Source organism: Lagenorhynchus albirostris, chromosome 11 (genome assembly GCF_949774975.1).
Source record: "Lagenorhynchus albirostris chromosome 11, mLagAlb1.1, whole genome shotgun sequence".
Lineage (NCBI taxonomy): Eukaryota > Metazoa > Chordata > Mammalia > Artiodactyla > Delphinidae > Lagenorhynchus > Lagenorhynchus albirostris.
In genome coordinates this window covers 11,045,138-11,115,366 of record NC_083105.1, presented here as the reverse complement: position 1 = coordinate 11,115,366, position 70,229 = coordinate 11,045,138, and the positions used below count along the sequence as shown (strand labels likewise).

The window sequence follows — 70,229 nt, the reverse complement described above, 5'->3', positions numbered from 1 at the left end:
TGACCCTCAGGGGCTGGGCTGGGCCCCTGCCGGGCATCCCTGCTCCGGGACACCAGCAGGAGACCTGGGGACCCTCTGGGCTGGAGACTCACTTCCACGGGCAGGGCCAGAGCTGTTCTCCAAGAACCTGAGGCTCCTAAGAACGTAGTTCACCTCGGTTCTGGTCAATAAGCATTTAATGAGCACCTACTGTGTGCCAGGCACAGGATCGGGTACTGGTGAGTCTAGGATGTGAGCCGGAAGATACGGCTTCATCACAGGTGTCCATAAAACAAGGCAGGAAGTGATGGGGCCACGGAGGATTGACAGGGAGGGGACCTCAGAGTTACACAGAGGGTGAGCCAGGGCCTTCGAGGTGGTACTTGAAAGCTAGTGTCAGAGACAGGGCTCTCCAGAGGGGAAGACATGGGTGCTCCCCAAGCGGGGGCCATTGTGGGACCCCCTGAGTGCGAAACGATGGGAGAGATATGGGGGGGGATATGATGGGGCAGGAAGGGAGGTGGGGATCAGCTGACAGAGAAGGGGAAACGTCAAGGGAAGTGATGGGCAGTGCCCCACGCCAGCCAGGCCCGGTGCTGGAGGCAGGGACCGGGCGCACTGGCTCAGGAGCCGTGGCCCGTTTGAACGATGCTGAGACAGAAGGTCTTAGAAGCCAGTTGGTTCACTAGGATCGCCCAGCCTGAACTCAAACCCAGGGCCAGGTGACTCCAAACTCTTCTGTCACCCCGGCTGCTGTCTGGGGGACAAAGCCTGAGATCTGCCGTGGGTGGGGAGGGCGAGTGCGCCCCCTCAGCCTCGAGGGGCCTCGGGATTGGAGCAGCAGTGGATCTCCGCAGCGGGCTTCACGTTCACTCTTCTCTGCCACCGCTCCCCATGCCCAGCACCCCTCCGGCTGCAGGGACGAGGGGCAGGAGGGGATGGGCAAAGCCACTTGTCACCCACCCCTGGTGGGTCACTCAGGTCAAACCAGGAAACCAGTCAGAGAATTTGGAGCGCCCGGTGCTGGGCAGCCAGCGCCACTCCCACTCTATCCCCCCCCCACTTCCCCCCCACCCCACCCCCGTCACTCCAGCACCTGGATCTGAACCTTCCCAGACCTTCCACACAAGTTACAGGGTTCCCAAAGACAGCTTCTGCCGAAAGGGAAATGCTACCTCCCCAAGAACCGGCTCCAAAAACTTGGCCAGCCAGTGAGTAAAACCTGTCAACCGACTTCGACGTCTTCGCTCTGTGCTTTGCATGGGCTGAGCTGAGACAGTGGAAAGCACTTCACGGCGCCCAGCCGGGGTCAGGAAGGCCAAGCGTCCCCCCATGACCCAGCCTGGGCACCTCACAGGCCACCTAAGGACTTTGTCCTGACTACTCCCCCAAATCCACATTCTTTTCCCAACCGCTGCGATCCCGATCCCATAGGAAAACCTCTGTGTTAATCTAACAAGAACAACGTACTAAGTGCAATGTGGGATCCTGGATTAGATCCTGGAACAAGAAAAATAAATTAATGGAAAAAGTAGGAAAACCTCTGTGTTAATCTAACAAAAACAACGTACTAAGTGCAATGTGGGATCCTGGATTGGATCCTGGAACAAGAAAAAAAAAAATTAATGGAAAAAGTAGTAAAATACAAGACAAATCTGAAATTAGATAATACTACTGTACCAAGGTTAATTTCTTAGTTTGGACAAATGCACTGTGGTTATGTAAATGCTGTGAACGTAAGGGGAAACTGGGTGAAGGATATGGTGAATTCTCCTACTGTCCTTGCAATTTTTCTGTACGTCTAAAATAAAATGTTTATTTAAAAAAGAAGAAAAGAGGGCTTCCCTGGTGCCGCAGTGGTTGAGAGTCCGCCTGCCAATGCAGGGGACGCAGGTTCGTGCCCCGGTCCGGGAAGATCCCACGTGCCGCGGAGCGGCTGGGCCCGTGAGCCATGGCCGCTGAGCCTGTGCGTCCGGAGCCTGTGCTCCGCAACGGGAGAGGCCACAACAGGGAGAGGCCCGCGTACTGCCAAAAAAAAAAAAAAAAAAAAAACAAAGAAGAAGAAAAGAAAAGAAAAAAGAATAATGCACCTCTTTGGGAAGACACAGCAAATGAGTATGGTCACGTGACTCGGAAAGAGCTATATGTACTGGGTTTTATCCCCCATTTGTCCCCCGGGGTGGAGCTTCCTTGTGCAGTAAACAACCTACTCAACCATACATGGCCATGACAGCACTACAATTGCACCTGCCCTCCATCCTGAGAAAGCCGCTTCTCCAGAACAACCCAAGCGAAATTCTTCCGAAATTAGGTCCAGTCGACTCCCTCCTTCATTCCACGTGCACCCATTATACACCACTTGAATACCTGGCTCCGGGCTTGGTACTGCTGTGGATACAAAACAAGGAAGACAAGAAGTTGCCCCTGAAGAACTTGTGACCTGTAATGAGAGCGACTCAGGGACCTTGAGATGGCCCCAATCTGCCGGTAGCTCTGGGGCTGTGAGGATAGGCCAGGGTTGGCAGGGGAACAAGATAGGGAGTGAGGCAGCCTGGACCACAGCCACCAGGTGTCTGCGAGGCTAGAAGGGCAGTGGCGGTCTCTGCGTGCTTCCAGCGCAGCGACCACTGCTCTAAGCCCAGGCTGGTGGTGGCTCTATTGTTCCCCCACTTTACAGATGAGAAAACCGAGGCCCAGAGAAGTTCATGAATCTGCCCCAGATGACGCGGCACACTTGTAACCACTACACGGGAAGTGAACGTAGGTCTCCTTGTCCAATACTCTCATTTTACAGATGGGGAAACTGAGGCTCTTGTACATGAGACCAAGGCCAAGATGCAGCAGCCCCAGCCTCCTGTCCAGGCCTCTTCACCTTTTCTTTTTCTTTTTTGTTTTTAAGTATCTATATTGAGACATAGTTTGCGTATAATAAATGAATCCATTTAAAGTGTACAATTCCATTCATTTTCAGAGATACATACACCCATGAAATCTCCACCAGTCAACATGCCAAACATCAGAGAACATTCTCATTTCCGTGGAAGGTTTCCTCGCATCCCTGCGCAGTCCATCTCCCCACCCCCTGCACCCTCACATGGAAGCTCTGAGCTGCTTTCTGTCATTACAGATTCCTTTGCATTGTCTAGCATTTCACATAAATGGAATCACGGTATTCGGCCTCTTGCACAAGGTTTCTTTCACACCGTATGTTTCTGAGATCCATCCGCGTGCTGTTGCATGAGCCGTGGTCCATCCCCTCTCATTAGTGAGCAGCGTTCCATCCAGGGATGTGTCACACTTTGGTTATTCATTCAGTCAGTCCTCTTTTAACCACACTTTGCAAACTCACTGAATCACAGAAGCACGGGGCCCCTGGGCGTGCGTAGAGGGGTCATAAAGACCATCTTCATCCAACCCCGCCTCTGCACTTCTGGTATCCATTGCTTGGTTCACTGCCCACGAAGCAGCCCTGTTCACATACCTCCAGTGATGGGGAAGTCATTCCCTTAGGAGAGAGTCTTTTTCACCCTTGGGCAGCCGGGCCTGTTAGAAAACCCTTCCTCATTTTCAGCCCAATCCACCCCCTCGATTGTGCCCACAGAGGTCCTAGGACTTACCCAGGGGCTGCTCAGATCAGTCACCTCCCTCCTCCCCACCACAGGCCTTAGGGTTCCCGAAGTACAACCTCCACCTAGCGGTGTGCTGGTAAATGTTTAACCTATAGCCCCAGTTCAGTTATCTCTGCTTGTGTGTAACACTACCTGATATGATTATATCAAAACGCACTTATCTGATCTCCTGTTAATGCATATGCATGAGGCTTGCAATGTTTGCTTTACAACCAGTTCTGCTGTGGGTATTTGTGGACTCCTGGAGCTGGCGGGTGAGGTTTCTCCAGAAGTGGGAGAGCAGAGCTGTAGGGCACCTACACCTTTCACCCTAATACACAGTGAGAAGACATTTTTCAGGGGTCCTCATGGTACACACCTTCGGCCACATTTGGCCTTGTAAGACTTTACACTTTTTGCCAACCTATGGGTGTGAATTGGCATCTCACTGCAGTTTTAATTTAAATTGTTTCTGGTGATGTTGTGCATCTTTGCATGTATTTATTGGACGCTGGTGTTTCCTGTTCCATAAATTATCTTTTCGTATCTCTTGTCCGTTTCTCTACTTTCTGATACTTATTTGGAGAAGTTCTTTGTATATTCTGATTTTCTTTTTTTTTCTTTAATGTATTATCCCATTGCTTCTCTTTATTTATTTTTGGCTGCATTGGGTCTTCGCTGCTGCGCGCAGGCTTTCTCTAGTTGCAGCGAGCAGGGGCTACTCTTTGTTGCGGTGTGCGGGCTTCTCATTGCAGTGGCTTCTCTTGTTGCAGAGCACGGGCTCTAGGCACGCGGGCTCCAGTAGTTGTGGCATGCGGGCTCAGTAATTGTGGCTCGCAGGCTCTAGAGTGCAGGCTCAGTAGTTGTGGTGCACGGACTTTGTAGTTCTGCAGCCTGTGGGATCTTCCCGGACCAGGGATCGAACCCATGTCCCCTGCATTGGCAGGCAGATTCTTAACCACTGTGCCACCAGGGAAGTCCCTGTGTATTCTGATTTTCAAACCTAAATTTGCTATATGCATTACAAATCTTTTTTTTTCCAGTCTTTGGGATGTCTTTTAATCAACTGTGACTTTTAATGCACAGATTTTCACTTGGATGTGGTCTAATTGAAATTTCTTCCCTAGAGACTTGTGCTTGTGGAGTGAGTCTCGCTTACAAAGTCCTTCCCTACTCCCAATTTCATAAAGACGTTCTACCGCATTTTCTTCTAAAACTTCTAAACTTTTGTTTCCCATATTCAGGTCCTTACACACTTGGGATGGATTTTAGTGTGTGGTAAGATAGGATTTCTTCAATTTTCGTGAGATTAAGGATTTCATTTCGTCATCTCCATGACCAGTTCCAGCACCAAATATTGAGGAGAGCTGCCTGCCTTGTCCCCAGTGAGCTGCAGCTAAGCTGTCTCATGGCAAGTATGTCTGTATGTGTGTGAGTCTGTTCTCGGTCTATTTGTCCACCCTGGAGTCAGCATCACGCTGCTTTAATTACGGAAATTCTATGTCAGGTCTTTATATCCAGCAGGGCAAATTCTCGTCTCTTGAACTTTTTCAAGATTGTTATAATTGTCACTGACCATTTGCTCTTTCATAGAAATTTTAGAATCAGCTTGTCAAGTTCCAAGATAAACTATGTCAGGATTTTGATTAGAATTTTATTCAATTTATAGAGGAATTTGGGGGAGAATTGACATCTTTGTAACATTCAATCTTCCTACCCATTAACATGTCATATTTCTTCTTTACAGCTTTCAATAAAGTTTTATAATTTCCCCCAGAAAGGTCATGCACTTTTTTCATTAGATTTATTCATTGATACCTTATTACTTTCAGTGTCATTGTAACTAAAACTTATTAAAATTGCATTTTCTGTTTGTTGCTTATATCTAGGAGAATGTCAAACGTTTCAGATTGAATTTATGTATACGGCAACTTGGATGGAAATTCTTATAATTTATCTAGAGTTTACCTAATAGAGAGCTACTAACAAGTCTAAGACCGTCTTTGTAGACAGTCTTATCTGTGGAAAATGACGGTTTTATTTCTTCCTTCCCAATTTTTGTAACATAATTCCTTAGGTTGAATAGAATCATTGATGGCAGGCGTCTTTGCTTATTTCTGATTTTTGAAAGAACGCTTCGGGCTTCCCTGGTGGTGCAGTGGTTGAGAGTCCGCCTGCCGATGCAGGGGACACGGGTTCGTGCCCCGGTCCGGGAAGATCCCACATGCCGCGGAGCGGCTGCGCCCGTGAGCCATGGCCGCTGAGCCTGCGCGCCCGGAGCGGAGCCTGTGCTCCGCAACGGGCGAGGCCACAACAGTGACAGGCCCGCGTACCGCAAAAAATATATATATATATTTTTTTGTTTTTTTGCTTTATAAATCTTTAGGCTATATCATCAAATGCTTACAACTTTAAAATTATTAAACCTTCATAAAAATGTTAACCTTTTATTAAAATAGCAGCCAACATTTTCTAAGTCTTTACTGTATTCTGGCGCAGATCTGGCGCTCAGTAAATTGTTATAGAAATAAGAATTTTTTAATTAAATTTTAAATTAAAAAAGAAAGAGAACCCATGGGGTGGGGGTGGCCTGGGTGTCTCTGGCAGGCCCCCTGGAGGCAGCACTGGGAACTGGTCTGGGTGGAGGCTCACTCAGCCTTGGTCAGCCCCAGGCTCAGCATCGCAACAGGGAGGTGTCAGAAGAGGGGTGGCCGGGGACTTCCCTGGCGGTCCAGTGGCTAGGACTCTGCGCTTCCACCGCAGGGGGCACAAGTTCAATCACTGGTTGGGGAACTAAGATCCCGCATGTCGCGGGGCGTGGCCAAAAGCTAAATTTAAAAAATAAAAAGAAGAAGAGGAGTGGCCGGCTCCGGACAGTCCCCAGTGACTGGAGTCTGGTCCCCAGCCGGGCACGGTCCTCCCAGAATTTCAGGGGTCAAATTCCTCAGGGGCTGGTTCAAACAGATGCTTTCCCCACCCCTGGGCCCCTAAGCAGCTCCCTCTGCCAACCGCCTCACGCTACTCTTCAGTTTAGTCACCTCCCTCCTTCCTGCTGGAGGAGTCAAGTTCAGGCCCAGATGGCTCCATGAGGGCAAGTCCAGGGCACAGGGAGGGGATTTTCTCCCAGGAGATTCTCCATGAAGCCCTAGATCAGGAGTGCGGACCCCTTTCTTCATCAGGGGCTCTCCTTCTGCCCCTGGATCAGGTTCTGTGTCCCAGACACACCCAGAGACCAAGCACAGCCAGGCTGCTATTGCTTCCCAGCCCTCAGAGCCCGGGAGCCCTCCCTGCATTCCCCCCAGGCCACCCTCCGATTGATGGATTAGGGAGAGCCGCTTCTCCTGGTGCCCATGCTAGTGCACCCTCCTCTTCCTCACACCCCTGCTCATCAGGACACTGTCTTGGCCTTTCGCTTACACCCCTGGGGCCCCACGCCATGGGTTCCATCGCCGTCCCCAAAGTATGGCTCCTGGGTCTCGCTCCACTGCCTGCCGGAAGTACCCCACCCCCACCCCAGATGCCCCACTGGTCCCTCCAACTCAACGGTCTTCCCCATCTCCCATCCCAGTGCAACACAACCATCCCAGTCCCCTAAACGGGGGCCTAGACAGCATTGTTTTTAAGTTTTTAAAGGTTTTCATTATTTTCATATTACCTTTGAATGAGTAATACAGTCACATGTTCCAAAAGGCACAGAAGAACCGACCATGACAAATCATGAGTAAGCCTATCTTCCAGCCCAGCCACCCAGTCCCCTCCCAGGAGGCCACCTCTGTTGCCATTTTCTTATGTGTCCTTCCAGAGACATCCCAGCAGAAAAAAAGCATTTTTTTTTTTAAATTTGACCTTGGTGTGAAATACATTTTTTTCTTTTTTTTAAATTAAGGGTTTAAAATTAATTAAATTAATTTTAAATTAATTAATTTATTTATTTATTTTTGGCTGTGTTGGGTCTTCGTTTCCGTGCGAGGGCTTTCTCTAGTTGTGGCAAGCGGGGACCACTCTTCATCGCGGTGCACGGGCCTCTCACTATCGCGGCCTCTCTGGTTGCGGAGCACAGGCTCCAGACGCGCAGGCTCAGTAGCTGTGGCTCACGGGCCTAGTCGCTCCGCGGCATGTGGGATCTTCCCAGACCAGGTCTCGAACCCATGTCCCCTGCATTAGTAGGCAGATTCTCACCCACTGCGCCACCAGGGAAGCCCAAAAAAGTGTTCTTTATTTCCTTTATCTCACCCCAGAAGGAAGCACACGATGCCTGGTTTCCCGTACATTGCTGGTTTCCATTTGCTATTTACCTTCAAGTTTGTGCCGTGTTTGCTTATAAAGGGCTTCCTCATTCATGTTTGCAGCTGAACAGGATTCCATTGTTTCGGCATGCTGGAAGTGATCTGATTAGTTCCTACTGAAGGATGGCTGGGGTTTCCCCCAACCTGCTCCTCCTCGGACTGTGCTGCCGTGTATGACAATGTGCGCACACCGTTTTGCCAGGTGCGAGTGTCTGGAGGCTGCTGGGTTATAGAGTGTGTCATTTGTGTCAAATCCCCTCCTCGGGGGGCTGTGCCCATCCATCCTCCCACCGGCAACGAATGAAAGCTTGTTTCCCCACATTCTCATCAACAGTCTTTTAGGTGACTTTCTTATGTTTGATATTCCAAGGAGCCAAAAAGGATATAGCAATGGCGTCTTAATTTGCATTTCTTTTAATCCGAGTGAGCATTTTTTCAGAGCATTGAAAGCCATTTGCATTTCCCTTTTCTGTGAACTGTGTTTTCATACCCTTTGCCCATTTTCTTATTCCGGGTTGGTCTTTTTCATTGATTTCCATTTTAGGGAAATTAGCTCTTTGTCACATGAGTTACAACCATGTTTCCCCAGATTGTCACTATGTTACTAATAGTGGCCTGAGCCACGCAGACTTCTTCATATTCTTGTCATTCAGTCCATCCAGTCTTTTCTTGTCTGGCTTCTAGGTTCTTTGTAATTCTTAGAAAGGCCTTTGCTACCCTAAAATTGCATTCCTAGAACCTTCTTCTATGATTTCTTCTTGCTGCCTTTGTCTAGCTTTTTTTTTTTTTTTGGCTGCATTGGGTCTTCGTTGCTGTATGTAGGTTTTCTGTAGTTGTGGTGAGCAGGGGTTACTCTTCATTGCAGTGCACAGGCTTCTCATTGCAGTGGCTTCTCTTGTTGCGGAGCACAGGCTCTAGGCGTGCAGGCTTCAGTAGTTGTGGCACGCAGGCTCAGTAGTTGTGGCACACGGGCTTAGTTGCTCTGCGGCATGTGGGATCTTCCCGGACCAGGACTTGAACCCGCGTCCCCTGCACTGGCAGGCAGATTCTTAACAACTGCGCCACCAGGGAAGCCCTTATCTAGGTTTTTAAGCTTGATTATCCTGCTGTACCATGTGAGGTACGGATCCTACCTTACGTTTTTTCAGATGGCTACCCCTTGACCAACGTCATCCACCCCAAGAGTGTATTTTCTCCCCACTGACTGAAAGCGGCCTTCATCTCGTGCTATGTTCGCCCGTGTGTTTAGTTAGCCTTGGACCGGGCAGCAGCCCTGGGCTTTCCCTCCTCTCAGCCCCAGCATCCAGGGCCTGGGGTCCTCCCTCCTGAACAGTTCCTGAATCCACCTCCCTCTCTCACCGTCCACCTCGCAGCTTGGCTCAGAACTCAGCATTTCTCCCCAGGAGTGTTCAGATATGTCAGTGTCAGTGCTGGGGGGAGTCTTTCAACATCTCGATGGGACCCTGTCTTCCCTGGCAAAGGCCCACTCCCATCTGTTTAGGGCAGGAGAGCCTCCATGCCGGTCCCCACGCACCTTCCTCCTCTATCACTGCCAGGCCAGATCCGCTGAGGTCTTCCACTACCCATTCAGTGTGGTCTTTCACCGGCCATTCTTTCTGCCCAAAACCTGTGCTCCTCTTCCTGCCTGGCCAGATTCTATTTCTCCCCAAGACTCCACAGTGAGTGTCCCCCCTGGACCCCAAGCTCCCACCACTCACCTCCCCCCCGTCAGCACAGCCCCCTACACTTACCATGGACAGATAGGAGCAGAGACACCCAGCCACCCTGCCTGTCGGCCTTCAGGCACCCACACGAGCTGCACAGCACAAGCCAAAGCACAGACAGGCCTTTGCTCCCGAGGACAGAGGCCAGGAGTCTCGCGGCAGCTTCTCCACTCCATCCAATGCGTGCTCCCGTCTCCTTTTGACTCTCAAAATCCCTTCCCTCCCACATGGACCCCCAGGCCATTTAAGCCCTCTGCTCTTGCCTATCTCCTGTCCTCCAGCTCTGCCCGTTCCCATGGGTGTCCTGGGTGGGCCAGAGGTTCTGACACTAAACAGGAAAGGGGAGGGGAAGACACCTTCAACAGGGCCTGGCCTGGGGGGTGGGGAGGATGCTCCCTGCCCGCAGGTGTCCAGTGCCACCAGGCTGACATGCGCTACTCAACACATATTTAATAACCCATCCTGGGTGCTGGGCCCTGGGACATGCAGTGGACAAAACAAGTCCCTGCCCGGGAGAGCTCACAGGCGGCGTGGACACAGACTGTAAACAAGATAATAAATATAAAGATAATACCAGTGATGAAAGTGCTGTGAAAAAATAATAAAAGGGGCCGGGGAGAAGAGAATGACACAGACGGGAAGAGGCAGACTTGATTAGAAACCTGGCTGAGCTCTCAAAGATCGGGGAAGAGTACTGCAGGAGGGAGCTGCCAAGGGCAAAGGTGAGGAGGAGCTCGGAGTGTCCTCAGGGGCAGCAAGAAGGCCTATGGGGCTTGAGTGAAGCGCACCAGGCAGAGTGGCCCGCAGGCCTGGAGGCGCCAGGAACTGCTGTGCATTCAATCTGTGAGCAGCGAAACCGCGGGATATGCATCTAGATGGCGCCCTCTGGTGGCCATGTGAGGAATAGACCGTAGTGGGACAAGGGCAGAAGTTGGAGAGCCGGTCGTCACTGAGGTGTCCAAGCAAGAGGGGATGGAGGCTTGGCCCACCGAGGTGGTGGTGGAGAATGTGCAGACTGGCTGGACCCAGGATATACTCTGTGGAGTCTACAGGATTTGCTGATGGAGTCAAGGAGGGCGCCAGTTTCATTCTTAGCCACTCGGCAGGTGGAAGTACCATTTAACCAAGAGGGGGTGACTGTGGGAGGAGGGGGTTTGCACGATCAGGAATTGAGGCTTCCATTCTGAAAATTTTGGTTGAGAAGCCTGTTGGACATTGGGATGTCATGTGTGGGGCTGGTTGATGTGTCTGGAGCAAGGAAAGAATCCAGACTAGAGACATAAGCGTGGAGTTGTCCGGATGCAGATGGTATTTAAAAGCAGGCGGTCCTCCAGGGAAGGGGCACTGCTCCAACAGGCAGGACCGAGCCGGAGCCCTGCAGCCTCCACGGGCTGCCTCCTTCTCTGCCTTGAGCTGCATGACCCGAGGAACTGGGAGGGGGGCAGGAGGCAAGGAAACTCTTTCCTACCACACACCTGGCACTGAGTATGAAATATCTAGGGGGCATATCTGTCCCCCTTCTGGGCTTTCCTGGCCCTGCCCTCACCCAGCTTCGGGGCACTCACGTTAGCCTCCTGCCCAGGCCCGCCTTCCCCTCCCTCCCTCCGCATCCCAGCCAGCAGCCCATTCTCAGATCACTCTTCCTGCCCAAGTTACCCAAAGCACCCTTAATTTCTTCCTTCTTTGTCTTTCCAACCACACACTGGCTGGACCCCATCCAGGGACCTAGACCTCCAGACCCACCCAGGTGCACAGGCTGCACCCAGTGGATGGAGACAGTCCCTCGGGGCAGACTCCACCTTCAGCCTCAGCAAGGCCCTGAGCTCTCAGCCATACCCTTGCCGAGCCCTAGGAGGCGCTCTTTCACACACGGCCCTGGCCCTCTGACCACCACTTCTTCAGGAACCACAAACACTCTCCTTCAGGAGGTGACCTCAGCTTCCATCCCACTCAAAGCCGGCCAGAGATGAGTCCTCCTCCAGCTTCCCCCCTCACCCTCTCACAGGCCTGGAACCAGCTGTGTGATCACACCCACCTCCTCCACTTGCTGGAGAGCCGTGAGCACCAGGCCAGTGCTGTGCAAGCCACAAACACTCGTCAGTATCGGGGAGGCTGTGGCCATGGGGCCCACTTCCCCTTTTCATAGTCTATCCCTCTCGTCTCCTCTAGGACGCTGCTCTGCTCTTTCTCCAGCTTCTCCAACTGCTTTCCCACATTCACTCATTCCCACATCCTACATCTTACAAGGAAATAGTCCTGAGGCTTTGTTTCCATGTCCCCCCTCAGCTGCCACCCACCCATCCAAGCCATCTCCTCACCTTACCTCTTAGGAAACCCCTCACCCACTGCAATCTGGTTTCCTCTGTGGCACAGCTGGAGCAAAACCAGACCCAGACGTTAATACACAATGATGAGGGGTCCAGGGACTGGGCCAAGAAGGGCTGGGGGACCAGAGACCCCAGTGAGCCAAGGACACATTTGGGAGCTAAATCGACATACTCGGGTTCTTCCACAGTACTGTCCTTCTGGAGACAGGCCCACTTCTGTGGATTAGGCCATGCTCTCCAAAGGCACCCACAGGGCTCCACAACTGATCGCCCCTCGCCACCCCTCCGCTGAAACCACGCTCTCAAAGGTCACCTGGGCCTTCCAGGTTCCTAAACCCAAAGGCCACTTCTGGATCCTGGATCAGTCATGTTTTGGTGCAGGAACTAAAAAACACTCTAGGTATCTTCAGCAGAAAGGGATTTAAGGTGGGGAATTGGGTGCTTAAAAATCACAGGCGGTACTCTCTGTGTGGGTGGGTCTCCAGGAACGACTCCCAGAACACTGCAGAACTGACCAAGGGGAACTGCTCCAAGGCTACGAGCAGGAAACTTTCCAGGCTGCGTGTCACAGGGAAGCACGATGCAGGGAGGGTGAAACAGAATGCAGGCCAGCCCTCCAGTGGCTCCATCAGAGGCCCATTCTCCCAGCCTCTCTGCATCATGGGGCTGTGGCCCACTCCCTCCCCTTTTAAGAACTTTTTTTTTTTTTTTGGCCACGTGGCGCAGCTTGTGGGATCTTAGTTCCCCGACCAGGGATCAAACCCGGGCCCTGGGCAGTGAAAGCACAGAGTCCTAACCAATGGACCGCCAGGGAATTCCCTTAAGTACTTTTTAAACACTTGCCTTGCATTGGCTCGCCCTCCTTTGCCCCCGGCTCCGTGTGTCAACAGACTCCACTCCAGCACAGGTAACAGAAACCCCGCAGCAGGGGTTAGAACAGGCAGGGCCTTATTGCGTCATTCAGCAAAATGTCAGGAGGAGGCAGCCCAGGCCTGGAGCAGCAGCCCCGCAATGCTGTCAGGAGCCTGGGCTCATCCTGTGTTTTGGTCCCATCATCCTTAGCACTTGTCCTACACCTTGTGCTTGTTGCTGTGTAGCTGCAAGAGGGTGGCCGCACCTCCCAGCCTCACAATCACATTCCGAGTGGCAAGGAAAGGAAAGGGTGAGGGGGCCCAAACTCATTCTCCTAATGAGAATTTCCTCTTATTAAGGAAGGGGCACCCTCCCCAGGGACTTCCTCATTGGTCAGAAAGGGTCACATGGCCACCCTTGGCAGTAAGGGAAGCTGGAAAATAATGATTTAGCTTTTCAGACTCTGTAGTAGAGGAAGGAAAAGAGGAGATGGATTGGGAATTTTTAATGATTTTAATGAATTTTTAATGGTTGTCAATTTTTAATGTTTGCCATAACCATAAAGGGAATTTGTTGTCCGGGCTTCAAGCTTTGACGGATCCAGAAGCTGATATGATGTCATCCAGCCTCACTCTCTCTTGCTCTCCATCTCTCCACTCACTGTCTTCTGCTTTGGCTTAATTCTCAGGCTCCTTCTGGTGGCACCGGCAGCTCCAGATTTGCATCATCTTCACAGCTAGAAAACACACCTGAAAGTTTTGTTTTCCTCATTGTTCCAGCAAAATTCCCAGGATTGAATCTCATTGGCCCTGCTTTGGTCACGGGACCACTGTTGAACCAATCACCACAGTCAGGGGATAGAATATTATTAGCTGGACCTAGGTCATGCCTTCTCCACCCCCTTCCTAGAGCTAGGGATGAGGTCAGCCTTATAAATCCCCTGGACTGAAAGTGGAAGCGTGCTAGTCCCAAAAGAAAGCAAAGACCCTCTCTGGATAAGGTAGAGCAGATGCCTGGTAAACACAAACTGCAGATGTCTCTAGATCCTGACCTCACCTTCCCTGACCTCCCTCCTCCAGTTCTTCTACCTGTCTAACCTCATCCTCATCTCTGGGCCCTTCTTCCAGCTTGGACCTCGTAACACTGTGCTCCACAGGGATCTGAGCTCAATCCTTTTCTCAGTCCAAAGCCACCATGAGCTCACGCAGTCCCGTAACCTTGTCGACATCTACATGGTGATGACACTCAGATGTGTGTCTCCAAAGCAGATCTTGCTATGGAGCTCCAAATGTATCAATCGACTACACTATGTCATGTATAAACACATATAACATACACATACATTTGTAATATGTAAGTACATACCACAAATACACATAACATAAAATTCACTCTTGGCCATTTTGAAGCGTACAGTTCCGTGGTATTAAATACATTCATGACGTGCAGCCAGCGCCACCACTCATAGCTCTTTTCATCTTGTAAAACTGAAACTCTGTCCCCATTAAACAATGACTCCCCATCCCCCTCCCCCCAACCCCTAGCAACCACAGTTCTACTTTTTGTCTCTGATTTTGACTACTCGAAGTACCTCATATAAGTGGAATCATATAGAATTTTTTTTGGGGGGGTGTACTTTTTTCACTTAGCATCACGTCCTCAAGATTCATCCATGTTGTAGCATATTGCAGAATTTCCTTCTTTTTTTTAAGGCTGAATCATATTCCACTGCACATTCCACATAGACCACATTTTGTTTATCCATTCAGCCATTAATGGGTACTTGGGTTGCTTCCATATTTTAGCTATTGTGAATAATGCTGCTGTAACGTGGGTACACAAATGTCTCTTTGAGACTCTATTTTCAATTCTTTGGGGTCTATACCCAGAAGTGGAATCTCTGTGTCATACAGTAATTCTGTTTTTAATTTTTTGAGGAACCGCCATATGGTTTTCCACAGCAGTTGTACCATTTTACTTTCCCACCAACGGCACACAAGGGTTCCAATTTCTTCACATCCTTGCCAACACTTGTAATTTTCTGTTTGTATGCTTTTTAAAATAATAGTCATCCTAATGGATGTGAAATGGTATCTCATTGTAGTTTTGCATTTCTCTAATGATCAGTGGTGTTGAGCATCTTTTCATGTGCTTATTGGCCATTTGTTTATCTTCTTTGGAAAAATGTTTATTCAAGTCATTTGCCCATTTTTGAGTCGGGTTGTATGTTTTTCTGTTGTCAAGTTTTAGGAGTTATCTGTATATTCCAGATATTAATCCCTTAACAGATATACGATTTGCAAATATTTTCTCCCATTCTGTGGGTTGCCTTTTTACTCCGTTGATAGTGTTTTTTCTTTAATGCCCAAAACTTGCTAATTTTCCTGAACTCCAATTTGTGTATTTTTTTCTTTTGTTACCTGTGCCTTTGGTGGCTTATCCAAGAAATCATTGTTAAATCCAGTGCCATGAAGATTTTGTCCTATGTTTTCTTCAAAGAATTTTCTTGTTTTAGGCCTTACATTTAGGTCCTTGATCCATTCTGAGTTAATTTTTGTATGTGGTGTTAAGTAAGGGACCAACTTCATTCTTTCTTTTTTTTAATTTTTATTTATTTTTTAATAGTGTTTATTTTTACTTGTTGACAGTTTGCTCTATTTATTTATTTATTTATGGCTGTGTTGGGTCTTCGTTTCTGTGCGAGGGCTTTCTCTAGTTGTGGCAAGCGGGGGCCACTCTTCATCGCGGTGCGCGGGCCTCTCACTATCGCGGCCTCTCTTGTTGCGGAGCACAGGCTCCAGACGCGCAGGCTCAGTAATTGTGGCTCACGGGCCCAGTTGCTCCGCGGCATGTGGGATCCTCCCAGACCAGGGCTCGAACCCGTGTCCCCTCCATTGGCAGGCAGATTCGCAACCACTGCGCCACCGGGGAAGCCCCCAACTTCATTCTTTTGCATGTGGCTCTACAGTTTTCCCAGCCCCTTTTGTTGAAAATATTCTTTTCCCCACTGAATGGTCTTAGCCCCTTTGTCTGCTTTTAATCTGTCTTAGCGAGTCCTTTTTTCACATAATCATCAGAGCAACCTTTCCAAACTGCAAATCAGTAGTAGGATTGGCTCCCAGCGCCCCACATCTGGCTGTGTGACCCGGGGGGTGGGGTTACAGAAACTCTCTTAGGCTCAGCCTCACTCATCTACAAAACAGGATCACAATGGCCATCTCAAAGGGATGTGGTGAGGAGCGCTCGAGACAAAAGACTTGAACACCCTCTGCGGTGTCTGACACAAGAGACAAAAGACTTGAACACCCTCTGCGGTGTCTGACACAAGAGAGATTTCCTACCAAGTGTGGCTCCTTTCTTAACTTCCTTATTACCAGTCAGGTAAGATAAGAAATGTACACCGTGTTCTGGCATGCAAAGCCTCTCAGAGCCTGGCCCCCATTTTTCTTTTGAGGCTCATCTCCCCGCTCCCCACTAAAGCCACACGCACAGATTCACTCGCTTAACAGCATGAGCTCTGGCCCATGGACGCACCTAGAGGTCACCTGCTCAGCCTCACATCCTCAGTCCGCACATGCTGTTCCCACCACTTGATGCCCTTCCTTCTTCTGCCTTCTCTTCTCCAAGCCAGTTCACATAACCTCCTCCTCTGTGGTCCCCACCAGGAATCCATCATTGCCTACATACCTGTTCTGAGAACTCATCACGTGCCTGTAGAATGATCAGAGGAGGATCTGCCCCCCTGGACTGGCTCCCCAGGGCTTGGCTGGATCTCACTTTGTACTGAGGAGAGGCAGTGATGTGAAAAGATGAACGTGGCCTTGTGACTCAGACTCGTGGGATCTCACATCCCTACCATTCACAGACCCTGGGACCCTGGACAAGACAGTTCACCCTCTGGGCCTCAGTTTTTCATCTGTAAAATGGGGATAATCATATCTATTTCACTGAATGTTTGTGAAGATCAGAGGCCGACAGATTTTTTAACAATGTATTCAAGTATTATATGAATAATTTTAAATGTAAAACTGTATCAAATGGGAAGTGTGGGTGTTGAATGGACATTATAGCTCACCCAGGATGGGCAGCCAGGATGCAAACTCAGGTCATCTAAATGCAGAATGCAAGTTCTTAACCACTATGGAAGATGGATAGATGGACAGACGGTAGCGGGATGGAGGGAAGAACAGATAGTGGATGATGGAAGGAGGCTGCGGGGGGCGGGGTGGACCAGTCACTGGATAGAATCAGGAGGCTTCCACGTGAGGTTTTCCCAGCTGAAGCCCAGCCACTTCCCACCTAGCCCTCAAAGAGAGCTGGGATAGAATGAGGCACGTGAGGCACTCACTTCGAGTGCAGCATCTAAAGGGAAGCTAAAGTCACTAATCAAGATAAATAATCCTTTAGGTGATATCTTCAGAAATCAAAATCAATGCAAAAAAACCATAATGAAAAAAATATCAAAAATAATGTTAATATTTTTAAATTTAAATAAAGATCAAATCTGCCCCAGCGTTTATACGACCTCCCCCTGATCCAGGCCTTACCTACCACCCCAGCACCTCCCCTCCCACCCCCGACCCATCACCCCCAGCCCATCACTTCACCACCACCCCCATCGCCACACTGAGGCCGGCACTGGAGAGTCGGGGAAGGAAGTGATGGAGAATGAAAGAGAAGGCAGAGAGATGGGGCTGCCACGCTCTTCCCAGCGCCCAGCCCTGCCCGCCCCCCACTACAGTCACCGCCCATAGACCCAAACACAGGCCTTGACGGCTCCTCTGAGTGGCGTTCCCCCTGCCACCACAGGGTGGCGCCCGTGGGCTGATTTTGGTCTCCGAGGAACCACCGGAAGGGGACAAGGGAAGGGGGTCAGAGCCTCCTGGATCTCCCAAGGCCGCGCTGGGTGCTGGCTGCTTGAAGTGGATTCTTTCATGAAATCCCTCACACCTTCCCTCGTGGGAGGTGCTGTCATTATCCCCGTTTTTACAGAGAAGGAAAAAGAGGCCCAGAAAGGGAAAGTGGGCGGCACCTGGTGGGGACCCGGCCATGTCTGCAGGGCTCCTCGACCTGCGCCAGCCACTCACCGGGAGCCCAGAGGCCCCATGCCTCACAGAGGGCACTCTGGGCGGTCTTGGGAATAAATGGGCAAACAGGCCCATTTGGCAGAGTTGGAGACGAGGCTCACATGACTGAGTCCCTTAGCTCCCGTCACACAGCCGGAAGAGACGGAGGAAGCAGGGGAAGCCTGGGACTGCCCAGCACCATCCCATGCCCTGACCCCACCAGCATGATCCCCGCTTGTGAGGCCCTGTGTCCTGGTCTGCAGACTCAGCCGGGCCCAGAGAGAAAGTTCTAGCAGGTGGGAGTCAGGAGCCTTTGTCCCTCCCTGCTCCGTGCTGACTTTGGCCAGGTCATGTGCTCCATCGGTCCCAGGGTCATCTCAGGACCCTGTGGGCCTGGGGTCACAGAAACCAGGTGGGGCCTCCTCCCAGCACATCAACAGCCTGGTGTGGGCAGAAGGGCAGAGGATGAAGGGCAGCCAAGGGGATAGGAGGAAAAGAATAAAAACCGGGACTTAGGGCGCTTGGAAGCACCTCCCTACCTCCATGGTTCTCTCTTCCATAACCACAAGGAGAGAGATCTCAGACACACTAAGGGGCCTTCCAGCAGAACATTCTGGAATTCCAGGACTGCAAGCTCATTGCCATCACAAGCTGGTCTATGTCACCATTCCTGGACATGACTCGCACAGCCCAGCCTGGCCCAGGGACCTGGCTTCCTGATAACTGAAGGTTCTGGTTAACAGAGTTGCCATGCTCTTCTGGCGATGACCAACCTCAGAGTGACACTAGAGGTGGCTCTTATTTCATCCCAGGGCCCTGTTGGGAGCGTTACCACCTCCAAAACCGAGGTCTGCAGGTGGAGAAGAGGTGCCGGCTGGCCACCTGCCTTCTGGTTAGATGGAACTTTACAGTTGTAGGATGTGGAAGGTCAGGGATCAAAAGGCCCTTAGAGCTGATTTGCTCAAACCCTGACACTCACCCCAGCCATTTATTCATACAACAAATACTTACTTAGCATCACCATGTGCCACAGGCTAACCAGATAGAACCAGCCCCATCCCTCCTAGAGTTTATAATCCAGCGATGAAAACAAATATCAAGCAAGTAATTATAGTGATGGGTCCTAGGATTCTGGTAGGGTGTGCTGAGAGCTGTGAGCATGTGGGTCAGGGAAAACTGCCCAGAGAGAACAGATTAAGCTAAAACCTGAAGCTTGAGTAGGAATTGGCCAGAGAAGGCAAGGAGAAAGAGCACATCTGGTGGCAGGAGTGGCATGTGCAAAGGTCCTGGGGCATGCATGAGAGTACACGGTCTGATCAAGGTAAAGAAAGATGGCCTACAGAGCTGTAGCATAGAGTGGATGGGAGAAGGGGGCAGAGCAGCAGGCAGCAGCCAGACTCCAGAGGGTCTTGTGGGTCATGCTATGGAGTCCCAATGCCATCCTGAAGGCAATAGGGAGCCACTGAAGGTTTTTAGGCAGAAGAGTGACGTGACCAGACATGTCTTAGGAAAATCAGTCTGGGTACTATGAGGGCAAAGATTCGGGGTGGGGGTGGGGCAAGGCTTGAGGCCAAAAGACCTACTCAAGCTGTCACAAGAGGAAAGATGATGTGATGGTGGCCTGAATAGGGAGGTGGCAGTGAGGATGCCTGAGGAGTCCATGGCTCCGAGAGTCATTTAGGACACCAGACTCTAGGGAACATTATGCAGGCAGGGAGGCAGGGAGGAGGGAAGACAGGGGTCTACATCGATTCCTGAGGTCCCACCTGGGTGACTGGGGGCAGGGCGGGGGAGCAGTGCTGCCGTTTGCTGAGTTGGAAAACATACAAGGGGCCAGTTTGGGACCCACTGAGCGGAGGAAACACCCAAATGGAGTTGTCAGGTGGGAAACTGGAAATGTAGGGGACGAGTGAGAACAGAGCACGGGGCAGGAGTGTCGGTGCGCACTCTCGGACCTTGAATGATAAAGAAAGAGGTGCTGGGAGAGGCCCCGAAGGAAGCCCAGCATCCCACACACCACCGTGTCCGTGTCCCCAGGGACCGGCGCATTGCTTGGCGTGAGGAAGAGTGGCAAGTGGTACTTTCCAAAGATGGCAGCACCAACATCTCCCATCCGCATCATCTTATAATGTGACCCCGTGACTATGGTGGAAGTGATACTGAGAGACTTCCAAGGCCGGGTCATAAAAGGCGACTGTTTCCACCTGGCTCTCTCATGGCTCCCAAGGTTACTGGCTACCTGGAACTGCCATACTGGCGGGGCCACGTGGAGAGCCCACAGAGAGCAAGAGAGAGATGCCAAGCAGTTCTAGATGTTCAAGCCCACAGACCCACTGCCAACCATGCAAGACAGTGAGCCTTCAGGTATCCCAGGCCCGTTCTTGGGCTGCCCCAGTTGACACGAAGTAGAGCCGAGACCAGCTGTCCCCACTGAGCCCTGCCTACACTGCAGATTCATGAGCGGAATACGTGTCATTTAGATCCACCAGGAAGTTCGGGAGCGGCTTGTTACGTCGCAGAACAATCGCCACTTCGTAAATGTGTTGAACAGACATTTCAGGACACATAGAGAAAGGGGAGCCTGCAGAGGAGTCTGGGAAGTGGTTAGGAGGTGAGAAGGAATCAGCGAGTGAGTGAGTGGCCCAAGGGCACACAGCAGACCGGTGGCCAAAACTTTAAGTCTGGTTTCCTCTGACCACTATACTTGGGTTTTGCCCGAGACTTTTATGCTATCTTCCTTCCTTCTTTCCTTTCTTTTAAGATGAGAATTTGTAGCTCCCAGACTATCACCCATATATACAAAAAACTAGGCATATGAAAGCATACAGTGAGGTCCAGGAGAAAAGAAGGCCAATGGGCCACATGATGCTGCCGCTGAGCTGCAGATTTGCTCGAGTTTCTGGGCAGCTGGAGTGAAAAGAGAACAGGGCAAGTTACTCAGTTCTCCTTACTGGAAAAGGGGAAACAGGCCAGTGCTCCGGTGAGTTGCATTTTCCTAACACCCTGCTAGAAGAAAGCTCTGTGTGCTCTTGATGTGAGGAGCGCAGAGTGACATCATGCCTTCAACAGCAAATACGGAAGTGGTCTCCTTATTTCCTGTAATAACTTCTTTGCTCAAGGCTGACCCCAGAGCTCAAACCCGGAGTGTATCCTGACATCATTACAGAGAGAAGGACAGCATCTCCCTTGCCGGGGTTGCAAGCGTATATTTAAAATAATGATTTCAGGCCCCTCCATCAGAGGATGGACCCAGGAGTCAGTGGCCTGACAGTTTGTACGTTAATAGGCTCCCAGGGGGACCTATCCAGGGGTCCCCTGCCAAAGACAATCTTTCCTAAATATCAGGAAAACAGGGCCTACTGTCCACCGGGGCCCCGGAGCACGCTGGAAATTAGACGAGCCATGGGGAGACGGACAAGGGCCAGTGGCTGCGTCCACTGAGGCCCGTTCCACTGTACAGCCACGCCCTCCAACCTTCACAAGCCAGCGTGACGCTCCGCAGTATCCCCATTTTACAGATGAGAACGCTGAGTCCCAGAGGATACTGCCACAGCTCACAGGGGGAGGCACTGAGGTTCAAAGCCAGGACCCGCTGAGCTACAGGCTGACGCCAGGAAGAGGCCAGTTTCCAGCTGAAACACACATCAACCCTTCCTAAACAGCCTGAGCCCCACCAGTGACAGTGTCCCGTTCATTCCTTCAAGAAGCGTGCACTGCACACCTACTGTGTGCCCAGTCTAAGTCCCTCGGAAGCAGCAGGGAACCAAACCAACCCCGTGTATTAACTTATCTACTAACCATATTTCCTTATTTTCTGCATTCTCGAGGCTCTGGCATCTGGGGCCTCGCTGCTGGGAAGCGACTTCCACTGCACCAGGGTTAGCTAATTTCTAGAGCTAGTAAATGAAGGGACCTGCCAGCATGAATTTCAGATGCAAACCAACCAATCCTGGGTCCGTATCCCCATCTGCTTCCTCTGTCTGGCTTTACATTCCAGGACGTAATAGTCTTTCCTAGACAACTAGGAACCACCCCGATTGCCCAGAGCCTGCCAAAATTATTCCAACTAGCCAATCCTAACCCTGCTCCATGCTTACCTTGCCTCACCCATTTCTTCCCTGGAAAACCACAATAAAGGCTTTTGTCCATGCTTTCCTCTCACTCTTCCGCCCCCTTGACTGGCCCTGTTACTTATCTGTGTGGCCCTGCGTGGCCTGCCATGCCCCCTCCTCTTGGGAACCTGTGCGCATAACAAACAGTCTTTTCAGACAGTCATCTGTTCTGTTGGCCTCACCGTACCTGAATAAAACCAAATCCCAGGTAACATTTTAAAACACCTAGCCAAGGACTTTCCTGGCGGTCCAGTGGTTAAGAATCTGCACTTCCCAACCTAAGTGTCCATCATCGGATGAATGGATAAAGAAGATGTGGCACATATATACAATGGAATATTACTCAGCCATAAAAAGAAACGAAATTGAGTTATTTGTAGTGAGGTGGATGGACCTAGAGTCTGTCATACAGAGTGAAGTAAGTCAGAAAGAGAAAAACAAATACCATACGTGAACACATATATATGGAATCTAAAAAAAGGGCTTCCCTGGTGGCGCAGTGGTTGAGAGTCCGCCTGCCGATGCAGGGGACACGGGTTCGTGCCCTGGTCTGGGAGGATCCCACATGCCGCGGAGCGCGTCCGGAGCCTGTGCTCCGCAACGGGAGAGGCCACAGCAGTGAGAGGCCCGCGTACCGCAAAAAAAATAAATAAATAAATAAAAAATAAAAATAAAAAAAAGGTTCTTAAGAACCTAGGGGCAGGACAGGAATAAGACCTAGACGTAGAGAATGGACTTGAGGACACAGGGAAGGGGAAGGGGAAGCTGGGACGAAGTGAGAGAGTGGCATGGACATATAGATACTACCAAACGTAAAATAGATAGCTAGTGGGAAGCAGCCGCATAGCACAGGGAGATCAGCTCGGTGATTTGTGACCACCTAGAGGGATGGGATAGGGAGGGTGGGAGGGAGACGCAAGAGGGAGGCGATATGGGGATATATGTATATGTATAGCTGATTCACTTTGTTATAAAGCAGAAACTAACACACCACTGTAAAGTAATTATACTCCAAGATGTTTAAAAAAAAAAAAGAATCTGCGCTTCCACTGCAGGGGGTGCAGGTTCGATCCCTGGTCAGGAAACTAAGATCCTGCATGCTGCATGGTGCGGCCAATAAAAGAAAATAAAACAAACAAACAAAAAACACCCAGCCCTGCCCTCTGAGCTCACAGAAACGGTTCTGACCAGTTGGTTTTCAAAGCAGGAGGTCCCGGGGAGCCCCAGCTCTACCCGGGGGTGGGGGTGATTCTAGATGGTGTGGCAACCCCACAGGCCAGGACTCAAACCCAGAAGGTGCAGCTGGGTAGCCCTGGCCTCCCCCATGCCACAGGGCCCACGAACGTGGACACGACAGCCAAAGAGACGAGACCAAAATGACAGAAAAGGGGACTGGGGGGACCCATGAGGACATGTGTAAACAGAACGCTTTGTTCAAGCTCTGTAGTTATACTTTTGAGCAAAAAATGAGACTCCACGATAGACGGAACCTGTCCCAAGTTTACATACGAAGTATCAGATTTCCATCTTTTGAAGGGTTGACAAAAACTATAGAGGAGCGGCTCCAAAATAAGTAGAACTGATGTCCCAGGAAGATGACTCGATGTCAACCACAATAACCCATAAGTCAGAACCAAACTCCAGGCCAAATCCCAGCCTGCTGGCGGCGACAGGGTCACCGGCAGCAGCGTCCTCTGAGCCCATTTCCTGGTCTGTAGAGCGGGAAGCCGAGGCGCCCTCGGGCGGGGGGACTCCTCTGGCCCTCCCCCCTCAGGCTGCCCCTCCACTCTGGGCCATCCTCTCCTCCTGCCCAGGACCCTCTCCAGTCACAAACGCCCTGGGTCTCTGGTGGCTGCCACTCCCTTCTTAAAAACGCCCTCCTCTGCCCATCAGCGAACCCCCACCTCTCACTCCTTTCTCGACAGCCCCGTTCACTGCCTCCCCTCCCTCAGCTCCCCGGCCTGTGGCCCCTGCCTGGCCACCTCCCACCCCAGTCACCCGGCTGTAACGCAGTGAACCTCCCCCCACCCCCTGACCCTGTCGGGGACACTGACAACCAACTCTTCAAAGGCCATCATCTCTTGGGCTTCCCTGGTGGCGCAGTGGTTAAGAATCTGCCTGCCAATGCAGGGGACACGGGTTCGTGCCCTGATCCAGGAAGATCCCACGTGCCGCGGAACAACTAAGCCCGAGCGCCACAACTGCTGAGCCCACGCGCCAAGAGCCCGTGCTCCGCAACAAGAGAAGCCACCACGATGAGAAGACTGCGCACCGCAACGAAGAGTAGCCCCCACTCGCTGCAACTAGAGAAAAGCCCGCACAGCAATGAAGACCCAGCACAGCCAAAAATAAAAATAAATAAAAATAAATAATTTTTTTTTAAAGCCCTCATCTTGGGGTCTCTGACCACTCCTGGGTTTCCTCCTGTCTCTCCGACTCCTCCCCTTCCTTCCCTGTGGTGGCATCTCTCTCCAGGGCCCCACGGGTTAACGCCTTGGTTCCCACCAGCAGCCACCTCCCTGGCCAGGGCCGTCCACCACCCACCTAGATGCTGCAAATACCAGCTGCTCTGTTTCCGTGGGGTCAGTAGTTGTGGCTCGCAGGCTCTAGAGCACAGGCTAAGTAGTTGTGGCACTTAGTTACTCCGCGGCATGTGGGATCTTCCTGGACCAGGGCTCGACCCTGTGTCCCCTGCATTGGCAGGTGGATTCTTAACCACTGCGCCACCAAGGAAGCCCAAGCAAACTTAATCTTATCTGTCCCCATTTTGCAGATGACAAAAAACAAGGCTCAGCGGTTAGAAGTCCACAAAACTGGCAGATGCCAAGTCAGCATTTGCATCCAGGTCTCCATAACTCCCCTACTGCTGACTCTACCAAACCCTTTGCCACCCACAGTGAGAGTATCCTCCCTCCCAGGCTACCTGCATGCAAGCTGTTAGACATGATCGGGGCTGTAGGGGAAGAGCGAAGGAAGGTGTAATCACCGAAGGCTTCACAGAGGAGGTGGTATTTGAGTTGCGTCTTAGAGAAAGAGATAGTAATAATACTGAACCATTCAACCAGTCCTTCAGACAAAAAGGGAAGTCCCAGATGCCAAACTGTGGCCATGGGCAAGGGACACTTACTGGGCCTGGCTGTAGCATTAGAACATGTGTCAGTGGTCCCCAAAGCCATCCCCAGTTTCAGTGATTCACCAGGAAGATTCACAGAACTCGGCATAGAGTCTTACCTGCGGCTGGGCTCTGTTACAGCAAAAGGATACAAAGCAAACTCAGCGAAAGCACGTGGAGTGACGTCCAGAGGCAACCAGGCATGAGCTTTCAAGCATCCTCTCCCAGTGGAGTCACAAGGGAGACGCTTCAGTCCTCCAGCAAACACTTGTGAAAACACACGAGAGGTGTCGTCAACCAGGGAAGTTCAGTAGAGATTCCGCTCCCCGGGTTTTCACTGGGAGCTGCTCGCGTAGGCACCCTCCGCCTAGCACATACCCAAATCCCGGAGTCCCAGGAGGAAACGGGTGTTCAGTACAAACCACACTGTTCGCACAAACGGTTTGGGTCACTCTTACCAGGGAACAGCAGGAACCCTCCTGAAATCCAAGTTACCAGATGCCAGCCGGGGACCAAAATGCAAGTTGGCCTTTTATATATATGTGTATATGGGGTTTTTTTAATTGAAGTATTATTGTTTTACAGTGTGTGTTACCTTCTGGTGTACAGCAAAGTGATTCAGATATAGATATAGCTATATACTTTTTCAGATTTCAGATTCTTTTCCATTATAGGTTATTACAAGATATTGAACATAGTTCCTGTGCTGTACTGTAGGACCTTGTTGTTTATCTCTTTTACATATAGTAGTATGTATCTGCTAATCCCAAACTCCTAATTTATCCCTCCCCCTCCACACTTTCCCCTTTGGTAGCCTATGTTTGTTTTCTATGTTGGTGAGTCTGCTTCTGTTTTGTATACGAGTTCATTTGCATCATTTTTTTTTTGGTTCCACCTATAAGTGATATCATATGATACTTTCTTTGTCTGACTCCACTTAGTATGATAATCTCTAGATCCATCCGTGTTATTTCATTTCTTTTTTTATGGCTGAGTACTATTCTATTGTGTGTGCATGTGCGTGTGTGTGTGTGTGTGTGTATCACATCTTCTTTATCCATTCATCTGTCGATGGACACTTAGGTTGCTTCCCTGTCTTGACTATTGTAAATAGTGCAAGCAGTCCTTTTAAAGACTAATGGTCTCAGACCCACTGTTAACACTCTTCTGCACAGGGAACGACACCTTTCTCTCCATTTCTCTTTTTGAAGTGACCCAGGAAATGGTTTTTTTGTGCCTGAGGCCCTGATGTGTTGAGAAAATTCTAGTTTACCATGAAGATAATGTCAGCAAGTTTCCTAGGAAATAACCTTGAGCTAGGCAAGAACTGGCAGACAGTGGGTGCTGGCGTGGGGGCAGGTTTGAAGAGCCTGAGAGCCCTAGACCAGCAGTGAGTAGGCCCAGCTGCTGGCCCTCAGCCGGCTCCTCACTCAAGTTCCAACTTGGTCAAGCGTGTCCCCGAAAGGAGCCTCAGTTTTCTCTTCTCCATGTGTCTCCATCCTCAGCAGGCCCCCCGGGGCAGCTGGGCCACAAGTTTTCTTAAGGTCTCGCCTGGAAAGTCATGTAACATTTACTTCTCTCACATTCTAGTGGTCAAAGAAAGACAACAGCCCAGTCCAGATTCAAGGGGAAGAGAAATAGACACCACCTCTTGATAGGAAGAGTGGCAGTGTCACAGTGCAAAGGGGTGTGGAGACAGGAAGTGGTGGAAATTGTAGCCAACTTTTGCATCAACCACACCATCTCCCCTGTGTGCCCTTCATTCATTCATTCATTCATTCATTCATCCCTTCATTCATTGCACGCTTGAACACCCCCTAGGTTCCCAGCATTTACCAGACATGGGACACAGAGGTGACCTTGTCCTCATGGGGCCTCGAGACTGGTGGGGAAACAGATGAATAAACCGATATGTGCCACAAAGTTACAAGGAATGAGCATTTACTTTATAGATCTTTCTTTACACCGCACCTTTTTCCATAAAGAATGGAATCAGCCTGCCAAAAAGAGGCACAAGCAATAAAATTATGAATTTTAACCCCCAAAGAGAATTTAAACCGAAAGGGTAAAGAAGATAGTGTTTATTGAATAGCCAAGCATCTTACACGCATTATCTCCCTCCATCTTTTCCATAACCCTGAGGTGAGGATTATTATTCCCCTTTCGTAGTTAAGCAAACTGAGGCTCATGGCAGATAAGTGACTCACCCAAGTTCACACAGGTCCTGAGTGGCAGAGCTGAATCACACTGCTGAGTCTGGCCTTAAAGTCTGTATGCTACAACAGAACAGCTGTAAAAGAGCTTCAGATTTGACTGAGCTTCCTAGCAGCCTGGGGGAAAAGGGAAACTGAACATAATGCCTGACTGACCACTAGGCAGGAAAAAGCCAGGCATTTCATTGAGGGGAAGCAAAGCCCTTCCTAGCACTCAATTAATTTTTCTTTGCTCAAGGGAGAGTTGATGAAGGAGAGCTTGTGGGGTGGAATTGATTGGGCTCAGCTTGGACAGTCCAAGTTGAATGATCCTTCAGCTTATATGAAGGGAGGTTCTGTCCTCCAGTAATCATCTTCCTCTGGGGTGTGTGTGTGTGTGTGTGTGTGTGTGTGTGTGTGTGTATCTGTGTGTTTGTGTTTTTTTCTCTGTGTCACCATCTTTCTCTTTTTATCCCTCTCTGTCTCTTTTGCCTCTGTCCCTCCCTTGCCCACACCCAAAATGCAGAGTCCCCGCTACCCAAAACTCTGCTGGTTTTTAGGAAGTGCTGCGACATCAAGAGACTACGCACCAGACCCCAGCAGGACAGGACTTCCTCCCCACACTGTGCTGGGCGGGGCAAACGGGAAGGGGCCTGTTGTAGCTGAGATGACGCATCCCTGCCTGAGCAGCAGCTGGGTCAGTGGGCCACAGGAGCACAGGCCACCTTTCCCCGGGGGCTTCAGAATGGACTTGTGCCACCCAGGTAAGCACCTGGGCCGACCTGTCAGTTTCCTGTTCTGTAGAATGGGGATAACGGTGCCTGCCTCGCAGGAATCGGTGTGTAAATAGATATAACACAGACGGGACTTGCAGAAGCAGGCAACAGATATTTATGAGCTCAGGCTAGGTGCCAAGCTGTGTAGCATATGCTGGGAGTCCCGCGAACAAAGCAGGCATGGCCCCTGCCCTCATGAGCTTACGCTCTAGAGGGGGAGACAGACAGTAAATATATGAATGTACTATGTCAGGTGGTGACGAGCAGAATGAAGACCAGTAAAGTGAGATAAGGAAGATGGGTGGCTGGAAGTCCTCAAGAGGAGACACCGTTTGAGCAGAGACTTGTAGGAGGAAAGGGAGTGATCCGTGTGGGTTTCTGGGGAAAGAATATTCCAGGCAAAGGAACAGCCAGTGCAAAGGCCCTGAGGTGGGACTGAGAAAGGTTGTTTGTGTTGAAGATGATGATGTCTGTGAGAATAACTGTCTGGGTGGCACAAGGGCCCTGCAGCCCGTTTGGCCTCTGGTGGGTGACAGTGGCCTTTGGGGAGGCTAAGGGCACCGCTTTTGCCAGTGGAGCGGCCAGCAGGGGACCATGGCTGAGACCTACCTGGTAAGCAGGAGAGGAGGCTGTCAGTTTGTACAGGAAGAGGACAGGACTGTGTTGTGCTGTGTTTCTGTGAGGCCTAGAGGAGAGCGGCCAAGTCTCTGCGCCCTGCATCTCAGAATGTTCCAGCATGGCCTGGAACTCCAGAAGACAAGGGTTGCCAGGAGCTGTCCAGTTCCCCAGGTCCAGATGACGTGAACCCTGTTAGCCACAGACCCCTTTCTTCAAACAAAACCTAAAACAAAGCAGTCTGAGCCCACTCACTGGGCCTCCCCTCGCCCCAAGTGTTCTGGGGAACACAGAGAACCACTGACCCATTTCAACAGCCCCCATTTTCAGCTGGAACAAAGGAGGCCAGGAGAGGGACAGTCTTGCTGAGGCAGGATGACTCCCCACTGCCAAGCTCCCTCTCCAGTGCTCTCTCCCCGAACCCCATGCTTCTCCTGGGGGCTTTTGGGGGGAGGTGGCTCGCGGACTGTACGGCTCGGTGAACACATCTTAGGGGCAAGTAGGGACGCAAGCGGAGACCCAGGAGGAACAGTGCCTGGCTCTGTTGCGAGGGTGACAAGAAACAGTGAAGTAATCCCCCCCACACTGCCTGTCTTTCCACCGTTATTCTTGGAGTCTTCGTGTACAGAAGTCCTTAGGGCGGTTGCACCCATAATGCAAAGAGGAAACTGAGGCTCACAGAGGTGAACTGGAGGAGAGGACGGAATTGCCCAAAGTCGGGCGGCCAATAAGTGGCAGAATAAGGACAAGATCTGAGAAGAGCGAGAGCCCCAGCTGAGCCTGGGCTGTCAGGGAGGGGAGGGGCCAGGCCTCCCAGGGAGGCCAAGAGGTGAGTCACTGCTTTGCTTCAGGCTGGTCCTGGGACGACAGGGATTGAATGGAGTCACTGCAGGCAGTCTCTTGGGAGATGTGAGGACTGCACTGATCAGTTCATCTACTCATTCATTCATTCATTCATTCAATAAGTAGTCCTCTGGTGTGCAGGTCCTGGGCTGTGCAATGCTAGAGACAGCAATGACCCAGCCACAAGCCCAGCCCTGAGGGAGCTACTGGCTCGGGAATGGGGGGAGGGAGAGAAAACCCTATAGGACAGTGACCCAGGGCAGATGTGCAAATGGGCACAGACCTGCAGCCTGGGAGAGAGCGACTCTCTCTATCCGGGGCAAGGGAGATCTGGGAAGGCTTCCTGGAGGAAGTGGAGGGAGGGAAGGTCATTTCTCTGCTACCCAGACTGGGTCTTACTCGGAGCTCCTTCACGGCCTGGTGACTTGCCCTCTCTGAGCTCCGATTTGGCATCTCTAAGTGGACACCATCATCCTGGCCTCACCCCGGGGAAGTGGGGAAAGAACAAGGATTTGGAGTCAGCGCGACCTGGCTCAGATCTCAGCTGCGCACCAACCTGCCAGTGGTCATGATGGGCCTCTTCCTTCTGTGGGTTTCAGTTTCCCTGCTCATACAATGGACAGGATGGTGGCAAAGGGGCTGCCTGCCCTCCTCCAGCTGTGGGTGTCTGACACCCAGAAGCAGGTCCCCTCCCCCTAGGTCTGCTGAAAAGCTGAGAGGTCCAGGCAACAAAGCCCCAATGTGACCAAAGACAGCCGCGGGGCTGGTGCAGCAAGACTGCAGATTAAAAATAGAGGCAGATGGGTTGGGGGAGGAAGCCACACGATTTGGTGCGCCTGCAGGCCCTCTGGGGCTGGGGCGGGGTGCAGCTCTGCTAGCCGCCCCCCATCTCAGACCCCCTCGCACCCAGACTCTGAGAAGCCTCCGCCTTTAGGGCCCCAGGATCGCACCCTCCTCCTGCCCTGGAAAGGGGAAGCGGGGCCAGCTGTCCTGGAAGCCAGGCTGCGAGCAGATTTCTAAAAATATGATGGGAAAGAGGAAGGACAAAGGGGAAGTAGAGAGGAGCCGGGGAGATGGCCGGGACGGCACCTGGGCACACTCAGCTGGCCTGGGCACGGGGTGCGGAGGGCAGCCCAGCCACGGGGCGTATGGGTCGGTGTCCAAGGGCGGCCTTCACGAGGTGTGGGAAGCACAGCGCAGTGAGGAGTAAACAGAGCTCATGGTGGTGGCGGTGGTTACCATCATTGTAATACCTTTGTGTTTTTTATCATTAGTGTCACTATTATTATCATTAAAATCCATCTCCCATGAGCTGCACCAGTGCCTGAAACTCCATCATCACTAGGCTTGGAGTCAGTAGTGACCCCCCTCAGGCTGTGTCCTTGTCACCCTCCCCGCACCTCAGTGTCGTCAGCTCTGAAATGGAGAGAAATCCCCACTTTTAAACAAATAGGTGAAGGGTTGGAAGACACCCCCCCCCCATGCACCACGGGATGAGTGTCACAGGCTCGGGGCTGTCAGCACTGTTTCAGGGTTCAGATGTACTCGGCCAGCTGCCACCTGTTGGGGTCAGGACCTGACAGAAGGGGACAGTGGACTGAGAGGGTTCAGGAATGCTCCTGTCAAACCACGAAGAGCTGCATGAGAAAACAGGCACATAACCCCTCTCTACCCTCACTCCAACCCACTCTCCCAGGACAAAGCACTTTCCCCAGCTCTACCATGTTGGCCTTGTTTTTTTGTTTGTTTGTTTGTTTGTTTGTTGTTGTTGTTGTTGTTGTTTGGCTGTGTTGGGTCTTCGTTTCTGTGCGAGGGCTTTCTCTAGTTGCGGCAAGCGGGGTCCACTCTTCATTGCGGTACGAGGGCGTCTCACTATCACGGCCTCTCGTTGCAGAGCACAGGCTCCAGATGCACAGGCTCAGTAACTGTGGCTCACAGCCTAGTTGCTCCGCGGCATGTGGGATCCTCCCAGACCAGGAGGCTCGAACCCATGTCCCCTGCATCGGCAGGCAGATTCCCACCCACTGCGCCACCAGGGAAGCCCTTGGCCTTGTTTTATTTCTTACCCAAAAAGAGAAAGGGGCTCAGACTGTAGGCATCACGCAGCATCTTGTCTTCATTCTCCTTGGTGCTCAGCCACGGTCAACATTTCTGTGTCAGAATATCCAAGCTTAGCGTCTATATGGGGTTTCGATGATTTGCGCAGAGATACCTGGCTTCTGAAGATCGATGTGAGGGTTGTGGCCTTGGAGGCCCAGATGAGTGTAAATCACAACTCGGTCACCTTCCAGCTGTGTCCCCTTGGGCAGGTCACTTAACCTCTCTGAGCTTTGGGTGCCTCATCTATAGAATGAGATTTAAAAAATACCTTCCTCCAGAGCTGTGGTCAGGATTAAACCAGATAGTGGATGGCAAGAGCCTGGAGCCCCCAGGGCCTGAAGCACAGAAGGTGCTCAACCAGCATGCCTTTCCTTAGCCAACAGGAAGCAAGATCCTTGTTTAGGAAGCAAGATCCCAGAACTGCTGTGGGGATGGTAAGGAGGTGACGGAGGGGGGGTGCCCAGACGGAGCACAGGAGGGCCCCTGAGAGGAGATGGAGACAATGAGTAGGAGCCGCTAGGCAGAGAGGAGAAGGAAGGGCATTCCAGACAAGGGGGAACAGCATGTGCGAAGGCCCGTGGAGGGAGGGAGCGCACTGCAACACGTGAAGGGCAGCCAGGAGGCCTCAAGCCTGGGGCAGGGGCGGGCCCAATGTGAGATGAGGGTGGGGCACCAGCAGGTCTGATGGACCCAGTAAGATCTGGGGGCTTTATCCCCAGGACAATGGGAGGCCACGGGAGGGGCAGAGTGAAGGCAGGGAGACTTCGGGAGGCCCTCAGTCATCCAGACAGCAGAGTCCAGGGTTGTGGGGAGGGTGGAGGCCATGGAAACAGAAAGAAGGTGGACAGGGCTTGGTGATGGACACAAGGATGAGAGAGGGGGTGTGTGTCAAGGTGCCTCCTGGGGTTCTGGCTGGGGTATCTGGGGGGCCATTCCCAGAGCTTGAGAACTCAGGAAGAAGGCCAGGTTGATGGGAAATTCTAGGAGTTCCGTTTCAGTCACAGTGACAAATGAGCGTTGGTCAGGACACAGGGGGATGGAGGGGTCTGAAGCTCGGGGAAGGGGTTGGAGCTGAGGGTATGTGTGTGATTTCTTGGCCCAGGAGGGGAGAGGGGGATTCATGAGACCCCACGGGGAGAGGGGAGAAGTCGGCCTGGGACCCAGCCACGGGATCCACATTGGGGATTATCAATAGAAACACGGAATTCCCACCCAGCTTCTCTCCAACAAGCACCCTGTCTGGAGTCCATGTAGCCTCCAGCAGCAGGTGTGCCCCGGGCCAGAAACAGGCCTTCAGGACACAAGCCCCAGCCAACAGGAAAACAACGAAAAGCAAACAAAACACAAAAGTCTGATCTTTCACCCCAAAGCCAACTAGAGGTGATTGGGTTCTTCCACCATGGAACTCAGCCTCCCTTCACTCCTGACAGAGGAGTTCTGGGTCCCAGCCTCTAATGCTGCCTCCCTTGCTATGGCCCTGCTCCTGTCTCCCTGAGGGTGGCCCCTCACTCCTTCTGTCCCTGCATGTCCCCAAAGGCATGCAGAACCCACCTCTCCTGGGATGGAGGCTTAGGTGTTGGCAAACTAATGTTTTGATCCCAGCACTGCCAGTTCTTGGCTATGTGACCCAGGGCAAGTCACTTCGTCTCTCTGACCCTCAGTGTCTTAAACTGAGAAACATCCACTTGAAAGAGTTATGAAGATTAAATGACATGATTTACATGGAGCTGCTGGCATAGGTGTGTTTGAATTTAGAGGTTGATGAGACTCTTGCTTTGTCCCCTGGTGTAAGTACCACCTCCCCTCACCCCCCAGGAAGCCAGGATCTCTAGACCTCATAGTTACAGGGACAGAAAGGAAAACTCCCAAGTGGGTCACTAGGAGGATGGTAGCGCTCCTATTCCTTCCTTGTTCCTGAATCCCAGGAGATTACCTCTTGGGGAAAGAGCACCATCTAATGGTCATTGATTTAGGGTGTAGAGTTCATCTTGGAGGAGGAGGACGCATCCAAGCAGGACATCATCTCCAAGCTGACACCTCAGCAGCACCTCCATAACGGCTCCATCGTTCCATCAGGCCAGCATCCTCTGGTGGTGAAATGTGTAAGAGGACCATTGCATCCCATGGCCACATGCTCCTCCCACACCTCCTTTACTGTAAAGAGGGTCGTCCTTTAGTCTGATGTGTTGCAGTGTTCTGGGTCAGCAGATCAAGCCCTTGGACAGTGGTGCTGGCCAAGACTCTGTGGGCAGGAAAGGCCACCGTATCCAGACCAAGGGATCCAATGTAATCGGTTTGCCACCAAGTTGCTGTTTGGTCTTCTCAAGAAACAGTGGGTCTCTGTGGCTGGCAGGTCTGATATTCAGCAGTGGTGGTAGCTTGGATAGCCTGGGTGAGTGGGTCCACGCAAAGCCTCCACAGAGGCCACATTCATTCGTGTACCGTTGTACCAGCCCTGGGCTAGCCAGTCAGAGACTCGCTGATGTCAACTGGCTGAGTCATTCTATCCACCTGGTGATTTAGTGCCTCTCCTGTGGTGGCTGCTTCCTGGGCAACATTAGGGTGTTTTACAAAAATCTTCATACCCTGTGCCCACTCCCATAGGGCCCCCCACTTGACTCTTCCCCGGAACCTCTCTGTTCCCAAACTTCCTTCTTTCCTTCCTTCTGACCGGGAAGTCAAGGCATCTTCTACTGCCCATGAATGCATGTATATTCTTACTTCATGCCGCTTCTCTTTCCACATGAAATAGACCAGATACCCTACCCAAAGCTCTGCTCACTGGGAGGACTTCTCACCACTCTCTCTTGAACACCTTGAGCAGGTCTGTAGTTCAATAGCTGTCCAGTTTTACTTGTACACAAACACTGAGCCACCCATCCTGGAACCGAGTTCAGGCATTTTTCTCCTTTGTCATGAGGTCACAAGGGACCCATCCATAAAGACATAGTATGAGCTGAGGGACCTGGTACCACAGAATGACAACAAGTGGATGACATGAGGGTCTGGGTCACCTGTCCCTGGGGCTTCCTGGAGCCTTCTGTCTCTGCTCACACCTGTTCCTGGGTGAACCACTTACAAAGGGTTGCTGTTGGGCTCACTTGACTTTATGACTTGGTGGGTCAGACCCATCTTGGCTGCCTGACAGGGGAATCATTACCATTTATACTTGCCACAGTGTTGCAGGAGCCTTCCTTCTGGGGGCCTGGCCTCTCCTTCAGTCAGTAGGGCCTGGAATCTAAAACCTGCTCAGGTCCACAAACCAGGCAAGGGCTCTTGGCTTTTCATGTAGTGACTGCCCTTTGGGAGGGGCGTATCCTTGGGCGAGGCAGCTCCATTTGGGCTGAGGTAAGTTCCTGAGGAGGGACTCAGCTGTGAGTCATCAGGAGGCTACACACACACACACACACACACACACACACACACACACACACACACACACACACACACACACACAGCAGCTGAGGGAGTGGGTGCCTTGGTCCTGAGGGGGAGAGCTGGGTGACACAACATGGCTCCCATTATACGTGTGTTGTACCCTTCCCGTATGTCAGATCCTCACTGAGTGTTTGACAAAATTCAGATTTTTTTAATCCTGACCACCACCGTCTAGGTTATGGTTCATGCTTCAGAGACAAGGACACTGGATAAGTTGAGTTTCAGGTGTGGTGGATGTAACAAAAAGACTCAGAATAGCAGTGACTGAGACATTCTCAAAACTTATTTCTCTCTCATTGAAAAGTCCACGTGGGTAGCTGGTGGAGGTGAACGTGATGACTCTTCTCCACATGGCTGCCCAGGGCCAGCCTCCTTCCAGCTTGGTGCTCTGCCACCTCAATACCCAGCTAACATCTCAAAGTCCAAGATGACTGCTCAGTCAACAGGAGGGAAAGTAGGGAAAGGGACCTCTTGATATTCTCTGCTTTTATTTGGAAGAGATCATATCTGTCCTTGCAAAACCTTTAAGAAATGTGGCCAGACGCTTCCCAAAGCTAGGACTTGAGAGTCGAGAGGATGTGAATGGGCAGACAGGAAAAGGCATCCCAGGGTGGAGGAGCTGTAGAGGCAAAGGTGGAGAAGTAAGACTGAGAGTTAGACCATTTTGGGGGCAGTGAGGAGCAGGCAGGCTGGACTGGCAGGCTCTTGTTGAGAATCGTGGGGAATAAGCCTGGCTGGATGAGGACTTTTCCCCCTATGGAATAAGGATTCCTTGGAGATATTGACCAGGAGAGTGTTATGGTTGGGACAGGAAGGGAGGTGGGGGTAGAGGTAGGTCAGCTGACCCAGGTGGGGGAATGGTCATAGCACATTGCCAGAACATTGGCACACCTGTGTCTCCTTTAATTCATTTCCAGGTGATGAGGAAAGAACTCAGACTTTGTTGTCATCCCAACCCAAGTCCCACCCTGGCTCAACAACTTGTGCCTTTGGGACCCTGGCCAGGTCACCTCACTTCTCTGAGCCTGAGTGTCTGGGGCAGGCACTGTGAAATGTCCCCCCAAATTCAGTTTCCCCATCTTACATAGTAAGGATATCAGGACCACCCTATTAAAGCCTCATTACCCAGCCTCCCTTGAAGGTAGCTGTAACCGTGTGGCTACATCTGGCCAATGGGATGTGAGGCAAAATGATCACCACTTCCTGGTCATACAAACAAATGAATAAATGACAGATGCGTGACCCAGTGAAGAAGTAAAGTTGCAGCAGAGGATGAATGCCTTCAGCAAGTATTGCACTGAGCACCTGCTCTGTGTCAGGCTCTTTCTAGGGGCTGAGGATACAGCAGTGAGCAAAATTGTTGAAGTGCCTATTCTCATGGGGCTGAGTGGAATGAGTAGAACACAAAAGATGCAAGTAAACAAGATGGCTTAGGGAGTCTGTACCCAGAGGGGCAGAAGAGACATAAAGCTGGTAGGAGGGGAGTGTGGGGAGGGACTGCTTTAGACAGGGCAGTCAGGGAAGGCTTCTTGGAGGAGGTGACATCTGAGCCAAGGCCTGGATGAAGAGGGCAAGCAAGTCATGGGTTTCTAGAAGGAAGAGGGCCCTGGGGAAGTGAGAGCTAGCTGGGGTGGCTGGAGCCGAGTGATGGAGGGGAGGGCGGGGAATGAGCCAGGGACCACCAGTTCTTCTCTCTCCAGACCCAGGGGAGCTGAGCAGCGGGGAGGCCGAGGAACTGCAGCGGATCAAATGGCATCGGAAGCAGCTTCTGGAGGACATCCAGGTGTGCTCACACTCACGCTCACAAATACACATGCTCTTGTCCACCCTCATGTTCGTGCTGACACACCCTCAAACCACACATACCCACAAGCAAGCAGTCATACATGTTCGCACACCTCCTGACCCAGCCTGGGCCAAGAGCGGGGCCAGATTCCAGCCCACAGGTAGCCTCAGCCCCAGCCCCCAGGAGTGGGGAGAACAGAATTCCCAGGGGAGTCCCCACTCCTGGGTTCAGCAGCTGGGCTCAGAGCGAGCCAGGAGAGCAGGGGAGAGAAAGGGAACCATCAGTTCAGCACCTACTATGAGCAGAGCCCCACCTGTATGGCCTCAGTCTGGTCTCATCTCCAACCCGGACCTCAGATTCATCCCCCCGAAAATGTAGACCATTTGGTCAAGATAACACCATTATCTGCCCAGCACTTGTCAGTTCACCAGTTTCTCAGACATTAGCTCATCTGATTCTCAGCAACCTTCTGAAACAGGCCCTGCTTCTGCTCCTGGAATGTGCCACCATGCTCGGTCCTGCCCCCGGGCCTTTGCACTCACAGTCCCCTCTGCCTGACACTCTCCTAATCCCTCCTCATGGCTCCTTCTTCTCCTGGTTCATTCTCAGCCCAAATGCCTCGCCTCCTAGGGGTCGCCCTGTCCACTCTGGCTGTAGTTGGTGGGACCCCACTTCCCATCCCAACGCGTGTACACCTAAGATTCCAGAGAAAGACGAAGGCACAAGATAACTCCCTCAGCAAGTACTTACCATGTGCCAGGCTCTTTCTAGACCATTACTCTGATCATCTTCTGCATGGTCCTTTCATTTGCCCCACGATCCAAAGTCCAGTGGGGTGAGCTCCATGTAAGGAGAGCCTGGGTCTGCTTCCCACCACTATATCCCGAGTCCAATAGTCAGAGCATAGTAGGTACTCAGTTAATACTTACGAGTGAACCTTCATTTTATTTGTGGGGAAGCCACTCAGTGACTCGGCCAAGTTCACATGGACAGGAGCTGACTGGGCTCAGAAAGAGGCCCCAGGCCCCATGCTGCTCCTGGGCCGCAGGACAAAGCCCTGTTAGGACCACCCCCATCCCAGAGATCTTCAGGGAGGCGAGGGAAGGCAGGGGTGCCTTTGGGGGCTCTTGCTGCTGCCACTGAGTTAAGGAGTCTCCTCTGCCACTGGGTACCTCCCGCCAGGTCAGGATGGAAAAGGCTTGGGGGTGTCAGGGAAAGCAGAGGCTTGGAGTCAGATGCTGGACATGTCCCTTCACCTCTCTGGGCCTCCGTGTCCTCTTCTGTAAATTTCACTGGAATTGCAAAGTCCCTGAGAAGAGGTCCTGTGCCGTCTTGTACCCTGTTGACCCATAGCTCCTGGCTCGTAGTGCCCACAGAGTCCAGGGAGCGGGACAGGGTAAATGGATGGAGGGAGGGAAACCAGAGAGGAGCTGGGGCCCGATCATTGGGTGAGAGTGTGTACCTCCTGCCTGGCCAGGCAGTAAGGAGCCATGGATGGCGTTTGAGTGGAAAAAGGGCCGGCACCTAGCGGTGCTTCAGAAAGATGGCAGCTGGGCGGAGGAGAGCTTGTCGGGAAGCTTTGGCTCAAGGCTAGGACACTTTTCAGCTGCAGAGGTGAGAGATGGGAAGACCAGAAATAGAGTGGGGGAAAGGCTAGGGACTGGGGGCTCCCTCACGCCACGAGCCCCGGGAGAACTAGGGATAAACAGAGGCAAGAAGTTTGACTTGGGATTTTGAGGGTATGAGATATTTGGGAAAGGGATCCACCAGGGGGAGGGTCCCTTAGTGGCAGCTCAGGACAGAGGTTTGGGAATCACGCCTGGAAGTGGGAATGGCTGTGTTTGGGGGGAGGGGGGGTCGTGAAGCCCTTTCTGTCCCAGGCTCCGCCCCCTGACTCTACCTCCCCATCCTCCCCCCGCCCGCCACCCCACAGAAGCTGAAGGACGAGATCGAAGATGTGTTTGCTCAAATCGACTGCTTCGAGACAGCAGAGGAGAGGTGAGGGGCCCGGCAGGGGACCCTGGGAAGCTGCCACAGTGGCTTCCTGAGGACGTCACATGCCATGAGTGAGAGTGAATGAGCCCGGGCCCTGGTGAAATCAGGGGTCGGACCCCCAGAGGGGAGGCATAGGGGGGTGAAATAGGAACAGGGCGGCCCTGACACTCCATCCCGTGGTCTGGTCTGGTCCTTGCTTCCAGCAACCCCTCTCCTCAGCAGCAGCCCCGTTCTCCCACCTCCTCCACCCAAAGTCTCTCCCAACCCACCCTGACCCAGCCCCTGACCAATCGCTGGCCAGGAGCATCCTGGGTTGGGCCAGGGAGAGGGGAATTTCAGCCCCAAGTATGAGGATAAGGAAGCCAGGGGCCTTACAGGGACAGGAGCCTGGCCTGTGGCAAGGCCGAGGCTGGTCCACCTCACTCCACCGTAAGGTGTCATCACCCCACCCCTTCTATAGGAAGACTGCCCCTGGCTCTGTGACCTGCGGTCGGTCCTCCCCTAACTGGGTCTCAGTTTCCCCACTTGTACAATGAGAAGGTTGGTCCCTACATAATCCCCTAGGGCCCCAGGGCACTGACTCCTCCATACGGTGTCCCAGGAGATCCCCACCCTGCCCCTGCCAGCCTTCAGTTCTCTGATGCCTCTGATCTCCACCTTCCTAGCCCGGACACATGCACGCACTCACGCCCACATACACACGTGCACTGCCCCCGTGTCTCCAGCCCCCAAAATGACAACAACATAACATTTACACGGCACCTAACGCTAGCTATTTTCAATGCTTTAACCTTTCAACAATGCTTGGGGGGCAGGTGATAGTCACCGCATGCTACAGATGAGGAAACCGAGTCCCAGAGAGATGAGTGGGATTTGCACCAGAAGCCTGGCTCCAAAGTCTGTGCTGTTACCCACAACCTCCCTGTTATCTTGCTCCCCCTCTAAGCACAGGGCCCCTCTACATCCCCCCCAGGAGCATCTCTGGCTCCTGAGGCCACAGCTCCAGAGCTGGGCCCATTGGAAATATGGTCTTGTAGCTCAGGAAGGGGCCCAAACCCTGCATTTCTCACGTTCTCCCCGGTGATTCCAGCCCCACTTGGAGGCCCTTAGGGAATACTGGCTCTAGCTGAGGGAAGCATCCTCGGGGATTGGAGGGGTGTCCTGGGGTCCGGGGGCGTCCAGGCTGATGTCTTCCTGTCTACAGCCGCATGGCCCAGAAAGAGAAGGAGCTGGGCATCGGGCGCAAGAAATTCAACATGGATCCCGTGAAGGTAGGCAGTGCGGGGGCCGAGTCAGGGGGCCGGGAGAGCTGCATGCTGGGGCCCTCCACGATGTCCTCTTGTTCCCCCTCAACTGACACAATTACCCACTTTACAGATGAGGAAACTGAAGCCCCGCCGGGCTCAGCATCTTATCCTGCCCCACGCCTGTTATGGCTGGGGGCTCCGCCACCCCACAGCATAGTAGCTCCGGGGCATGAGGTGGGAGCCAGGAGGATGCGATGGGGTCTGTGATGTCTGTGCCCCGCTCTGTGAGTTGGACTTTGGGCAGTGGGGCCCTTAAACTCTGGGACTCAGTCTCCAGAAGTGTCTTCCAGCCCCTCGGCTGGGGAGCCAGTCCTGAGATGCTGGCGTGGAGCCCTGAGTGCTCAGGGCTCAGCTACGCTCTAACCCCACCCCCACTGGTCTCAGAGCACCCCCAGTCCCCACCCCTCGCCCAGCCAGGTGGCCCTGGGCTCCTTTCCTGTAGGAGCCAGGACAGGAGGAAGCCACAAGTTGACACACAGAGGTGGGGTCAGGGAAGACACGGGGTCCCTGGAAATTTACTGCTCTCGCTTAGAAGGTTGCCTCTTCCCCATCACAGGCCTCCCGTGTCCCAGTGGCACAGCAATCAACCCCTGCCCCCATCCACACAGACCACACAGACCACACACACACACACACAAACACACACACACACACACACACACGCGCGCGCGCTAACTCACTTCCTACCTGATCCTGCCTGAGCGCCCCTCAGGGAGGGGCCCCTGAGGGATCCCCTGGGCCATCTGCCCGTCACTCAGAGCCCTCCACAACCTGTCCCCCCTCTCCCAGCAGCCTCTTCTCCAAAAGGAATAGGGACTCGAAGGCATCATCACGGAAAACCAGACAGCAACCCCTCAAACTCCTAAAATTAGATGACAGACTTCCATTCCCTGGGTCGTGGGGAGAGATGTCTGAGATATTGTCAAATCAGAAAATCGGGCGAGGCACACTCCCATTTTCACACAGAAAAGGGAGGAAAGGACCACCAGGGAAACTGTCTACCTCCGAGTGGTAGGACTGAGCAATTTCCTCTCCTTTTGACTGAGCAGTTTTTTTCTAACTTTTATACAATGGACATAGATTACTTGTAAGAAAAAATGAAACACTATGTTTAAATAATATGAATTTTAAGGGGGACAAAAGGAAGGGCTGAATCATTCAATCTTAAAATTATAAATTCATAGAATCATCGAAGCATATCCTCAAAGAGTGTCAGACTGAAGGGCACCCTGGGGAGCAGCTGGCATGAACCTGGTTCATGGCAGGAACCCCATCTCTCTTTGCACGTCTCTGCTGATGGGGAACTCACCACCTTACACAGGCAACTTCTATTAAGGAGGGAACACAACTTCCCAGAACAAGCTGTGCCAATGCTAGAATGCCAGGCCCAGGGCTCTGGCCACAGAGGCTCTCTCCCTCCCTCCTCCCAGGCCAGCTGCTGGGCGGGGCTACTCACGGGCTCTGTGTACCACCTCCAGGGTATCCAGTATCTCACTGAGCACAAGCTGCTGACCCCGGATGTCCAGGATATCGCCCAGTTCTTGTACAAGGGCGAGGGCCTCAACAAGACGGCCATCGGCACCTACCTGGGGGAAAGGTAAGGAGGGCGGGGCCTTAGGGAGGTAGAGAATGAGGGTGTGCTGGTGTGCACAGGTGTGGGTGAAGGGATTGTGTGTGCAGGTAAGTAAGGGAATGAGTCATGTTAGGAAAGTCATAACTCCTGGGGTTCAGCGGCCTAACTGATCACGTCCCTCCCGACCCTGAACCAAGGGCTGCCTGCCGGCCTTCATTCCTTCCTTCACTCATTTAGAAAACAAGTAGATATTTTTAGTATCTACCGTGTACCAGACAGTGTTCCAAGCCCTGGATGTACACCAGTGAACAAGATAGACAAAACTCCTGGGCGGGGGGGCGGGCAGGGGGATTAAATTGGGAGTATGGGATTAACAGATGCACACTACCATATATAATAGATAAACAACGAGGATTTACTGTGTAGTACAGGGAACTATATTGAATATCCGTAATAAACTATAATGGAAAAGAATTGAAGAAAAGAATACAGATATATACATACATATGTATAACCAAATCACTTTGCTGTGCACCTGAAAATAACACAGTTGTAAATCAACTATACTTCAGTTAAAAAGAAACAAACCACTGGATGTCCAGTGGTTAGGAGTCGGCACTTTCACTTCCATGGGCCTGGGTTCAACCCTGGTCAGGGAACTAAGAGCCCACAAGTCACGCGGCACGGTCAAAAACAAAGACAACACAAAATCACAAAGCTCCTACCCTCAAGGAGGTACATTCTAATGGGGAAGGCAGATCCCAAAATATGTAAAATACGTTAGAAAATTATAAGTTCTTTGGAATACAAGTAAAGCAGGGAAGGGAGATGAGAAAGTTCTGGGAACCATGCTTCGAAGGCTGTGGACTTTAAATCGTTGTGGACACAAAGGGTCTCACAGAGAAGGTGAACTTTGAAATTTAAAGGAGGTGAGCAGTGCAGCTCTGGGGGAAGAGCATTTCAGGCAGAGGGAACAGTGTGTGCAAAGGCCCTGGGGCAGAAGCTGCTTAAAGAACAGCAGGCTAGTGAGACTGGAAGAGAGAGAGGAAGGGAGAAAGTAGTAGGTGACAAGGTGGGGATCCCTGAGAGGGTTCTGGGCAGAGGAGTGGTCTGAGGGGACCCTTCTGGCTGCTGGGTGGCAGATAGACTATAGGGGACAGGCGTGGAGCTGGGCCAACAAGCCAGGGACCCTTCCCCCAGGCTCCCCAGAGGACACTCTCCTTCTAAGCAAGCAGGGAACCCAGGTGGCAAGAAGGGCAACGCTTTCTGATTTCAGATCTGGGAAGGGGGAGGAAAAGGGGGTGGGCATTTTCTCTGATTTTACAGATGTGGACACTGGGGCTTGGGGAGGTCAAGTGGCTTGTGTGGGGTCACCCATGAAGGAAGTGACAGAGGAAGGATTTGACTCAGGGCAGGCCGCTCTGAAACCAGAGCTCCCCTCCTGGGTGAGGACAGTGTTGGTGAGCCGTCGCGGGGTGGGGCGTCTGCTGTGTGTGGGAGGACATGGACGTGCACACGGGGGCGGGGGGGACTGTGATGTGGGCTCAGACAGATGGGAACAGACCAGATGGTGGCTGGATTCAGAAGGAGGACATCTCTCCCCTCCTTGGCCTCCCCCACCTCAACCGCCCCCCCGGAGGTGAGCGTCAGCAAATGCCCGAGTGTGTCCCGCCCTCCCTTCTGCCTCCTCGCCAGGGACCCCATCAACCTGCAGGTCCTCCAGGCCTTCGTAGATTGCCACGAGTTCGCCAACCTCAACCTTGTCCAGGCCCTCAGGTGAGTGGTGCAGGGGGCAGGGGCCTGACCCCCGAGGGTGGCACGGCAGGAAGGGTTGGGGTATCACCACCCACATGGCTAACAGCACAAACAAAGCATCAGGAGAAAGAATGAATAAATGAGGGAACTCCCTGGTGGTCCAGTGGTGAGGACTCAGCGCTTTCATTGCTGAGGGCCCGGGAACTAAAATCCTACAAGCTGCGTGGTGCGGCCCCCAAAAATTTTTTAATAAATAAATAAACTTAATTAATGACATCCCCCACATAGAGCTGAGATTAGATGAGATAATAGGTGTGGACTGCCTGGATCAGTACCTGGCTCGTTACTACTACTACTATTATTATATTACATCATTATTATAATAATATTAAATCATAATCATTATTACTATTATGATGCCATTCCCATCCCACTGCTCTTTGGATTAGTGCTTGTTTTACTTATTTTATTAATGCAGCTTAGTGTGTACTGCATTTATTATTACTTATTATTTTCTAATTAGAATATTATTGTTGCTACTCATTTTTACAACAATGGGAGGCATTACAGTATATGCGTTAGGAGCACAAGCTCTGGAGCCAGACTGCTCAGTTCATATCCTATCTCTGCTACTCACCCCTTGGGAAAGTCACACACACACACACACACACACACACACACACACACACAAAACTCTCCGTGCCTCAGCTTCTTCATCTGTAAAATGTGGATACTAACAGTACCAACCTCATAGGGTGGTGAGGACTAAATGAGAAAATGCTTAGAATTGGTCCACTGTCAGTGCTTAGTAAGTCTTGCTGCTGCAGATGATGCCTGGAAAATCAGCTCCTGAGTGGGGGCATTTGTTCTGGGCTTTGATGGATGATTAGGAGTTTGCTAGGCAGAGAAGGAAGAAGCCACCACCATCTAAGCAATGTGGCCTTCCCTTTAACTCCCATGCTTTTTAAAGGAGAGGGGTAGATTGGGAGTCTCCAACATTCATTCGTTCATTTATTCACCTGTTCATTCTTTCACTCATTCAGCTAGCCTTTACTGAGCAGTTACTGGCTGTCCCAGCTCACCAGGAGATGTGAGAGGAGCAGGCACTGCCCTTGCCCTTGGGGAACTTAGTTGGAAGCTGTGGAAATCATTTACTTCCCAGCCAAGGGAAGACACTCCCCCAGGGTCCCACAGTCAAATCCCAGGGCCCAGTGGCCAGGCGGGGAGGGGCCTCGGAACCCGGGAATCCACAGGGCTAAGGTGGACTGGGCCGCAAATGGTGCTGGGTCTCAGATGGGCAGAGGGGTGTGCCCGCTCAGCTCCTGTATTCTAGAAGAAAAAGCATTTATTGGATCCCTCCTGCAATCTTGGTGCTCAGAATAACAAATTCCACTGACACCCCCCCACCCCCCATGAACCTAGATGACAGGTGCAGAGTCTCTCATTTACAGGATAAAGAGACTACGCCTGGGAAACACAGAGCAGCTTGTGGGGTGGGGGGATGGGGTACCCCCTAAGCCCCCTCTTAGAGCCTCCCCCACCTCCACTGCCCATGGTTCTGTTCTTCCCCCAGACAATTCCTATGGAGCTTCCGACTGCCAGGCGAGGCCCAGAAGATCGACCGCATGATGGAGACCTTTGCCACCCGATACTGCCTCTGCAACCCAGGTGTCTTCCAATCCACAGGTGCCAGTGTGGGAGGGGACCCTGCCAGACACAAATCTGCCTTCTGAGGCACCTCGGCCTCTCCACCCCCTCAGGTCTCTCCCAAGCACCCAGACCCTGGGAGCCCAGATCCCCTCATGAACCCTCACTGAGTTCCAACTCTGTGCCAGGCCCTCTGCTGGGTGCTTGTCAGGCAGAGCTGCCTCAGGGCATGATCCTTGGGAGAGAAGGCAGGAAATAATGGCACAGGGTGCTAAGGCATCAGTGCCTCATCTGAGGGCAGGGATGGGGGAACTCAGCGTGTCCAGGCTGGCTTCCCAGAGGTCCTGAGGTCTGAATGGGGTTTTGAAGGATGAATAGGAGTTCTCCAGGAGGTCAAGGGGAGAAATGGCCTTTTAGACAGGAGTTCTAGTTTGAGCAAAGGCACAGAAGCATGAAGAAACAGCCTGAGCAGGATGCACGGCGCAAAGGGGTATAGAAAGATATCAGCAAAGCTCAGTCCCCCACATCCCCCAACATGGTGGGCGAAAAGTCATCATGGCAGGCTTGTCCTGGCCTCTTCTCTGGGTCTGAAGATACCATAGCAATAACCAAGTCCACATACTGAGCACTCCCCATGTGCTAAGTGCTTTACCCATGCAAAGTCATGTAATCCTTACATCCACTCTACAAGGTCATCAGTGTTCTCATCCCTGCAGAACACAGACTCCGAGAAGCGAAGGGAGCTTTTCAGCAGTATATCCATGGGCAAGTCCTACAGAGCATTTGCCTACCTTGTAGTTATATATAAATTAGGGATTTGCTTGTTTGTTACCTGTCAGCCCCACAAGTCTAAATATCTCACAAGGATGGGGACCATACAGATTTTTTCACCAGTGAATCCCCATTCTGTAGCACTTAGGAGGTACACAATAAATATTTGTAGGAAGGAAGGAAGGAATTTTAAAGCACCAGATTTGAATCACAGTCTCACTACCTAAGTTTGTGACCTTGGACATGTAAACTCACTCTCCCTGTGTCTCAGTTTCCTAATCTGTAAAATGATGGTGGTAACAGTGCCTACCTCATAGTGTTGTCAAGGGCTGTAAAGAGCTTAGCACAGGGCAAGCACCAACATTAGTGCCACTGCTACCAGAGGGAGAATCATCGATGTTCTAGAACATGAAGCTACTTCAAAGTTAAACCTCCTAATATTGCAGATGGGGAAGCTGAGGCTCTGGGAACTCAGGTACTTTCCAAGGTCAACCGGAGAGTTGGGGACACAGCTGGACTTCCCTGGCTCTGGACCCAGGGCTTTAAAACATCGTAGAGTAGCGATCACCTCCTTCCCAAACGCTCAGCCCAGCCTCGCTCCCGAGCACGTGAAAGTCTGAATAATGGAACAGGAGCGCGGCTCCGGGAGCCCCACAGTGCTAATAAGATTACCAAGTGGCACGTGACGAAGCCCTGAACCGTGTTGCCAACAATAAGCATCCTCTGAGTTCCAAGAAGGCAGAGAACAGAGTGGGCAGGAGAGCTGGGAGGGCTGGGGGGGTGGGGGGAGCTGGAGTGGGGGGGGCTGGGGGGGGAGGGCTGGAGCTGGGGGGGAGGGCTCGGGGGGAGGAGGGCTGGAGCTGGGGGGGAGGGCTCGGGGGGAGGACGGCTGGGGTGGGGGGGAGGGCTGGAACTGGGGCCGAAAGAGCGGGAGGGTTTAAGTGGTTAGAAAGGGAAGAGGAGGGAGTGCCTGGCAGGGGCCCCAGCAGGAGCAGAAGTACCAGGGTAGGAAGGCACACAGGGGCTCCGGAACTGACACCTGAAGCTTGTTTGGAGCAGGGAGCCCGATAAGAGTGGGAGGCATGGCCAGGCCTCAAATGCCAAGCCGGGAGGACAGAGTGGACCTTCAGGACATTGAAACGGCCCATTCTTGGCCCCTAGAAGGGATTGGGGCAGGGGAGGGGGGAGTGGCCAGAGCCAAGACTGTGCCCGCTGTCCCGTCCCCACAGACACCTGCTACGTCCTGTCCTTCTCCATCATCATGCTCAACACCAGCCTGCACAACCCCAATGTCCGGGACAGGCCGCCCTTCGAGCGCTTTGTGTCCATGAACCGTGGCATCAATGACGGCAGTGACCTGCCTGAGGAGCAGCTGCGGGTAAGAGGGGTGTGGCCCCACCTAGCCCCGTTCCCAGGCATCCAGGAGGAGCCTGTCCTTAGGTCCATGGCCCAAGAGGGGCTCCTCTAAGATAGGCCGCTCCAGGAGAGGGCGCTGCTGAGATGGCCCTCCCAGGTTGGTCACTGTCTTGAGAGGGACCATCACAAAAGAGGTTGATCCCGAGAAGGGCTTTCCCAAGTGGGCCCATCTTAAGAAGGAGGTCCAAGACTGAACACCCAGGAGGTCCTCCCAGACCTCACCCTTTGGGGAACTCTGGGCACCCATCATTCACACCTTCCAGAAAGGGTGCCTCACGCAGCCTACATCTATTTTTTGGAATCCCAGATTCTTAGACTCTCAGTGTGTCAGGGCTGAAAATCCCCAGACTCTGCTCAAACCCCTCCCTCTTTCAGAGAGGAAGGAACAGGTCTTCCACAGGCTACACATCAGCTCGGGAGTCGAGCAGAACCCAGGCCTCCCATCCCCTCCTCAAACAGTCCCACCCCTGCTACACTGCACCGAACCTGTGCCTGGCACGGGGCACCCAGGGATGAGTAAACCCACATTCAGGGTCTGGTGGGAGGATGATACACATGTGAATTATAACCCTGCATGGTTCATGCTGCACTGACCGTAGGATACACAGCTATGGAGACACAGAGGACACTATTATCACTCTCCTGGGAGCAGGGGAAGGGTGCCATCCTGGAAGACCCCACAGAGGAGGTGACTTTTGAACTGGGCCTCGAACGTTGAGTGGGAGTTTGCCCAGAGGAGAAGCAGGGAAAGGACATTCCAGAAAGAGGAACTGGCCAGCATCTGACCTGGTTGGGAAAGGGAGGGGCATCCAGAGTGGCCAGCTGGGTACATACAGACCGTGATGGGCACCGAGGTTGGGCCAGAGAGACCATAGCTTCGAACGACAGCCTCAGGAGTTTGCCTGCTTCCTATGGGCAAAGCGGAGCCAGGAGCTGTTTTAGAAACACAGGAGTGAGATTCAAAGCCTGGCTCTGCAAAAATGAATTGACGATTCATTTCTAGGACCAGAGACGCCCCAGAGCTCAATAGAGCTTCAGTTCCCTCCAGGTCAGAGCACGGCAGGAGGGGAGGAGACGGTGTGAACCCCACCCCGGCAGCTTAGCACCCTGTGTATCTCCGACAGCAGAAGTCTGGTCGGTGGGGGGAGAGCCTAAGTCTGGGGCGATTCTGGTGCCCCTCGGTGTTTGAGAACAGCCTCGCCCTTAGCCCACCCTCCTCCTCGGTCCCCAGACAGTTTATCCTGGTGGGCAGGGGGCACGACGTAAAATGAGGGCTTGAAAGTAGGTTAGAGCTCAGGTCAAGTACCATCTCCCCGTTTGCCCGCTGGGTGACCTTAAATAATGACTCACCCTCTTGGAGCCACCATTTCCTCAACCAGGAGAACAGGGATAACGATGCCTGCGTCACAGAGCTGCTGTGAGTAGTAATTTTTAAGACTGTAAAGGGCATAGCCCATGCCAGGTACATAGCACAAGCTCTAAAGTGTAGCTTAGGTCGCCATTGAGTGATTAATAATAATTTAAAACCCCCAGCCCTTAGTAAAATGCCTAAAACGTGAAAAGCATTTGAAAACTGGGAACGCATCTCATCGCGGTACTTGGGGCCGGAAGCTGGGCGCACCTTGTCCAGCAGGTAATGAGTTAAGGACAAGCTAGCACCAGTCCTGTGGGATCTCCCAGGTGCCACTTTATTGCTTCAGCCCCCAAAGAGCCTCCTACCCTCCTGAGGTATTTTTCCCAATTCAAGCCTTTTGTTAGTAACAATGCACTGTATTTGTATAGAGCTTGTAACTTTCTTCTCATAGGGCTTTCCGGTCTATTATCTCAATTTAGCTTCAAGCTCTTCCTGGGAGGTCTGGGAAGGGTTTATTATCCTCCTTGGCAGCCGAGAGGGGCAGGCACTGAGCAGGGAAAAGAACAGAGCGTTGGAGTCACAGCCACATCCAAGTCCTGGCTCCCCCATTTTCAAGTTGTGTGACTTTAGGTAAGTGGCTTGACCTCTCTGAGCTCCCGGTTTATAGGATTAGTGTAGGTAAGCTTATAGGATTAGTAAGGTACTTAGCACAGCACCTATGTCGTTGGACTGGCTAGTTAATCCAGAAGCTTCCCAGGACACAAAGTGAACCACACTGGCCTGGTCCTTGCTCTTCAAAGCCTTGCTCTTCAAGGCTTTCACAGGAAGCTGCTCAGGACCGGGGGTCCTCTTGCTTTCTCTTGGGGTCTCATCTTCCCCATGTGTAGAGCAAGGACTCGGCTTTAAGCACCTTCAGGTATTGAGTTTGCAGCTTTGCAAAAGGATTCTCCAGGACACATAACATTTTTAAGTGACCTGATTTATGAAATTAAATTGACACAGATACATCACCTAAAGAGAGGTCACCCCGTGACCATGAGGGTGCGCAGCTGGGAAAGGCTTCAAAGAGGTGCATGATGGGAGCTGGGGCTCAGGCATGTTGAGCGGGTCTTGCCCTGGCCACCCTGATGGGGACGGGGCGAGTGCCTAAGAAACTCAGCCCAAAGGTACAGGGTGTAGACTCAGAAGATGGGAGATCAAATCCCAGCTCTGCCCTTATGGTTGTGTGCCCTTGCGTGTGAGCCTCAGTTTCTCCATCTGCAAAGTGGGCTGATGACACTGACCTCACATTGTTCTCCTGAGAAGCAGACAAAGCACTTCAAGCACCTGGCACCACTCACCTTGACAGGGTTGCCCAGAGAGGGAGCCAGGGTGGAGATGGGGAAGAAGCAGAGAGGAGAGAAGGAGGGCTTGTCCACTCTCCAGTGCCACAGGTGGAGAAACCGAGGTCCGGGCAAGAGAACAGTCTCCCAGTTCAGGGCATCTTCTGCTGCAGGCGAGGCCGGACCTCCTGGGTTCCTGTCCAAGCGTCTCCATCAGAACTGACCATATACTGGGCCCATTAAGCCATCTCGACAACCTTAGGCAGCAGGTACCATCCCCAGTTTACAGCGAAGGAAACTGAGCTCCAACAGAGGTAGCTGGCCAAGGGTCTCAGTCTGTGAGGAGTCCAGATTCAAACCCACGTCTGTCTGACTCCAAAGCCCTTCCCTCTGCAGAGACCAGAAAGCAAGATTAGGGGATGGAGACCTTGGCCGTGTTTCCCAGCTTCCAGTTTCTTCCTGGCTGGAGGAATCTCAGCTCATATCATGGAAAAGATGGGGGATTGATGGTTGGCTTCAGGCTCGGCTAGATCCAGCTGCTCAGTGAGGTCAGAAGAGCGCAGTCTGGTCTCTCCATCTCTGAGCAACCTCCTCTTCCGAGTTGGCTTCCCTCTTAAATAGCCTTTCCCCAAGTTGCAGCAAAGATGGCCTGGGCAGCTCCAGGCTTCCATCTTGCTTTATACTAGAGTCCCAGAATTAAGGCTTAGTGAATTAAGGCTTATTGACTGGCGTGGGTCACAGGTCCCTCTCTGAACCCGTCGCTGTGACCAGTAGGATGAAATGTTCTCATTAGCCAGATGGGAGTCATTCACAGTCTCCTGGAGCCTGGGGGCGTGGCAGGTGGGCAGTGAGTGTCAACCCCCCCACCCACCCAGCAACCTGGACAGAAAGTCCAGGCGCAAGGATGTTATATTACAGGGGGTGGGGGCGGGGGCAGCCTGGGGTTTACAAGGTACAGGAAATGTGGGTGAACTGAGCTGTTTCCCTTGTGGGGGCAGAATGTGTAGGCTGTAGGGTGCCAGCCAGAGCTGCCATGGGGCTTCCTGTGGGTGTCATGAAGGATGAGGTCCTCCCTGTCCCCCTGCTCACCTCCTTGGGCCTTCAGAATATTTGTGCTGCCAGCTTTGCTGACAAGGCCTTGCTGCCACAGACCTTGTTCAACCGGCCACCGCCACTGGGGGAATCCCAGGGCGAGGCTGGGCCAGGGCAGGATGGGTAAAGCGGGGCTTCCCGGCTGCTTTAGGGATGCAGGGGTTCCACACAGAGAAGGTGGTCCCTGCTCTTCCCCACTCACCCCACCACAGCCAGCAGAGCCCACTCCATCAAACCCAGGAAGACCTGCTTCCAGCCGGCACTCTCCTTCCCCCATCTCTTACCCCTCCGCCACCCCTAAACTCCTGGATCAGAAAAGCCCTTTAAAAACCAGAAAACACCATTTCTAAAATTTTGGGAATCGAACAGTACTTGGGAAATTTTTCATTTAAAATTTCGAGGAAACCATCTGAACAGCAGCACAGACAACTGCAACAGAAGGAAATGATGTCATTATCTCAAGGATAGAGACCCAGCATTGTGTCTGGTTTTAGTCAGCAGAATTAGACAATTTAGAATGTGTTTTCCAAACGCTCGGGAAATCTGGGCAGGTTGTCTATGGAACGCAGTGCCCCACGGCAGGGGGTTCAAAACACACAGGGGTGATCTGTTGCCAACATCCATATCTCTCCCACAGGGAGGTCTTAGCCCTGGCTTTCATACTTCCAGTGACAAGGAACTCATTACCCTACAAGGTTGCTCCTTCCATATTTCAGCAGCTCCAACTTCTAGAAAGTCCTCCATAGAGAACTAAAATCTGCTTTCTGAGAAATTCCTACCCCCCAGAACAGGTCTCTGGCCTCTGCCTAGGAGAGGGGGCTTTAAGAGCATAGGTCAGCATCCCACCTTGAGTCACAACATGGGCAGCCAATCTCCAACTCCCTAGCAGGTCCTCTGCGTCCCCCAACCCACGATACACCTGGAAGTCTAGCGACTGCACCTAAAAGAAGAGGAGACCCCTTCCCCCTTAGATGTTGTCCAAAGAGGCACTGAATCCGGCTGCTGTGCCCCAGAGAATGTGTGTGTGTGTGCGCGCGCGTGTGTGTGCGTGTGTGTGTGGACGTGCACGCACGCACACTGGTGAACGTGTGTGCGTGTACACATCCCAGCCAAGCATCCTGTCTCCAGCACTCTCAGACATGGGGGTGATGGACCCTGACTCACTCATCTGACCCTTGAGAGCGGTGCTGGGTGGTCAGGGTGCAGGTGGGGGCTTCTCCTCCTCATCATCTTCCCCTCGACTTGGGGGCAGGGAGGGGCTCTGACCCCAGTGTAGTCCATTTACTCTCCCTAGAACACTGGGGGTCAGCATTGTCCATTTTTCAGATGTAGACAGAGCAGCTCAGAGAGGTTGAGGGGTGTGTCCGGGGTCACACAGTCATCAAGTGACCGAGCTGGGATTTCAGCCCAGGTGGCCTGACACTGAGCAGGTGCTCTTCCACGCGCGTTCTCCTGCCACTGGCTGGGATTCCAGCGGGAAGGTGGGAGATGGGAACCATCAGCTGCTAGGTCAACAAACAGTCGCTACCCTGCTTTAGGCCAGGCCCTGGGGGAGGCTCTGGGGTTATGACACCCAGGCCTTTCCTGGAGGAGCTCCCCGTCTACCTGGGGAAGTCAACCTCAGCAAGCAAACTGACAGCAAAACAACTGGCCGCTGCGGGGACCGTGGGTGACGCAGCCAGCACGGTCTCTCTGCGGGGCTCACCCCACCCGCTCCATTCTACAATAGCACAGGGGGAGGCATGACATGGGGTTGGGGACAGGGGAGCACCACTGGGCCTGGGGGGACCGGGGAGGGTTTCCCCAAGAAAGCCAGGGACCAAGGAGGAGCTAACAGGAGGGGAAAGAGTTTGCCCAGAGGGCCAGTGACCTGCCCGAGGTCACACAGGCGGAACCCAGGCCCTGGACTGGGATGAATGTCACAGCGGGTCTTTCCCTCCCTTCTCTCGGGGCAGAACCTCTTCGACAGCATCAAGAGTGAGCCCTTCTCCATCCCCGAGGACGATGGCAACGACCTCACTCACACCTTCTTCAACCCCGACCGCGAGGGCTGGCTGCTCAAGCTAGGTGAGGACGTGCTCGTGCACGCGGGGGACGTGCACCGACGTGCCTGCACTCTCACGCCACGCGGCTGCCACACACATGCACCTGACATGCAGCCTCGGGGGTGCAGCCAGGTCAGCCCCAGGTCTCCTGACCCTGGAGCAGCAGTCTGCCCGTGCCATCCGTCCATCTGTCTGTCCTGGGGATAAGGGGACAGTGCAGGAGGGGAACGATAAGCAGGAAGTGGGGACGGGAAGCTGACTGATTCATAGATAAACGGTTCAACCGCAGGTCCTTCCTGAAGCGATTCTGAGTTAGCCCAGACCCAGTGAGGTTAGGGCATCTGCCCGGGGCCACACAGCCAGCCAGTGGCGGCTTTTGGTGGGCAGAGGGTTGGGTGTCCTTGAAAGACAGAAGGAGGGGGTGTGACAGGATGTGGCTCGGGGAGCCTCCCCTCAATGGGACTAGGGGACATGGAGGGCCTCGGGCCTGCAGAGGGGAGCTGTGGCGGGTGCCACAGCTGCAGCGGCTCCGTATGCTCCTGCCACCCCCACGCACTCCTGGGCGCCGCCCCAGCAGGGGCAGCCCAGCCAGGCACAGTGGTCCTCCAGGGCAGGGGAGGACAGACGCCTCGTGTTGGAGCAAGGGTCCTGGCCCGGGGTGCCCATCCAAGCCCTCCATCTCTCCAGACCCACCTCCCAGTTTACCCCCCTGCAGACTGCAGCCTCCTTCCTTGCCCAGCTGACTGTCCTCAGTCCCGGGGAAGCTCTAAGTCACAGATCCCAGCTCCTCCACCCATCCTCAGCCTGAGTTTCCACAGCTGCAAAATGTCCCATCCCTGGGACAGTTAAATGTGTGGGAAGCCAAGCACCTGGGCTCTGGGGCTGGGACACTGGGGTTCGAATCCCAGCTCTGCAGCCAGACCTCGAGCAGATGACTCAGCCTCTCTGCACCTCGGTCTCCTCATCTGTAAAATGGGGTTAATAATGGTCCCCTCCTCATAGGTGGTTATACGGATTAGTAAGTGAAAGTTTTTTGAAATCTCTAGAACATTGCCTGGCAAATGAAAGATGAAAGGCTTAGCATAGTGCCAAGCAGGGAGTGGGCCAAGGCATGAACGGAGGGGTGAGGGCAGCAGGAAAGTGCAGGAAATGACCAGCCTGCCCCAGGGCCTGATCATGGAGGAGCCTGGGTCAGGCAACTCAGGGGCCGTGCGGGGGTGATAGAGCCACTCAGGTTTTGAGTCAGGAAGGGGTAGATAAGGGGGAAGGTGTGGCAGGCAAGGGATTGGGGGCTTGCTGCTCAGGTCGGGGCCCAGAGGAGAGCGTCTGAGGCCCTGCTGTTCCGTGGAGGGAAGTGCTGGTGGCCCAGGGCAGAGGAGGGCTGACTGACTCCACCACTGGCTTTCGCAGGCGGCCGCGTGAAGACGTGGAAACGACGCTGGTTCATCCTGACGGACAGCTGCCTCTACTACTTTGAGTTCACCACTGTGAGCCTTACCCTGCCCTGCCCCTCCCCCCAAACCCTTTCCAGACTCCCACTAAGTGGTCCATTGACAGAGCTTGGGGCCCCTTGGGATCTTTCGGACCTCCTCCATACCCATTTTACAGATGGGGAAAACTGAGCTACAAAGAAGGGAAGGGGCTGGGCCAAGGTGCAAGGCAGAGCCGGGGCTTAAAGTCAGGCCTCCTGACTCCCAGCCGGGGCTCTTTCCGTGCTGCTCCCCTGCCCTCTCCAGGGCTGCACAGAGTCGGGGGAGATGGGCACACTCCTCTCCGGGTCTAGGGAGCCCCCAAGGTCACTCCCTGCCCTTGGCTTTGAAGCTCCATTTGCAGATCCTGACCTTGTCTCCCACTCCCCTGCAGGACAAGGAGCCCCGGGGAATCATACCCCTTGAGAACCTCTCAGTGCAGAAGGTGGATGACCCCAAGAAACCAGTAGGTATCGGTATGGAGGCCCGAGGCCAGAGCGGCTGCGGGAATTTCCAGAACAGGGTGGGAGGAGAGGGGGTGCCCATCACACCTTCCGGGTGGCTCAGGGTTGCCTCAGTCTCCCTCCTGGGGCCGTGGATCCTGGGGGCAGGTCAATGGCATCAAGAGGGCCCGGCCTCGCTGACTCTCAGAGCCTGACACTGGCTCGGGGACGTTCAGTAAGTCTCCACTCATTTCTGAGCCTCAGTTTCCCCATCTGTCAAATGGGGATTTGAAGAAGAATCATGGATTTAGGCCGAGCCAGGCACGTAATAAGTTCTCAGCACGAGGAGCTGCAGCTTCTGCCCCTTTGCCTCTCACAGGAAGGCCCGGGGGTCGGGTCTGTCCTATCGCTCATCCAAGCGCTGGTCTTGCCCAAGCGTCTAGGCCTCTCTGAGCCTCCCGGAGAGCCCAGTGTAGCAGCCCTTTCCTCCCACCCCTGTCCTGCCTTCACCTGGCCACTTCCCCGCAGTTCTGCCTGGAGCTCTACAACCCCAGCTGCCGAGGCCAGAAGATAAAGGCCTGCAAGACGGACGGCGACGGCAAGGTGGTAGAGGGCAAGCACGAGTCCTACCGCATCTCAGCCTCCAGCGCCGAGGAGCGGGACCAGTGGATCAAAGCCATTAGGTAATGGGTGGGCGGACTGGTGGGGAGGTGTCTCCTGTCACCTTCCAGAAGCGCCTACTTCTCTTGGAGCCCTGTTTCCTTGTCTGGAAAGAGGGCTAACTCTAGAATCTCCCTCCTGTTTCTGGCATGCAAATCCCTTCCACACATATTCTGTGAGCAGCCCCTCTGGGCCGGCACAGTGCCAGGTCCAGGACACAGGGGAGAGAGGCACCGCCTTCGTAGGGATGGTGGAGGATCACGGGAGATGTTGCACGTAAAGCTCTTTGCCCAGTGCCTGTTGGCATCAGGACCCATAGTGGCCCTGGAAAGACCTGATGGAGGGGGAGAGGAGGCCTTTCTAGGTGGAACAAGCAATGCAGGCAAAAACAAGGGGGCACGTCAGGCCAAAGCCACGCTCACCTCCATTTTACACATGAGGACTGAGGCCCAGAGAGGGGAGGGACTCGCCCAGGGCCACACAGCCAGTGAGGGGCAGAGCCGTGACCGGCAAGCAGTTCTGCTGGTTCCACCTGGGCTCTTGTCACCTCCTTCCGAGAGTCTGTTGGGAGCCTGGGGAGGGGTCCAAAGACATTTGGGGGCAGAATTCCCAAGGCTCTCAGGCCTCAGCCTCACCCCCTCCGGCCCCGCCCGTGGGACTCTGGGTTAGGCCAGCGAAGCTGGACACACCCTGGCTTGGTCCTTGCTGGGGTCATCTGGCTTTTCCCCTGAGGCAGGGCAGGCCGACCCCTCCCTGGGATATGAGACTCTTTAAGTCAGCCTGCCCAGCCCTGAAATCTTTTCACCTACTCTCACTCCAGAGCCAGCATCACCCGTGTCCCCTTCTATGACCTGGTCTCTGCTCGGAAGAAGAAGATTGCCAACAAGCAGTGAGCTTCCTGGGAGGTGGTGCCCAGCTTCCTGGGAACCCCGTGACCTGTGGTACCTGGAGACCTACCTCCCACCCCAGGGTACCCTTTCCTGGCCCGCAGACATCCTCCCTCAACCCCATTCATTTCAAGCTGACAGCAGAGGGGAGGAAGGGCTCAAGAAAGAGGGTGGGTGGGAACCACCGAGGGCTCAAAGCCCGACCATGAGGCCGCTGGGCCTGGACACCCAGGAAAGGCCCTGTCCCAGCCCCAAGTCCACTGCAGTAAGGGGTGAGGAAAGCAGCCCAGAACCCGGCACCCCGCCCGCTCTCTGGGGCTCAGTTTCCTCTCCTGTCAGACGTCTCCGTGCCCTCTGAAATGCTGTCAGCCCTCGGAGCAGGAGGGACCTGCATGCTTCCTACCCTCCGCCATGGTGATGCCCCCTCCTTCTGCTCAGGGGGTTTCTCGGCCAGCCCCTCCCCCATCCTCATCTGGGGCTTGGCCTTCCCTGCCCAAGGGACACACGTACACATCTCAGACCCACCGACAAGACCTCTGGGAGACCCGAGAGCACTGGACTAGAAGCCCTGATGCCACGGTCTCAGTCCCAGCTCTGTCTCCAACTTGCTGTGTGCCCTCGTCCAAGTCACCCTCCTTCTCTGGTTCCTGGAAAAGTACGGTGTTTGGAGAGAAATGTCTTGGCCCTTCTGGCTCTGTGCACCGCCCCCACTGCAACCTCCAACCTGCCAGCAATGGCCCTAGGTAGGTCCCAGCAGGGCGTGAGCTGGCCACCTCCCTCCTCTGAGACTGCTTCCTCTCGGTAGAAGGACAGGATTGGACTGGGTCTCCCAAGGAGCTTCTGGCTGGACATGTCTGCACCAGAGCTGGAGGGGGCTCTGGACTGAAGGCTGCTGGGAGGCAGAGAGCAGAGTGGGCTCCATCCTCAAGGATGTCCATCTTAGAGAAGGGGCGGGTGGGACTCCTCAAGAAAATGGCAGACAGCATCCCAGACAGATGTACTCAGGCGGAACTGGCGGTACAATCAAGAAGCCAAGTAGAGAGCTTTGTGAGCTGTGGTTACCAAGAGGGTTACCTGTGGTTACCTGGAGGCAGCGGCCATGCCAGTGAGTGACACAGAAGCTTGTAGCAGAGTCTCAGCTACAGCTTCCCTGCTGGACCACTGCCCAGGGCTCCCGTGGTGGTGAGCAGGGTCCCAGCATCCTGAGGTCCTCTAGGGTAGCAGCATCAAGAGTGGAACTGACTTCCCAGCCCACAGGCAGGCAGCTCTCCAGGGAGATTCCAGCCTGGAGGAGGATTCCACGAACAGGTTTCTTCTCAGTAGCACTTCTCACCCCATCGCACAGGCCCTGGGGGTGTCCCTGGAGGGAAGTTCCCTGGCAGGAAAGCAGGATATGGGGTTACCTCTGCCCCACTCCCAGCCTGCGTGGGCAAGCCGGAGCAAGGTGGATTCCCCCCGGGGAAGGGAGGCAACCTCTCCTCCCCTCCATCTCCCACACACATGCACACTCTCCAGGGTGTCAGGATAGAGTAGCTGCCTTGCAGTAGTGAGACCCCTATCTCTGGAGGTGTGCAAGAACCTGGTAATGGTATTGCACTGACGAGGATCTGGTTGGGCATCTGCAAGAAGAAGCCTTACAGGACATTTGAGGTCTTCCACAGACTCCATGTAAGCCTGGGAGCTGAGCGCCACCTCTGCTGCCTCATTTGGCCCCTGAAGGGGCAGCCAGGCGTCATGGGCTCTGAGGTTCTCTCCTGCCACTGGTTATACACTGGCTGGGTGACCTTAGTCCACTTCCTTCCCCTCTCTGGTCCTCATCTTCCCCCCACCCCCGCATCATTGAGAGGGTGGAATGGGGGATTTTCTGGGCATGAGTGACTGTTCTGGGAATCACTCAGAATAGAGAATAAAGGTCATGATTCAACTCGTGAGGGGCTCTGTCCTGTCTGTGACTACATCTCCCATCCTTGAGCCCACCTGCCCCTTCACCATCCCTTTCCCGGCCAGAGTGCAGGAGGGCCAGACAGGGAAGAGTGGACACTCCAAGGACCCTGGACCCTCATCCTCTGGGCACTGGGGCTGCCACACTGGGCAGATCTCCAGGGGCTGGATTTGTGTCAGGGGTCCCTCAGAGCATGGGCAGGAGTGCACTGGTTCTGCCAAGACCGGGGGAAAGCAAAAGAACTTTCCAATAGGCTGTGCTGTCTAAAGAGAGAAAGAATGCTGCTCAGGAGATAGGTAATAAGCTCCCTGTCTGCAGAAGGATGCAAGTACAGATTGGCTCCAACGATCACTTGGGGTGTTACGGGGGGACTTGAATTTGGTCATCTTCATTTATTAGTACTTTCCACAATGTTCATTACGTGGACAAGACAGAATCCCTGTCCACATGGAGCTTACATTTTGGTGGTCTTGAATTCTAGGACTCTAGACAGCACTCTCGATGTGTAAGGCACTGAGGTGGCCCCTACACCTTAACCCAGCCCCCTGCCTGAAATGCCACCGTTGAGTCCCTCCTTGAAGACCTTAAGGTGTTGGACTGATCAACATGCTTTCATTTGGCCCAGGCTTATAGAGCATCTACTCTGTGCCGGGTTCCACACACAGAACCAGAGGTCCAAAGATGATCAAGGCAAATCCCTTGCCCTCAAAGGGAGCTCAGTCAGCCGGGGAAGACAGGTGCAAAGGAGGCCTGACAGCCCAGGCCAACACTTGCCGGTTATGTAGAGTGGAGCACAGGGGCTGGTGGAGGGCTGGGCTGAGCTGGCCGGAGAGGCAATCTAAGGGGCTTCACAAAGGAGCTGTGCTTGAGTGTTGGCAATCAGGTGGGAGACAGCTCACTCACGTCTGCTTCTTCCCACCACACACACACTGACTGCAAATTCCTCACACGCCAGACTGTCACTGCTCGGTGCCTGGCACAGAGGAAGTTGCACAATAATTCTTGGTTAGACCGAAGTCAACTGAAAAGGCCCTCAGGGGCTCCACATCAGGAGATGCAAATATCTGGAGGCGCAGGGAACTGTGGGAACGGTGGTGCCGGGCCGGGGAGGGCGGGCTGGGGAGGGGGCGTGGCTAGAGAGGCAGGAAGGGCCACAGTCTGATCCAGCTCTGACTTGCTGGCCCAGGAACTCCCCTGCTCCCGTGGCCTCTGCCCACCTTCCCACCCTTCTGCCACTCTTCACTCTGGGCAGCAGGGGGCTCCCACCACCCGTGGATGAGAGGTTCCACGACACAGCCAGACCGGAGATAGGATCGGCTGCCCCTTTCAGGGATGAGGCCTCAGCCCAGAGTAGAGCCTGGACCTGGACCTCCTGGAGACGGATGCACCTGGTCGACTAGGACCTGCGGGCTTGAGCAGGCCCAGACACCCATGGGCACAGATAAGCATGGGCCTCCCCTCTCCCCTCATGCCAGGCACAGTCAGCCCTGCTCAGCCTAGGAGTCGGGATACCCTGGGCTCTGGCTTTCTGGCTGCGGGACCCTGAACTAGTAGCTTACCCTCTCTAGATGTGATCTTCCTCCTTGAAGGGTTCTGACAGGTGAGTTCTAGGACACAAACCTTTAGCGGGGACCTCCCTGTGCAAGAGAGTCTCAGACATGGGTACCAGGCAGCCCCTGCCCTGGGGTGAATTGAGACTGTTGTGTGTGGCGGGGTGGGTGGCAAGTGAGAAGGTGCCACAAAAGCCACGTACTGTAATAGGCCACAGGGGGCAGTAGTGAGGCCATCCGGAGGCCCTGGGTTCAAGGCCCAACTCTACTCTGTGTCTTAAGCAAGTTTCCTAAGCATTCTGAGCCTCGGATTTCCCATCTATAAAATGGTAATGATAGAACATATGCAAACTACTTAGAACAGTGTCGAGTACCTACTCAGGGTTACATGCTGCTATTATTATCCATCACAAGGCAAACTAGGTACATGCTTTTATGGAGATACAAAACAGGCTGGACCACTGGAGGAGGAAAGATGCAGGGGGGGTTGGGGGGTCGTAGATCTGGGTAGGCTTCTTGGCAGAGGTGGCCATGAAAGGTAAGATAAATGGAGGCGTGGCTCTTCCAGCCAGGAGGAGCCAAAACAAGGATGCTTGAAAGGCAATGTATTTCTGGAACTCCCTTGAGCCCCCAGAACAAGCCCCCAAAGCAAGAGGAAGAAAGGTTGAGGGGAGCTGGGCCCTGCCAGGGGCTGAGCTGCGTGCACGATGCTGGAGTCCCTTGCATCTCCAAGGCCACCGAGCCCCTTGTCATGAAGCTCTGGCTGGGGATCCAGTGACATGGCTGCTGAACTAGGCCATCACAGAACGAGGGAGAATAAGCTTGGCACCGGATGGCCTGGGGTGGAGCAGGAGGGGGCAAGGGGGACCCCTGCCAGTGCCTGGGAAGTCGGAGCACTTCTGGCCTGGAAGCGCAGAGTTGGCCCTGGGAGCCTGCGCCCGGATGCCCAGGGCCAGGAAATGGGGGGCAGGCAGCCAGGAGTCGAGCGGCAGGTATGAGAGACCTGGAGAAATTGATTTATTAGAGACGATGAAAGGAGCTAAATATGTTTGCCAGCTCAGTGATGACTCAGGCGCTCCCCAGGGGTCCACAAATTGTGAGCATCAAAGAATCAAAGACAGGCCTTCTCCCACCCGGGCTCTGCCAGCCTGGAGCCATCCTTCGGCAATGGAAGGACCACTCCAACTGTCCTGAGAGCCTGGTCCTCAAGGGGCAGCAGAGACCTAGACACTCCAGCCAGCATCCCCTGCCCACCCCCCACCCCGCCAAACCCCACAAGAATGGCTGAAGAACGAAGCTTCAGAGTGAGACAGATCTGGGTCGAAGTCCTGGCCTGGCCCCAAATTGCTGCGTGACCTTAGACAAGTGGCTGACCCTCTCTGGTCCCACATTCACCAGGGAGGACAGATGCCCACCAAGCCAGGGCCCTTCCTCCCTCTCCCTGTCTGGCAGTGTCATTCCTACCTAATTTGGCTTCTTCCAGACAGCTGTGAGCACAGCCTCCTCTGCCTGAAATCTACCAACTTCCCTCCAGGAGACAAGCCAGATTCCACAAGGCCTCATTTCCGGAGAACATGCTCTTCCGGTACCAGCTTCCAGGCTGGTACTGGGCTCCAGGAGAAACAAGAATGAATCAGAGTCAGAGGCCGGAGGCAGGACAGACAGAGGAGGGAGGAATGATCTCCTTGTGGGGCAAAGGGCTGGGGGTTGCAGTAGGGGTGTGGGAAGGGGGCCTGCGGCACCTGGGAGGACCAGTGGAAGAGGGGCTGTCGGGGGTGAGGAGGGACATCTGCCAGGCAGTTGGGGGGACATGGCAAGGACTGTGCAGCAGCGTGGCACGGCTGGGGAGCGGTGAACTGTTCACTGGGCACAGAGGGGGCCTGTGCCTAGAACAGCAGCAGTTGGAGTTGAATAGAAGCTGGGACCAGGCTGGCCAGCGAGCAGTTAGACTCTGTCTGGATGGGGAAGGGGAAGAGGTCACAGCAGGAGACAGGTGGGGCTGGAGGCTGTTTGCAGGTAGTCCTTCTGGCTTCGTAGCCTGGGGCTGCCAGGCTCAAGGGAGAGTGTGCGATTTGATTCTGCTGCTGGACTCCAAGGCCTATCTCTCTGCTTCCACAAAGAGACCTCCAGCTCCATCCAGGAATTCCTTGCCCTATAAAATCATCCTTCCCCTTCTTCATGCAGAAACTGAGCCTCACAGAGGTCAAAGGACATGTGCTAAGGGGTCACCCACCACGGAGGCTCTGCGAGGAAGACAGAGGCAGAAGGTACCAACTTTATTGAGCATCCTTCATCTCATCTATCCTCCCAGTAGCCCACGAGGGAGACAGGATTATTCCCATTTAACAGATGAGGATGGGGAGGCTCAGTGAGTTTGTGACTTGCCCAGAGTTACGTGGCCAGGAAGCAGCATCTGATCAACTTGTTTTTGTTGAGCTGTTGAGGCCAGGAGGAGCCAGGAACCTGCAGGGAGTTTCCAGCAGAAGTGGAGGATTAATCCATGACCTTTACAATCTCCTTGATCTCTTGAAACTAAAGCTGAACTCTCTTCTCTTCCTGTTTCCTCCAAAAGATTTTCATTTAATAAAATGAAAGAGCCCAGAAAGGACCCAGCTTTGACCCAAAGAAATTATTTTTTGAATAAAATATCCTCTATTAAAAAAGAATAAAACAGGGCTTCCCTGGTGGCGCAGTGGTTGAGAGTCCGCCTGCCGATGCAGGGGATGTGGGTTCGTGCCCCGGTACGGGAAGATCCCACATGCCACGGAGCGGCTAGGCCCGTGAGCCATGGCCGCTGAGCCTGCGCGTCCAGAGCCTGTGCTCCGCAACGGGAGAGACCACAACAGTGAGAGGCCCGTGTACCACAAAAAAAAAAAAAAGAAAGAAAGAAAGAATAAAACATGTTCATTGGAGAAAATTGGAAAATGCAATGATCAAGAAGAAAAAAAAAAAACTTAGATCAAGAGTTCTTCTACCTGATATCATAAACATTTCAGATTATTACCAGCACACCTATACACTGTATATGTTACATCTCTGCAACGCTTCTACTGAACAGACAAGTTTGTAACGTGTCCTTAACACCATGGAATCGACATTTCCCCATGTGTACCAGTCTGCACAGGCTAGTTTATGCTGTGGTAACAAATAACCCCCAGATCTCAGCAGCTTCACACATAAGAGTTTACACCTTGCTCACACTGTATGTTCAGTGGGGTGTCGGACAGGGGCCTCTGTTTATCACAGTCACTCAGGGACCCAGGCTGCGGAGGTACCATCCAACACAGGCCACTGGGAGTACTGTCTTGGACATGTTATCACTTCTGCTCACTTTTCATTGGCCAAAGCAAGACACATGGCCACCTAACTTCAAGGAGCCAGAGAGCTACCCTTCTACCACCTGCTTATCAAGAAGGGAGAATAGAAATACTTGGACTGCAGCACTCATGCCCCTTGTAATTAGGATGACCAATTGTCCTCACTTGTCAGGACCAAGGGCTTTCCTGGAATGCACTCTCAGAGCCATAACTGAGAAAGTCCAGGGCAAACCAGGATGAGTTGTTCACCCTCCCTGTACCATGTTATATATTCTTCACAAACTCATTTCTCAATGACTGCCCAGCAGTCCATCTAGCAGATGAGTCATGGTTTTCCTCCCTAATCCCCTATTGTTGGAGACTTAGATTGTTTCCAGTTTTACACGTTTATAAATCCACTGTCTTAATAGCTTCATGAATAAAACCTTGTCCATATAGCTTCTCAGAAGTGCAATTACTGGCCGTTTTTCAGTCTCAGAATACCCGCCGTCCCTTCATATTTCAAAAGAGTTTGGAACGACACAACCTGCCTTCTACAGCAGAAGCAAGGTCCACTCCTGAACACTCACCCGGAGCCCTGAGCAATCATTCTCCAATCTTAGCAGCAGAATCCCCTGGAGGGCTTGTTGAAACGGACTGCTGGGCCCCACCCCCCGAGTTTCTGATTCGGTAGTCCTGAGGTGGGCCCAAGAATTTGTGTTTCTAACAAGTTCCCAGGTGACGGATGCTGCTGCTCTCGGACCACACTTTGAGAACCACTGGCCTAGTGGTTTAATGCCCCTGCTTTGTAATTTGACAGGTGATTCTGCTCAACTACTCACCAGCTGTGTAACCTTGGGCAAACTGTGTAACTGATCTCTCTCGGCCTCAGTTGCCTCATCTGTGAATTGGAGCCATTGTGAGGATGAGCGCAGCAAACATTTGGAGAGCTCTTAAAAGCATGTCACAAGAGCTCAGTTAAAGATAGCTATAGGGCTTCCGTGGTGGCGCAGTGGTTGAGAGTCCACCTGCCGATGCAGGGGACGCGGGTTCGTGCCCCGGTCCAGGAAGATCCCACATGCCGCGGAGCGGCTGCGCCCGTGAGCCATGGCCGCAGAGCCTGCGCGTCCAGAGCCTGTTGCTCCGCAACGGGAGAGGCCACAACAGTGAGAGGCCCGCGTACCGCATAAATATATATATATATATATATATATATATATATATATATATATATATATATAGGAACTGGATTTCAAATGATGGGATTTGTTGTGCCCTGACAGTTGCGGGTGGGGTTGGGGAGTGGGGAGAGGGTGCCCTCCTGGCTCACCTCAAACCCTCTCTCAGAGTATTGGGTACATGCAGAAACCCAGAGCCTCTCAGCACTGCCCACCACGCCGCACCCTCAGCTCTGCCCCAGACACAGCCATGTTGTCTGTCTCCCCATCTGCAGAGACCCCCTCCAGAGAGGCCCTGGGCAGTTCAGGGTTGGATGGGGCCACTGGAAATGCAAGGGGACAGGATGACCAAGGGTGTAAGAACTGGCCATAGACCTTAGACAGCCTCGGTTTCAGATCTCTCAAGTGTTTGCCCTATGAATTCGCCTGAGGCTCTATTTTCTCATCTACAAAATGGGAGTGATAATGCCCGCATGAATGGAAAATTTTAAATAGATCACCAGCCACAGCGCGCTTAGCACACTGCTGGGTGCAAAGTAAGCACTCAATTAATGGGTCTTGTCGTTATGCCCAATTCTGTTCCCAGGGCGGGGCATGAGCCCCACAGCCTTTTCCTCTGTTTGGACTGAAAACACCCAGCACCGCGGGTCCCAAGTCCCCAGGTCTCCGCAGAAATGAATCTCGACGCCTCAAAGAGCCCTTGCGCGTTCAGGCTTCGAAGCGCGACCCCAGACCCTCCAGGGACAGCTCAGCCCATCAGCCCTGCCCGGGAACTGCATCGCCCGGGCGCCGGGGCTCAGAGAGGCCAGAGTAGTGCGGGGAGGGCGGAGGGGGTTGTGCCCCTCCCCACCTCCCCCGGGCAGCTGAGTCCGCGCCGAGCGGCCTGCAGACGAGCCACGCGCGCCTCCCCGCTCCCGCGTCACCACCACCAGGCGCGCCGCTGGGGCCTGATTTCCATAATAATCAGCCGCAGATCTTCCGAAAAGACCGTGAGCGGCCGCCGCCTCCCGCCAAGGATGCTCCGGCTGGCGGGCGCCCCTCTCCCGACCAACCCCGCCACCCCGGAGGGAGCCTCATTCTTAAAAGCTTTCGAGATACCATGGGCTCGGGAGGCAACTGCGAGACACCCGGGACGTCGCTCTCACCATTAAGGGGGTTGGCGGGGGGGGGGGGGGGGGCGGGGAGGCCGGGAGAGGCCGAGGCTCGATTACAGACCAGCCTCAGAGACAGTAGCAGGGGAGGGAAACTGAGGCAGATAAGGTCAGAGGCACGTCTCCAGGCAGGTTCTCACAGCGCCCCTGAGAGTGGGTTCTCTACTAAGCCCCACTTCACAGAGGGGGAAACTGAGGCCCGGAGAGGTTTCGGGTCTTCCCAGCTGATGAGGGCTGAGCAGGGACCCCCTTCCCGGCTGGCTGGCAGATCCAGAGCTCGCGGCCTCCTCCCAAGAGCACGGCTGCGCATGTGCAACCCAAGATGAGCTGACCTTGGAGACAGACTGAGCAGAGCCCGCAGGAGGGACGACGCCGAGGCTTCGCACGCACCCGGAGCTGATCTGGTCTGGAAGTCCACCGGGCTTGCAGAACCGAGTTCGAACCCCTGCTCTACCACCTGCCAAGCAGGGGTAAGCAAACTGCAGCCCACTGGCCAAATCCTGTCCACCAAGCTGCCAGGAACTAAGCATGGTTTTTACATTTTTTAATATTTTAAAAAAATCAAAAAAAAATCAAAAGAAGAATAAGATTTCCTGACATGTGAAAATTATACGAAATCCAAATTTCAACGTTCATACGTATAGTTTTATTAGAACACAGCTATACCCTTTTAATATTGGTTACTGAAATCGCTGCTTTCCACTACAACGGCCCAGTTGAAACATCTTGACGGAGAGACTTGGCCCTCAAAGCCAAAGACATTTACAACCTAAATCCTTTCCAGAAAAAGTTTGCCCACCCTTGCACTAAGGGGACAAGTGATGCAGTCTCTGAGCCTGTTTCCTCATCTGAACAAACGGGACTAACATTAAATGAGGATAAAATGAAAAGAGCAAAGCACCAGGACGTTAGCTCCGTTCTCCCCGCCCCCCTTGGAAATACTTGTCGTTTTCTCCTAGCCCCGGCCACTTGCTCCCTCTCCCATCCCGGAAACACAGCCACCAGGATGAATGCACCTTGAACTCAAAGTGTCCACCGCCCACTGCCTAATCCTGCTTGTCCTCATTCCATCCTTATCAACTGAGCCCCCAGCCCCCTACCCATCAGTGACCAAGGCCGGCTGGCTCCCCATCGGCGCCCAGCACAGTCCCTGGCACACAGTAGGTGCTCAGCAAACACGATCTAGATGAATGGATGAGGGGATACTTGGCAGTCTTTCTCTTTTCTCCATTCTCTCTGCTCTGACTTCCGCCATTTCCTGCGAAGTCTCCCTGACCCCGTCGAGCTCTCTCCATTCCATCTCTGACCCTGCAGACAGGGTGACCGGCCTGTGTCACACCTCCCCCCGGCTCCTCACTGCTGTCTCTGTTCAGGCCATGCTCCCCAGTGCAGCACACAAAGAGCTCACCTACCGCCCTTATTCAGTCCTACCAAATATCCAAACCGCGAGCACATCCTAGAACACAGAAGGTTGGAGCCCACCTCCAGGTGGTTTCCCCTGCTCTTCCCTCTGGCCTGGAATCGTCCTCCTTACCTCCAATCCAATGTGCCCGGCATCTTCTACTCGACCCCTCCCCAAGACTCAGTTCAGGCCCCAACTCCTCCTGAAAACCTTCCAGATCTCTCACCCACCTCCACTGCCCCCAGTATCCAAAGCTATCCTGGCACCAGTGGGATTTCAGTGCCATTATGAATATGCATGTTATGAATGCATGAATATGCAGCCCCTCGTGAGCCCGTGAGCCCCTTGAGGACCAAGATTGTGACTGGTATTTCTGTATCATCAGTCCCAGCAAAGGCATGGCCCAGAGAAGACTCTTAGTAAAATTTTTTTTTTTTAGTAGTAAAATTTTTAATAAATGCATCAATGAAGGAAGAAAGGGACTAATACATATGGAATCTCGTCCCTCCCTTGCTCAACAACTTTCAGTGGCTCCCCAGTTCTCCCGTATAAAGGCCAGGCACCCAGCCTGGTCTTCAAGCCTTATATGAAGCGGCTCTGATCACATACACACCTGGTGGGGGGTGGGCAGGACCAGAACTGGGTCCTCCAGGCCTGTCTCCCCTAAACAGCCCTAACCTCCAAGCATTTGCCCATGCATTTCCCCCTCCCTGTACGTCTTCTTCACTCACCCCCATTTGTGCCTATGGGAGCCCAGGCCAACCCTGGAGACCTCACAGGGCTTTAGGGATCCAGGGGCACCTGATGTAGGGAAGCCAACTACTGTCACATTCCCCAGATCCCACAGCAAAAGACAGTGAGCAGGGGCTCTGGCCCCGAGGACCTGGGTCCAGGGTGAACCCTGCCATCTACTATGGGGACATCACTTCACCCCTTGGAGTAAAATGGAGAACACCACTTGCCTCACTGGGCTGCTGGGAGGTTAGGGGAGGTTTAGGATGGTCTAAAGCTTCTGGCACACAGTAGGTGTTCAATAAACAGCAGCTCTTCCAGTCCTGGTCAGAGCCTTTCTGCCCAGAGAAAGGAGCAGGGAGCAGACCTAGAGCTCCCCGCAGCCTGCAGCCCCGACCTCTCTCTTCCCCTCTCTCCCTCACCCCCGACAGCGCCCGCAGCCAGCAACTTATACTGCCGTGGACAGAATGACAATGAGGCCAAGACCTAAGCAAACCTATCTGGGAACCCAAGGCTGGAAAAGGGGCTCAGAATGAAGACGAGGCAGAGAGAGACAGGACCGAGGCAGGGGTAGGAGAGGGGCAGCGGGGGGGCGGGGGTAGGAGTTCTGGATGAAGATGGGGCAGAGGCTGCATAGGAGAGGGCAGAGCAGGGCAGGCCAGGGGCTGGCAGAAGCACAGGATGGGGCTGGGGTGAGGCAGAGCTGGGGCAGGAACCATAAGGGCTGGAGCAGGGTTTGGGTTCACTGGGGAGATGGGGCTGGTACAGGGATCAGGACAAAATCATGCCACCCCCGGGGGGGCAGAAACAGAGACTGTGAGAGAGCTAGGGGTCCTCCCAGGTCAGGGGAGAGAAAGAAACAGTTTGAGAAAGAGGTGGAAAGGAAAGGAATCTAAGAGGGGAGTGAGAGCAGGGAGACGAGAGGAGGAAGCCACTGACACTTGAGTCCTGGGGACAGTCCCACCTGTGCCAATCTCCTCCCTTGGCAGGTGGGGCCAGTGTAGCCAGAGAGGGCAAGGACTCACCGGGGCCCTGGCAAAGGGGAAGCACAGTGGAGACCAGCTTATCTCCACACCCAGTGAGGAGGCTGGAAGGAGGGGAGTGGGAGGGGCTAAGATAGGGGGCAGGGTGGGACCAGCACAGACTTCTGGGGCTAACAAACCAGAGAGACCACTGCCATCCCTCTCAGCGTATCCAAGTCGGCATCACAGATGGCGGGACCGATTCCTGCCACATTCCCTGCTCATCCCACCTCCCTGCCTCTGCTTAAGTCAGTGCCCCCACCCCCCGTAAGGGACGCCTTTATTTCCCCCACTCCAAACACTTCAACTCATCCCCAGTCCGTGTGCCCTGACTCTTCTGGCCCGCAGACACTCCAGCCCCGACCTCCCTCAGCAATGACTGTCTCTCCCTCACCCTTGATGCTACTGGGATTACATTCTGATGGACCAAAGGTGTGCGCTGGGCCCCCATAAATGTGTTTAGTCCTCACAAACAGCTTGAGAGTCTGCTGGGCCAGGTTCAAGTCCCAGCAACTTCATTTTTTAATTTGAATTTTTTATTTTATATTGGAGCGTAGTTGATTTACAATGTTGTGTTAGTTTCAGGTGTACAGCAAAGTGATTCAGTTATGCATATACATATATCCATTCTTTTTCAGATTCTTTTCCCATATAGGTTATTACAGAATATTGAGTAGAGTTCCCTGTGCTATATAGTAGGTCCTTGTTGGTTATCTATTTTATATACAGTAGTGTGTATATGTTAACTCCAAACTCGTGACTTATCCCTCCCCCACCACGTTTCCCCTTTGGTACCCGTAAGTTTGTTTTCGAAGTCTGTTTCTATTTTGTAAATAAGTTCATTTGTATCATTTTTTTTAGATTCCACATATAAGGGATATCATATGATATTTGTCCAGCAACTTCATTTTTACATAGTAGGTGTTTCATAAATGCTGTTCCTCCCCCTCCTTCCATCACATCGGTAGCTCGGGACACACGCGCGCGCGCGCGCGCGCGCGCGCGCGCGCGCGCACACACACACACACACACACACACACACACAGTATGTGCCCAATAGTGGCTCCTGGGCAGAGCTGAGGTGCCCTTCCGTTCCCAGTGGATCCCTCAGTCCTGAGAGGAGTCGTGGGTGTCTCCCCTGCCTTGGCCTCTCCGCCCAAGCCTGAGCCATCCAGCTTGGGAGAAAGGCCCATTGCTCATTCCCCTTGAGTCTCTGCAGCTCAGGCAATCAATCGGTCACCATAGCAACCAGCCCTCCAATCAGAAGCAGGCACTTCAGGCTGAGCCAGAGCCACCCACCCACCCACTCAGGCCAGGCTGTGCAGGTCCCTCACCTAGGACTACTCTGGGGGAGACAAGGGGGCCCAGGCATAACCTGCGGGCACCTGCCTGCATCCTCAAGAC

At 53.2% G+C, this 70,229-nt stretch overlaps 1 protein-coding gene across 2 annotated transcripts; it reads left to right on the top strand.

Moving 5' to 3' along the window:
- The first annotated feature begins 27,925 nt into the window (after nucleotides 1–27,925).
- On the top strand, nucleotides 27,926–58,483 carry CYTH4 (cytohesin 4). Of its 2 annotated transcripts, XM_060164606.1 has the most exons (13): nucleotides 27,926–28,022; nucleotides 36,731–36,813; nucleotides 38,750–38,814; nucleotides 40,016–40,082; nucleotides 41,597–41,715; nucleotides 43,387–43,467; nucleotides 45,020–45,132; nucleotides 47,094–47,242; nucleotides 53,004–53,115; nucleotides 54,504–54,580; nucleotides 54,957–55,028; nucleotides 55,534–55,688; nucleotides 56,486–58,483. In XM_060164606.1, the coding sequence occupies exons 1-13, from the start codon at nucleotides 27,926–27,928 to the stop codon at nucleotides 56,556–56,558; spliced, it is 1,263 nt and encodes a 420-aa protein (XP_060020589.1). In that variant the 3' UTR covers nucleotides 56,559–58,483. The 2 variants fall into 2 exon arrangements, with proteins under 2 accessions (XP_060020589.1, XP_060020590.1); XM_060164607.1 differs by lacking the exon at nucleotides 40,016–40,082.
- Nucleotides 58,484–70,229: the final 11,746 nt, after the last annotated feature.

What these genes read in the sequence shown, in the direction of transcription:
- CYTH4 (XM_060164606.1), top strand. Translation starts at nt 27,926, where the DNA reads ATGACGCATCCCTGCCTGAGCAGCAGCTGGGTCAGTGGGCCACAGGAG. An exon ending in TGCCTGAGGAGCAGCTGCGG is followed by an intron (nt 47,243 to 53,003) that starts GTAAGAGGGGTG and finishes CTCTCGGGGCAG; the next exon opens with AACCTCTTCGACAGCATCAA. An exon ending in GGGCTGGCTGCTCAAGCTAG is followed by an intron (nt 53,116 to 54,503) that starts GTGAGGACGTGC and finishes TGGCTTTCGCAG; the next exon opens with GCGGCCGCGTGAAGACGTGG.